Source organism: Camellia sinensis, chromosome 5 (assembly GCF_055761805.1).
Source record: "Camellia sinensis isolate YWXY chromosome 5, ASM5576180v1, whole genome shotgun sequence".
Taxonomy (NCBI): domain Eukaryota; kingdom Viridiplantae; phylum Streptophyta; class Magnoliopsida; order Ericales; family Theaceae; genus Camellia; species Camellia sinensis.
This window is the reverse complement of record NC_138965.1, coordinates 57,333,151-57,405,239: the sequence shown is the minus strand read 5'-3', so window position 1 is coordinate 57,405,239 and position 72,089 is coordinate 57,333,151. Positions and strand designations below refer to the sequence as shown.

At 35.7% G+C, this 72,089-nt stretch overlaps 1 protein-coding gene across 1 annotated transcript; it reads right to left on the bottom strand.

The window, feature by feature from the left end:
• Positions 1-29,274: 29,274 nt before the first annotated feature.
• On the bottom strand, positions 29,275-70,967 carry ETL1 (SNF2 domain-containing protein / helicase domain-containing protein). The gene is made up of 12 exons (XM_028270451.2): positions 70,130-70,967; positions 69,854-69,971; positions 52,988-53,028; positions 52,610-52,860; positions 52,344-52,524; positions 47,824-48,009; positions 47,334-47,507; positions 47,074-47,232; positions 32,181-32,258; positions 31,922-32,058; positions 29,854-30,072; positions 29,275-29,777 (listed from the first exon to the last, which is right to left on the bottom strand). The coding sequence occupies exons 1-12, from the start codon at positions 70,646-70,648 to the stop codon at positions 29,615-29,617; spliced, it is 2,226 nt and encodes a 741-aa protein (XP_028126252.2). The 5' UTR covers positions 70,649-70,967; the 3' UTR covers positions 29,275-29,614.
• Between the last annotated feature and the right edge of the window lie 1,122 nt (positions 70,968-72,089).

Genomic DNA, 72,089 nt, shown 5'->3' with positions numbered 1-72,089 from the left:
TTTATTTAACTATCACTCGACCCCACTTGGCATATATGGTCCATCTTCTAAATCAATTTATGGACAAACCACGGGTTCCACATTTAGAGGCAGCTCATCGAATCTTGTGTTATGTGAAACAAACACCCAGTTAAGGAATTTTTCTTCCTAATTAAATGAATTTTGTGATGCAAATTGGGCTAGATGTCATGATACTCGACAATCTGTTTCCGGGTACTGCATACTTCTTGGCAATTCGTTAGTTTCCTGGAAAACCAATAAACAAACTATGGTATCACGATCTAGCGTAGAAGCTGAATATTGATCTATGGCTACAACTTGTTGTGAAATTACCTAGTTGAAATACATTCTACAAGATTTGGGCATCAAGCATTCACACCCTGCCAACCTATATAGTGACAATCAAGCAACTCTCCATATTGCTTCAAACCCAGTTTTTTATGAGCAAACAAAACACATAGAAATTGATTGTCATTTCATACGAGAGAAGATTTAAAAAGGAATGATCAAAACGACTCACATATCCACATTACACCAGCCCGCCGACATTTTTACAAAGCCATTGAGTTCTTCACAATTCTTGACCTTACTTGGCAAGTTAGGAATTATCAACATACATTCCAAACTTGAGGGGAAGTGTTAAGGAATGTAAAGTCAATTAATGCACTGAATCTCGAATCTCCTACAATTTTGGACAGTCAATCCTCATTCATTTTTATTTGATTTGTTTTCCATTTTCATAGGAACGTAAATAGGCAATGACAGTGTATATGCTTTAATTCAGGATCTAAATTAGTTTATGCATTGTATATATATTTCCTCTCTTTCAATGAATACATAGAGAGAAAAGTTTATTGCTTCACATCGCCAATTTTGTGGTCCCGTCAGTTGGAAGTGACTATATCTGAACAAAAAGAAAAGGAGAAATTACAAAAAAATTAAAAAATTAAGATTTCACATGTTTTTCAAATTAAATCCGGAGTTTCAATTTTATCAATTTAAACTCTAAACTTCATTCTGTGCCACAATCTACTCCATCTCCATTTGTTGAACTAACGAAAAACTCAATTCTTGGCACCAAATCTCTATTAAATGTTTGCCCCCAGTCCCGTATATAACCCTCAAATCTCTAGTAAATGTTTAAAATACATTTTTTCATGGAATTTAGTAGCTAAAATACTATTTTTTTTCTGTCAATCATTTTTTTAACAAAAATAGACAGATGATTTTAAATTGAAAATAAATAAATAAAAATTTAAGACTTAAATTGATAAAATTAAAAAATTATTTTGATATGAAGGTCAAATCCTATATATTTTTTTAATATAATTTTCTTATTTTTACTACTATTAAGACGAGATAAATCCACTCTTGCAATTGAGTGTTTTGGGGTTTGAAACATACATAACCTATAATAAAAATAATTTTATTCATCTAGTGGAGAAGATTATCCATTCTTATAAACATCACTTATAAAAAATGACATAGTAAGAGATTGAGTTTTAATTAATTGATTCCTAAATAAATCAAAATTAACATGCAATAATTCATGTTAATGAAGGTAAATTCAAATGTAATTTTTAAGATAGCATTTTCCATATAACAAAAACCTATAGTTTCAAGTATTCCATTTGATTCAACTTATATAGTGCTTAACTGTGAGTCAAGTAAAAATAGAAATTAACAAGATATAGTCCTTAACTGTGAGTGAAGTAAAAATATCTCTATACTTGAGGGAAAATTCAAGAAAAAAAAATAAAATCCGCCATTAATAAGTCATGATAATAACATCCAGATTTCTATAAAATAACCCCTTCAAAGAATTATTTATTTATTTATTTACTTTCAATTTAAAATCATCTGTCTATTTTTCTTATTAAAAAAAATAAAATAATATTAATAAATGACAGAAAAAAATGGTATTTTAGCTATTAAATTCCATGAAAAAATGTTTTTTAACATTTTATATATTCTTAAATTGAGTTTAATGACTAAAATATTTAACTTATGTCTACATAAAATGTCTAAAATATTCAATTGAGTTGATTCACCTCAATTATTTTCACCCCAACTGTCACCTTCACTCATATTTGACAATCGGTGTGAAAATTGAGCTTTCTCTTGATTCATCTTCCTCCTTGCCCAAATCAAAGAAATGAGGGTAAAAAATGGGGCTGGGGGCAAACAACGTCATTTTCGGAGGGATTTGACGACAAAAATTGAGTTTATGTTAGTTCAACAGACGAAGATGGGAGGAAGGCATAAATTCTTACATGGAATGAAATTCAAGATTTAAATTAATAAAATTAAAATCACGGGGCTTAATTTGAAAAACAAGCGAAATCCTGAGATTTTTTTTTTTTTTTTTGTAATTTGCCCAAAAGAAAGCTATTATGGTGTAATGAGTAACCTCTTTAGGATTTTTGAAAGGGTGTGATTTAGGATTAATTTTGATACTACAAAGGGTGTAATGGGAATTTCAAATTTTTCTTAACGACAAAAAATGTGCAAAGATGTAAAACTATTGTGTAAATAGAATTACACAGTGAGAGGCTGTAGACACCCCATTTTTGAGCACCCTTAAGACATGGGCACCTCATGTTGAACACTCAATGATGAAATACTACGCTATACAAACTGTTCAATTTCTTCAGCAAAGAGCTTCAGTTTTGAGTTTTAGAGCCTAAAACCTTGCACCTCCTTTGAACCAAAACCTATTTGTTTTCTAGCCTGACCACTCAAAGGCCTGCTGGTGAATAGGTGGCCAGCAGGCCAATTTTATTAGCCGAGCGTCCCTTTTCTTGGCAAGCCGACCATGTTTCCAAGTAGGCAAATATTGCTGCTAACTGTCCCCCTTATGTGCATGCCTTGCACCAACTGGCTTCATATAGATATTTCCGACTAAGGAACCTATTTTTCTATAAATAGATAGCCACCCCTTTTGATTTTAGGTTAGAAAAATTTGCCACGACTCAAAAACTTGCCAAACACTCTCCCTCTCTATCTTGCAATATACATACACTATACATACACTTCCTAAACCAAAATTTTGAGGTTTCTTGCTGAGATTATTAAGCCAAAATTTCAGCTCTTGAGAGTGAACACTTTGTGGTTTGTGAACGAAAGAGTATCTTCTCTTCAAAGGTATAGTTCTTACCATCTTCACACTACTCTTTCCTTCTCTTTTCTTGCTGTTTTTAATGCTGTTTTGGATTGTTTTTGTGGACTGAAACTTGTGATTTAAAAACTACCAAAGATGGAGGGGTTAACCACCCTTCCTTGAACCTTATTCTAAGCTTATATCCTCGTGTTTCCCATTTGTTTCTCAACTTTTAGCTACTGATTTTCAGAGTTTTCAGAGGGTAAAACATGTGATTTTAAGGTTCAAAAAGTGAAGGGGTTAGCCACCATTGCTTAGGCTTGCTTAGTAGCTTTGTTCTCCTCTTCTTTTCCTTGCTTTTTCTAGCTTTTCAAACTAATTATCAACACTGTTTTCGTTAGTTTTGGGGCTGTTTTAGTTGTTTATTTACTTTATGTTTTGAATACTATGCATGTGTTGTTGTAAGTCCTCATAGATTTGGGGGTTTGGGCCTTAGACACCAATCTATTTGAGTTGATAGCTTTTTATTCCATAGTCTTCATGCATATACTTACACTTGTAATAATCATCTCTGCAACCTCCTTCCTTTCTTGGTTTTCTTTTTTTAAGAGTTGTTTCAAGCAATTGATTGTTGTTTAAGGCATGAGAAAGAGACCTTCCATGCGTAATGGTTTAACCTCTTTGGAGGTTCATTACCAGGACATTACATCTCTCTCACACTAAGCACGACTTCTTGTTTGACACTTCTCTTCATTAGTGGACGTAATTATCACTTTTTGGACAAAATGACTAAAGAGTGGCAAGGTAATGCAAAAGAGGTTAAAATTGGACTAAAAGTGGTAAACAAGAGTAATAAAATTGGTTTGAGTTCAATCGGACGTTATATTGAACCTATTACATCTCGAGTCATTACATACTCTTTAGTGATGTTAATGATTCGAGAAACAATGTATACCACTTCTCTTGAGGTAACTCCATGATAGAGAAGAGATTTTGTTGGTATTTTATTTCCATTTATTGAGCCATTGTCCTATCAGTTCATAGATCATCACGTAACAACTTTACGAATATTGATGATTTGAGAATCGAATCTACTCCTCCCTTGATCAGTTTCATGATAGAGAGAGGCAGAAAGGACAAACATCTTCTTGAAACACTCTGTTTTTGCTCTATTTCCTCTTTGTAGCAGCAGGGCAATACCCAAAAATAATGGCCAGCCGGCCACCCTTCCATCCGACCACCCACTTTCCAAGGTCGACAAGCCATCCTATTTTATGCAGGCAATGTCATTTTCACGACAGATTAGAGCAAAAACTGGGGTAAAAACAAATTAAGTTTTTTACTACAAAGTAGAACAATTTCTGGCAGCAAAACAAAGAAGTTTTTGGAAGGACATTCTCATTTGTGCGCATACGACGCCTCATTTCCTGTGGTCCTTTAAAAATTAATGCTTTGATAGTAATGTGTTTAAATTAATTAGATTCATTCAAAATTGTAATAGCTAGTTAAATTTAGTTATTTGTAATAGCTAGTTAAATTAGTTAATTTGGTGTTGTAATAATTAATTTAAATTCAAACATTCGAACCCGCTTACATGAGGGCAAACTTGTAATATTTGTATATGTCTTCCAACCCCCATTTTTTTCTCCCTTTTATTTATATGCTTATAATGGTAGCATCATGTTTTACATTTTCATATCATTGTCATGCCTTGTATCCATTTGTGCATGCAATTGGTTCGATTCATCATTCTAACCTTATTGTTATTTCCTACTTAATTGAATACGTGTGCTATCGCATGTTTTGAGTTAAGACATATGCCATGTTAATAGACTGAACCTAGTAGTTGCATTTTGTATGTATTATATTAGTCATTTCGCATATTAGGGCATGCATTTTTCTAACTATTTTCTTTTATTTTGGCGTGCCTCAGTTGAGTACTAGGTTAGCATTTTTGCTTTAGCATATTGCATGTATGTTTGTGTTACCATATCAAGCATATTACCATGAGACTAAGTTTTGATTAATGTACATATGAGCTCATTTTTTCAAGTGACACATATTCAAAACTCTTTTCAAAACAAACATAAAATCAAAACATTCTAAAAAGAGTGACTTAATCTATACTTGTGTGCCTCACGTAGTAAGTTAGCATTAATAATCGGAACAAAAGCATATAATGTACAAAAAAATCACATCATGATTAGTAGAAGCCGATCTTTGATCGGGTGAGTGGGGTGCTCAATTCATGACCTTTCCCTTTTATACCTATGTTCCAAAGCCGAGACACTTTGGTAATGACGGACAAGTGGCATTTGGCACGAGTCACGAGTTTCCTAAATTTTCCAAAAATATTTAGATGGCAACTTTGAAATCTGGCAATGTAGTCCATTTCTGGCATTTTTTATTGTAAATCAATTTTCAAAAGATTTGCCGGATTTGGACTCTTTTGTGTTTTTCTGTTTCACATTGCACTTGTGAAACCAGATTTAGAACCACGGGAGTCCGAACTGTAGGGCTATCGTTTCTAAGGAGCCTAAACAGCTCTGAGGAGTACGAAAAGCAAGCTATAGTTTTTGGTGACTCTGCTGTGGACATTAGAAAACTTGACTTGGACTTCATGATATGGCATTTTATTTACAGATATATATTCTTTACATTACATTTGCATTGGTGCTCTTAAGTCACTGTGTTTTCCATCTGTTATTCTTGGATGGCTTGCCTACAAAGCTTGCCAAATGGCTGGTCGGTCGTGGGCTCTACCATGTTGGAAACACAACCCTCAGACCTAGATTATTGCCGTACCGCTTGATCCTCCTTTCACTTCTCCGTGTTAAGTGTAAGAGGTATATTAGATAATCTTGCCGAGGTACCCCTTTTGACCAATTGACCTAGCTGCATATAATAAAGCCATAGTGACTATTCCAACATAGGATAGGATGCTCACCCGTATGCAGGATTTTGTGAAGCTACTTGCTTGAAGCAATGAACCCCTAGATCATGTCAAAGTAAGACAAGGAAACCCTAACCTCTCATAAGGGTGTTTTGAATGCTTTTGTGCAAAATGTAAAATCTTTGGAAATGTGCAATGCAAACCTGGGAGTCTTAATCTTGAAGAGATTCCTTTCAAACTTAAGGGTCATATCGGAATTAGAATTTGGGTCAAAATCCAGGGGTTTGTGTTTGATATGGGTGAATTTTCAACAAGACCAGAACCAAGGCTAAAAATTGTATCTTGCTTTGTTTTGACCAACATATCTGGTATCCTGATCTGATGGGGCATTTATTTTTAATGCTAGGTTTGTCTAAGCCAAAGAAGGAACCGTACCCAACTCAACAAAGGCCTCGTCCATCCAATCCCCAAAAAATAAAATAAAATAAAATAAAATAAAAAAACCCACCCAGCAAAGGTTCGGTCCTTTTAATCCGCAAAAGAAAAGATCCATCCAATGCCAAAAGACCCATTTTAAAAAGCCTAATCCAGTCAAACTCATCTAGACTAATCCAATCTAAATATATACACCCATCCATTTCTCCAATTGCCAGCTTAGCATACCCGTGATGACACAGAGTCCAGAAGAAGTTGTGGCCATGATAACAGCCTTTCAAAAAACCAAGGATACACTAAACCAGAGAATTGCCGTGTAGGATGAGACCATTGCTGAAATGCAATGCCTATCTGGGGCATCTACTACACATCCAGTCCCGGGCCCCAAGCCGAACTTTGACCCACCTCCACCAGCTGAAGATTTGTAGGGTCCAGATCCTCGAGAAGGGTTGGCTCAAGCTCAAGTTTTAAGACCCCTGGTCCAACCTAATGAGGGGCTTTTTCCCTTTGATATTAATGATCTCGACCCGACCTTGCTAAAAATTGCTAACCATGAGAAGCAATTCAAAGAGGCACAAGGAATTAAGTCCATTCCCGACATTGAGGATAGGTACACTGAGGCTGTCGTAACGCTCCCAGACAGATTCAAAATGCCACACATTGACCGTTTCGACGGGTCTAGAGATCATATGGTACATATCCGACTTTTCTCGGACGTCATGAAACTGATAGGTCTGACTAAGCCTCAAAAACTCTCTCTGCATGGAAGAACCCTGTCGGGCATAGCAACCACTTGATACGCTAACTTAGAGGATCAAGTGAAGCAGAACTGGGAAGATTTGGCTGAGGCATTTGTCAATCAGTATTCTTACAATACCCAAGTTGAAATGACCACCCAAGAGCTTGAAGCAACCCACCAGAATCTTGAAGAACCTTTTGTGGAATTTGTTACAAGGTAGAGAGCAAAGGCAGCACAAATGATAAATTGACCTTCTAAGAGGGACCAAGTGCAGATAGTGGTGCAAAACCTTGAACCTGATATGTTACAAAAGTTAATAGTCATTCCACTATTCACTTTCGAAATTTTGCATGGATTAGGTGTTCAGATTGAGAGCGCATTTAACAAAGGGATCATTCCTAGAACAAGCGAACCAACAAGAAGGGTGTTATCCAGGAGTACCAATGCTAGCAATAGCACTCTTCCCAAATCCACTGAAACAAATACAGTCGCCACAGATCCCAAAACTGCCGACCCTTTTGCCAATACCTATCCACAAATAGCCAGCCTAACCCAAGCTCAAGGCAGAACTTTCATCCCCCTCCATATGAGCCTAACGAGCGCACTAAAAGTCTTAATGAAAAGAGGGTGAGCCCAACGAGCGCACTAAAAGTCTTAATGGAAAGAGGGTATCTCAAACCCCTTGATCACCAACCTCTTCATGACCCACTCCCTACTAGACATAACCTTACCAAATACTCTGCATACCATCAGCAGCATGGTCATGGCACCGATCGTTGCTACCGCCTTCGTCATGAGATTAAGAATCTCATCAACAACCAGACGATAACTCCACCTCAAGAACCCAATGTTACCACCAACCCACTTCCCATCCATGACCAAGAACCTCTTCCTCACCTTAACCTCATCCATACACTACCTCTTACCTTCAACCCCAGTATATATATCACCCCAGCCCATTTACCGAAGCCTGAGGTGTTTATTCCAGAAAACACGAACTTGTGTATGATGGATGCACTTGAACCCCAATCATCTCAAAACCTAAAAATTGAACTCGAACTCCACAATAGCCCAATTCTAATCCAACCCACTCCAAGGAGTCCAACCCAACCAATTCATCAAGACCAAGTTAGTTCAAATACATTGTGGGCACTAATGCCCGAACCCACTACTTTTGAGCTGTTAAGCGTGATTAAAGATCCTAAGAGAACTATGACAGATTTAGCCTTTGGAGTCTTGGTTCCATCATCGACCACATCATATGCTAAAAAGTTCACATCAAAAAGTTTCGCAATCTTTAGGCAAGCTGCAGTTGGAAAGGGCTAATCTGAAGCTATCTCAAGTCTAGGTGATGACATATCAACAACAAATCGGGCCTCGCTTCGATATAACCACCCATTTCCTTGGCCAAGCTAAAGCAAGTGGCATGAACAAGGCCAGGATAAGTATTGATCCTTATGCACATCTTCGGTGGGCTATTGAGACTTTGAAGGTCAAAGGGTTGAACAAGTAGCAAATGCTCGCAGTTGTTGCAAAGACTGTGGATGACACTTTTGTTGCTCAGGTTGAGAGCATATTGAGTCAGGGTGTAAGCCATGAAAATGGATGTTTTACCAGAAACACCCATCCTAATTCTAGTCTCAAACCTGTGAATACCCAGCTAACACCCACTAACCCATTTGCCAATGTTTCTAACACCGATGCTTCCTTTTCCCAATAAAAACCTTCACCCATCTCTATATGAGAACAACCCTCATCTTGAAGGTACTGATGGAGAAAGGGTATCTCAAACCTCTCAATCCTCGACCTCTCTCTAAGCCTCTCCCACGTAGACACGACCCTACCTAATATTGGACATTCCATCAGTAGTACGATCACCATACTGACCATTGCTTTCGCTTTCACCTTCGCCATAAAATTCAAGACCTAATTGACAAAAAGGTCATCACCCCACCTAAAAATCCCAAAGCAGTCAATAAACCTCTTCCTGACTGCAATAGATTGCCACTCTATAACAAAAATCTCATCCATGGCTTACCAACAACCAACCTTGACCCCAGCCAACACGATCAAAGAGATATGTAGGGACAACCAGGGTAATTCTGAGGCTCAATCTATGAGACCTAATTTGAAAGTCTGAAATCAATCCTACTGGGTGTGGATGTTGCTAAATTGAAGGCAGGTCTAGACCCTCTCCGTGGGTTACTCTTTTTTTTTCAAATCTACAAATGGACTTAGAGAGTGAAAAGCCCTTTTTGTCTCAAGTGTGCTAATTTTGTTTTGAGTCTTGTCCTGTAAATAGTTGAGTTGTGAGTTTTATTTTCATTGTCTTTTCTTGTGTTGTTACGTCAATTAAGTCTCTACCTTTGAGTCGTTCTCGTGTACCCTTAGGTCTTCATTTTTCTAATTGAGAAATCGGGAGTCAAATTTTTGATCAATTAGTTGTGCCTACCATAATGCATGTGTGACCTTTTTAAAATAGAAAAAGCTTTGAATTTGCTTTTTGAATGAGATTATGTTAATAAGCTCGAGTGCTGAGAAGGATCCCCCAAATGGTTTGAGTGGATTCTGACTTATCGGTGCAAAGTCCTTCATGATCTCAAAAGTTTAAGCTACTTCTTCAGCTATTTCTTCTACAAAACTTGCAAAGATAGATTCGGAATTGTGCGTGGTATTCTACATTGCCCTGGGGCTGCTCTTCACCTTTAGGCGATCATTTTGGCAAGCACAAGACGGCTTTCAAACCTCACAATCATAAAAGTTCTACCCCTAGTGTTTTCATTACTTCAAAAAGAAATGGATAAAAGAAACCAAAAATAAGAAAAGAAAAGAGAAAGGAAAAAGAAAAGAAAAGGGAAAAAAAGTCAACCATCAAGCCAAGGGCATTCATTGGAATGAAATCTAATCAACCGTGAGGAATGGAACTTTTGTCTGAATTCGGGGAGGCCAATGCGAGGAAGTACCACATTGCAAGAAAAACTGTAATAACCCTCACCACTGATTACCGTTAAACATTGATTTCTGTTAAACTGAATTGATCAGGACTGATAATTGAACTGATTAAAAGTACTGAACTGACTGACTGACCGAATTGAAACTGAATGGAATGAATACATCTGTTTGAATTGCATTTTATCTGTTGACTGTTTGTTTGATCTGTTCATGTTTTATGTTTAAACTGCTAATTGAAGGCCTTATCGGCGGCCGAATCCGAAATTAATTGATGTTTTATGATCCTCATAATTAATGTGATTTTATGGTATATTTACCTGAAAACTGATTAGGTATGATTAAATTAGATTAAAATAAGCTAATTAAAGAGTTAGGCTTAATTACCATTAGACCATTTAGTGGCCACTACTTCACACATGTTGTTGAGTCTTGTATACACTTCAATCAAAACATTTCATCAGCTTTCTCCTTGCCATAGCCGACCAAGAGAGGAAGAGAGAGTGAGAGAAATTGGATTCTATCTTGGGTTTTGCTTGATAATTGAAGGTTGATTGTTAATTTGAACTCCAATCCTGCATTCAAGACTTAGGTAAGGGTTTCAACCCCTTAATTGTGTCTTAAAGTTGATTCTTGCATGGTTCATGTCATATTGTTGGAGTTTAGAGCCAAAACATGGTTTAGATGTTGACTTGTAGCTTGATTGTTGCATGCATGTTGCCATTCTTAAGTTTTGAGGTTGTAGTTCATAATACCTCACATGCATGTCCATCTTTTGGTCATACTCCATGAGTTCATCTTGTTTTTGAAGGTTTGAGCTCTTTTGAAACAGCATTAAAGCTTTGAAAAATGATTTAAGATCATGCATGTCATATTTGAGGATTGTTCTTGGAAAATGGTTTGAAATTGGGTTTGAATGAACCACCCTTGGGCTTTGATTTCTCAAAATTGAGCTTTGAACCATGTTATTCTATGTGTTTATAAATGTTTTCCAGAAAATGGGCCCAAAAGGATTGGTTTTGATGCATTTGATCATGAGTTTGAGCTTGGAGGTGCAATCTGGGTTTCCCAGATTCTGCACTTACGCTCGAGCGGGGAAAGTGGCGCTCGAGCGTGGAATCCGAGCATCCAGCATCTCTCTACACTGTTTTACAGTCCACTCGAGCGGAGGATTAGGCGCTCGAGCGGAGTCTTGTCTCAAGCTCAAGCGAGCGTCGAGCGGAGATTTCACCCATCCAGGACTTTTACAGTACGCTCGAGCGGGAAAGTTTACGCTCGAGCGTGTACCTTTGTTGCATGACCGCTCGAGCGGGGAAACCTGCGCTCGAGCGGGACTCTATTTTTCTGAAAATGTTTTAAATGTGCATCTTTGCATCCTCATCCCATTCTAGGCGTTCTTAGGCCTAGTTTAAGACATCTTGTTGAGGATATAGATGTGGAACACGCCGAGGCATTAGGGATTAAGTTGTTAATCTTTCCCAACTGTGTAGCTTAGTGTGTGTTCAATCTGTTAACTGTGTAGGGTTGGCGACTGGGGAGTCACGCTCTAGCATACTGTAGCCCAAACTCTGTGAGTAACAATTGTATAAAGATATGTTCAAATGATTATCTTCTAAATATTGAACTGAACTGTTTACTGAACTGATATTGTTTACTGAATGAATGTATGTCCTATATTCTAAACTGTACTGTGGCATTCTTGGCATCTACTGTTACTGTTACTGTTACAGAGATCTCTGTCGGTTCCCTCGTGGAACCACTACTGTTTACTGATTGATGGCCATCATTACTGCTCGGTCTTTCAGACCTACTGTTTACTGCTATGCTAATGGATGTACCACATATGACTGAATAACTGTTCTGACTGAAAGACTGAAGTATTGTTTAATGAACTGATTTCATTACTGTAAGGACATTTCATTCATAACCCCTTTACGCATTTTGTTATTCACTGGGCTTTAGCTCGCTGTTTATATATATATGTAGGTGCTCAGCCACCAGATCGGAGCTAGGAGCGTGGGTTAGACTCCAGTTTTGTCAAGCCAGCCTTTGTGCCTCACCGAGAGGTTCCGAGTTGCCATGCTATGGCTTTGGGGTGTCTTGTTTTTCCCCCGTCTGTCTCCATACTGTTTGAATTACTGTATAGACTGTTAATTGCTAACCGTACTGTTACCAAGGGATTAGGTCCCTGTACTGCGTGACTGTAAATTTTGGATAGACTGTACTGTTTGTATATGTGAATGCATGGAAAATCTTTTTGGCATACAGACTGTCACAGCTCAATGGACATTATTTATTTACTGTATTGGCTTCCGCCAGGCCCTGTACTCTGTTCTACTGTACTACTGTATCTGTAGGCCTTCGGTAATCTCGGATTACTGGCCGATTACGGTACTAAACCCATAGGGCCGGGTTTGGGTCGTGACAAAAACCAACTTTCAAAATGGAGCAAAAGAAAAGAAGAAGACATGCATAAGGAATGGAGAACCAAGCTCAAATCAAGGTGAAGCCAATTTTAGTGTTAAAGCAAGGATGACTATTGATCAAATTCATCACAAATGTTGTAACGCTATCCTTGAGAGGCTCATTACGCTAAAAACCCGAAAGGGCAACCTAGGCAAAAGTTAGAGCATGAAAAATGAGAAATCAAACAAATAAAGCTCGCAAGGTTGAAAACCCCAAAGGGGCGCCTTTGGCAAAAGTTAGATCGCAAAAGGAGAGTGTCAAAACCCGAGTGAATCTTAGCCATGAACTACGTTGACTTGATTTCCATCTTGGGATACGTAGGCAACTTCATCCTGAATTCGGTCTCAACCATATCCATCTTATTCATCTCGACCCAATCATATTGCCCAATTCACGTCGTAAACTTCTCATCAATCCATGAGCTACACCGACTGCTATGCACATCACATACTTGTGTTAGGTAAGAAAGAACTAGCTTGAATCAACAAGTGGAGCAATTTTCAATACTTGAATTTATCAGTAGAATCTTTAACTTGGACAAAACAAAAAACAAAAATAAATAAATAAATAGAAATTGAGTTTTAAAGGGAGCCTAAGTAATACTAGGGTCACTATGAATGATCAGTCACTTTGAGTCTTTTTCTGCTTTTGGGTCAGTTGTGAGTTTTGTTATATCATGCCCAGTATTTGTTTCAATATGTGTTCTTCATTGAGTCACCATAGCATGTCTATCGCTCAAAAGTGCTCTTCATCGAGTCACCTTGGCATGTTTGTTGCTCAAAGTTTAACAAAATGGCATTGCCAAAATTGCATACATGAATGTTTGCTCCAAACTCAAAAACAAGTCCATGTGTTCAATTCATAAACAAACTAGGAGTGCCCATAGAAGGGGCATCGCACTCATGAGCATTGCAAAGTGTATATGAGGAATCCGTCAGTGCTTTGAAGAGGACTAGATCTCAACATGCTGGAATGGAAAAGAAGCATGAGTCTAATTGGTTGGCAACTGTTGCAGGATCTGATGATCCCCATCACACGTGCCTGCATAATGTTGAAAAAGGTAGCCAGTGACTGGACACTAAGGGCAATTTTCAATACATCTGATCGAGTCATCCATCAAACAAGGGGCATGAACCTAACCAGTGGCCAATGACTAGACACTATAAGCAATTTTCAATGCATCTAATCGAGTCATCAATTGAACAAGGGGCATGAACCCAACCTTTCTCTCAATCCGCTCAGAGCCATTTGTTGGGCACTTTTCCTGGATTAGGGTAATTTACCCCATGATGATTCTGATATGTGTAGACACTCCATTTTTTACTGCCCGCAAGACTTGGATGCTTTGTCCTGCGCACTCAATGATGAAAGTTGCATTGAATGTGGTTCGAAGTCTCAACGAAGGATCTAAGTTCAAGTTTCGAAACGAGCCCAGACCTTTTATATTTACACTGTTTGTACCCTAGAATTTCATTTTTGAACCCTATGCTGACCTGCACTGAGCCTGAAACAGAGAAACAGGGGAGCACATTAGGACCTAGCCGTGCCTCATTGGGAGCCAGCCGTGGCCATTTGGGGCCGGTCAGGTCTTTTTGGCGAGAAACACTATTCTGGGCGGGAATCAGTCAGCTATCTTTTTTGAAGATATTTTCGACCTATTTTGCTCAAATTCTATAAATACGAGTTGATCCCAGTGTTTTGAGGGTTAGAAAAATTTTCAAAGAAGCTAAATCACCCTTATGAGCTCTTTTTTCTTGTGCAAGCTAGCTTTGAGATATTTTGTCACCCTTACACCATATACAACCTTAGAGCAAAGCCTTAGAGCCTTGGTTGAGACTTGTGAATCATAATTCACACTTGAGAGGTCCTTTGGATTAAGTTTGGTTTACACAAGAGCTTGTCCTCTTCAAGAGGTAGAAGCTTACCACCTTTCTCCTTGCTTTCATTTCTGTGTCTTTCTATATATTTCTAGTGTTTTTGTGTTGTTTTGGATCCATTCCAAGTGTTGGAACTTGGGGTTGAATAGCTACCAAAGGTAGAGAGGGCTAACACCCTTTCTTGTGCCTTAACTCGTAGCTCATACCTCTTGTTCTTGCTCTCTTTCTTTGGCTTTCAAACTAATTTTCAAAGTTTAAAACAACTAAAAAAACATGGTTTAGAAGTCTCAAAAAGTGGAGAGGTTAGCCATCTCTCCTTGCTCTTGTTTACTAGATTTGTGTCTCTTTATTCTTCCTCTCTTTTTGTGCACTTTTAGCCACTATTTTTCACATATTAGAGGCTGTTTAGAGCTATCCTAATTTATTTAATTAGTTTATGCTTTGAATATATAGCTTGTTGTGTTGTAAGCCCTCGTGGCTTCGATTGTTTAGGCCCTTGGACACCAAGTCATTAGAGTTTATGGCTTTGCTTTACTCATTTTTCATATCAAAAGTCTCATCCTAATAATCAAGTTTATGTGATCATTTTTGCGCTCTCCCTCTTTTCTTCTTTTCTTTCATTTGAGAGTTATTTTAAACGATTGATTGTTATTCAAGGCATGAGAAAGAGACCTATGCTCAATGGCTTAATCTCTACGAAGGTTCATCGTCAAGGCATAGTCTCCCTTTTGTGCTATGAATCACTTCTCGTTTGACATTTCTTTTCATTTAGTGGACTTAAACATCACTTTGGACAAATTGATTAAAGAATGGAAATGATTAATAAAATTGGTTTAAAATAAATCAAACCGACATAAAGGAAATGTTTAGATGGTTAGATTTGGCCGGACATTATGCCAAGTCCATCACTCCGAGAATTGTCACTTATCAATCCATGATACGTTGATAAAACTTAGAGTGTGTCTACTTCCCTCGTTGAGCCTTCATGATAGGAGAGAGGGGTGGTCGTATTCATTGCATTTATTAACTTTTTTGTCCAAACGTGCCCGAAATCATCAAGCAATCTACTTGCTATCGTTGATGCTTTCAGACTCAAATTCATTTTTCTTTTAAGTTCCCCATGACAAAGAAAAGCAGAAGGGACAAACAGGGCCTAGAAAGGCTCTATCTGCAGTGTTCTCACCTCAAAGCACAAAAACATTTTTGGCATGAAATCAAGGCACAGCCGGCTGTTTGTGGACCCGACCGGCCCCTATGTTTGGTAAACAGTACATTCTGGCAGAAACAAAAGCCAATAACTGAGGGTGAAACAGAGCAAGTCTAGGCAAACAGAGCAGTTTCTAGACACTATACATGCAATCGTTGTGCCTCATTGTTGCTTGTAATTATTATTGTTGTAAATAATTATTGTCGCAATTTCATTGTTTAAATTAGTATTGTTATAATATCCTTGTTGTAATAAATTAGATAGCTTGTTATTTATTTATTCGAATTTGTAATAAGTAGTTAGTTTATTTATTTATTATTCATTCAGTGTTGTAATAGCTAAGTAGTTTAATTCGGACACTGAGACATTTGAACCCTCTTGTGTGAGGACAAATATGTAATAATGGTGTATGTCTTCCAACCCCCATTTCTTTCACCCTTTAATTTGCCCGCTTATAATGGTAGCATAAAGCATCATGTTTCCTTAGCATTTTACATGTTTGCATACACTCGTCTCACATGCATTTGGGTTTGGCTCATCATACTAACCAATATCGCATTCAATTTTCTTAAATGAATACATGATTTATCATATGTCTTGAATTGGAACATATACCATGCTAGTAGCCGGACCTATTTACTTGCATGATTGCATGTGTCACATTAGTCATATTGCATTGTTTAGAGGCATGCATGCTTTCTAAATCTTTTGTTTTGTTGGCTTGCCTTGGAGTACTAGGTGAGCGTTTATTTCTTTAACATATTACATTGCGTGTGATTGTCGTCATATCAAGCATGTTTTCCATAAGGCTAAGTGCTTAAGTGATATACCTGTTTGAATGCCGGTGGATGAAGGCCTTTTTACTTAAGTTGGAATAAATTGACTAATGTAAATACAAACTCACTTTTTCAAGTGACATGTATTGAAAACACTTTTTCAAACAAACATGAAATCAAAGTGTTCCAACTTTTGCAAATTAGCCTATACTTGGGTGCATCACCTAGTAAAAAGATAGTGTAATAATCGGAACAAAAGCATATAATGTAAATAAAAATCACATCATGATTAGTAGAGACCGATCTTTGATCAGGCGAGTGGGGTGCTCAATTCATGACCTTCCCGTCTTGTACCTAAGTTCCCGAGCCGAGATACTTTGGTGATGACGAACACGTGGCCTTTGGCATGAGTCACGTGTTTCCTAAATTTTCCAAAAAAATATTTGTATGGCAACTCTGAAATCTGGCAAAGTAGTCCATTTTTGGCATTTGATTCAAACATCAATTTTTCAAATGATTTTCCGAATTTGGACTCATTTGTGTTTATCTATTTCACATTGCACTTGTGAAATCAGATTCAGAACCACGGGGAGTCCGAACTGTAGGGCTAATTGTATCCGAAAGGAGCACGAAAAGCAAGCTACAATATGATTCATCTTTCGAAAGTTGTCTCCGACCATTTCAAAACTCTCTTGGGATTGCCATCTTTCCTCTAATTAATACATGTGATTTGGATTATGCATGTGTGCTCATACACTTTGGTTAATTTGCACTGCATGATTGGTTGCTCTTGACTTCGTTCTGTACTTGTAATAACAGAGTTTCGTCAAGTTACCTTTCACAGTGTTTTTAAGTTACATTTTAATAAATTGTGGCAAGTTGCCCTACATTTATTCCATAAGGTACATGATGCACTGTCTTGTGCACTTGCATCGCATTATTTTGTGCATTCACCCCACATTGCACTGTCTTGTACACCCTGCATCGCACTATCTTGTGCAACTACATAGCACTGTTTTGTGCACCCACGTAGCACTGTTTTGTGCACCTACATAGCACTATTTTGTGCACCCTATATAGTACTGTTTTGTGTGTTCGCCTGCATAGCACTGTTTTGTGCATTCACCACATCACACTATCTTGTGCACCTTCACTCACATGTCTTGTGCACCTGCATTGCGCTATCTTGCACATTCACCCCATATCGCACTATCTTATGCATTGACATCACACTGCCTTATGCACCTACATATCACTGTTTTGTGCATTCATTCACCCCGCACTGTTTTGTGTACCTCACCTGTATTGTCTTGTGTACTCACAGGGTCTAGGAGACCTTAAATCCTCTAAAGGTGCAATTCCTTTGGTGTTTGTCACACCTGAACAACTTCAGGCAGTCTGTTATAGCCACCTGATTGTGTTTGTAGTGAGTTCCTAGGAGACCAACTGAGATAGTAGAAACTAGAGTTTGAATGGTTGAGGTCTAGAACACAAAGGTTTGGAATTTTTGAGACTAAAGCCTGGTTTGAATACCCAAAGGAGTAGAGATTATTTCAAAAGATCCTCATCTTGAAATATGTATGGCAGCCCCATAGGTTGAGGTAGCTTATATGCACCTCAGTCCTGGATACTGAACCAACACAGTCTATCACCCTGTTAGAGAATAGGGAAAGTTTCAAACATAGCCAAGGAGCAAAGTGTACCCATGGTTTGGAAGCGCAAGATGAAGGAAGAAGTCTTGAAACGAAGAAGATGAGGAAGATCCCCAGCCGCATAAGGTGTGAGACCTCACCAATTACCCTTATAAGGTGCTTTCTAAGGCACTATTTCCTAGCTACTACATCATATCTATTATTATTTATTACCTCTAGTACATTGCATATAGCATCTATCACATGCATCTACTACATTATCTGTTACACCCATTACATCATACCATGTTATTAGCCGTATCCTTTCCATGTTAAGTTTAGTTTGGCATGTGCTCATACTTTTCACATTAAAACATAGCTCTGCATGTGTACTCTCCTATTCTGCAAGAATTGTGGTCTGAGGGTTTCGGTACCTTTTCTGTGTTAGACATGATTTGTTTTATGTCCCATTCCTTTTCTACGTAAAACGTTGTTTGGCCTGCACCCCCCTATCGATTTTATCCATTGCATCCATTGCACTATACTCTATCTTGTTACATTCATCATTTTCGCGTAAACACATTTAGGATCGTTATCATCTCATTGCATTGTTATTTCCCAGTATATCTTTCCCCTGCAGATCATTTCTCACTTGTACACTCACCTAGCTCTGCATGTGTACGCTCCTATTCTGCAAGAATTATGGTCTAAGGGTTTCGGCACCTTTTCTGTGTTAAGCGTAGTTTGATTTGCATCTTCATTTCTTTATGATATTTGTGTGCTGAGCATTGCTTGTGGTTTAGATTGTTGCATTGCATTGTATATCATTTGCATTTTGTCCCCTAAACTGTGCTGGTTTGATTCCTTGCAAAGGAATACATAGGCAACTTTCAAGTTCAACCAACTGGATTTTGCATTTTGTTTGCTTGCCCAAGTCTTACAGCCTTGTCAAAATGGGTCGTCTTTGGGCTTTGACATTCACTCACGTCATTTCATGACTCTGAGCTCTGTTAAAGAGGGGTAACTGTAGGCACCTCATTTTTTACCGCCCTTAAGACTTGGGCGCCTCATGTTGAACACTCGATGATGAAATAGTACGTTGTACAAATTGTTCAATTTCTTCGGCAAAAAGCTTCGATTTTGAGTTTCAAAGCCTAAAACCTTGCACCTCCTTTAAACCAAAACCTTTTTTTTTTTCTAGCCTGACCACTCAGAGGCCTACTGGCCAACAGGTGGCCGGCAGACCAATTTTATTGGCCGACCGTGCCCTTTCTTGGTGGGCTGGTAGAAAAATTACTCAAAAACTTGCCAAACATTCTCCCTCTCTATTTTGGAATATACATACATTATACATACACTTCCCAAACCAAAAATTTGAGGTTTTTTGCTGAGATTATCGAGCCAAAATTTCAGCTCTTGAGAGTGAACACTTTATGGTTTGTGAACCAAAGAGTATCTTCTCTTCAAAGGTATAACTCTTACCATCTTCACACTACTCTTTCCTTCTCTCTTTTTTGTTGTTTTTCATACTGTTTTGGACTATTTTTTACTATTTTTGTGGGCTGAAACTTGTGATTTAAAAGCTACCAAAGGTGGAGGGGTTAACCACCCTTCCTTGAACCTTATTCCAAGCTTATATCCTCGTGTTTCCCATTTGTTTCTCAACTTTTAGCTACAAATTTTCAGAGTTTTCAAAGGCTAAAACATGTGATTTTAAGATCCAAAAAGTTGAAGGGTTAGCCACCCTTCCTTAGGCTTGCTTACTAGCTTTGTTCTCCTTTTCTTTTCCTTGCTTTTTCTAGCTTTTCAAACTAATTTTTAGAACTATTTTTGTTAGTTTTAGGGTTGTTTTAGTTGTTTATTTACTTTATGCTTTGAATGCTATGCATGTGTTGTTGTAAGTCCTCACAGATTTGGTGGTCTAGGCTTTAGACACTTATCTATTTGAGTTGATAGCTTTTCATTCTATAGTCTTCATACATATGCTCACACTTGTAATAATCATCTCTGCAACCTTCCTCCTTTCTTGGTTTTCTTCTTTAAGAGTTGTTTCAAACAATTGATTGTTGTTTAAGACATGAAAAAGAGACCTCCCATACTTAATGGTTTAACCTCTTTGGAGGTTCATTACCAAGGCATTATATCTCTCTCATGCTAAGCACAACTTCTTGTTTGACACTTCTCTTCATTAGTGGACGTAATTATCACTTTTTGGACAAAATAACTAAAGAATGGCAAGATAATGCAAAAGAGGTTAAAATTGGACTAAAAGTGATAAACAAGAGTAATAAAATTGGTTTGGGTTCAATCAGACATTATATTGAACCTATTGCATCTCGAGTCATTACATACTCTTTAGTGACGTTAATGATTCGAGAGGCAAAGTCCACCACTTCCCTTGAGGTAATTCCATGATAGGGAAGAGGTTTTGTTGGTCTTTTATTTCCATTTATTGAGCCTTCGTCCTATCGGTTCATAAATCATCACGTAACAACTTTACGAATATTGATAATTTGCGAACCGAATCTACTCCTCCCTTGATCAGTTTCATGATAGGGAGAGGCAGAAAGGACAAACACCTCCTGGAAACACTCTGTTTTTGCTCTATTTCATTTCTGTGGCAGCAGGGCAGTACCCAAAAATAGTGGCCGGCCACCCATCCTATTTGATGCAAGTAGTGTCATTTTCATGACAGAACAGAGCAGGAGCTAGGGTAAAAACAAATTAATTTTTTGACTACAAAGCTGAAACAGTTTCTGACAGCAAAACAGAGAAGTTTCTAAGAGGACATTCTCATTTGTGCACATGCAATCCTCCATTTCCCGTGGTCCTTTAAAAATTAATTCTTTGATAATAGTATGTTTAAATTAATTAGATTCGTTCGAAATTGTAATAGCTAGTTAAATTTAGTTATTTGTAATAGCTAGTTAAATTCGTTAATTTGGTGTTGTAATAATTAGTTTAAATTCGGACATTTGGATGTCTTCCAACCTCCATTTCTTTCTCCCTTTTATTTATATGCTTATAATGGTAGCATCATGTTTTACATTTTTATATCATTCCCATGCCTTGCATCCATTTGTGCATGCATTGGGTTCGGTTCATCATTCTAACCTTGTTGTGATTTCCTACTTTATTGAATAATGTGTTGTCGCATGCTTTGAGTTAAGACATATGTCATGTTAATAAACCGAACCTAGTAGTTGCATTTTGTATCTGTTGCATTAGTCATTTCGCATATCAGGGTATGCATTTTTCTAACTATTTTCATCTATTTTGGCTTGCCTCAATTGAGTTCTAGGTGAGCGTTTTTGCTTTAGCATGTTGCATGTATATTTGTGTTGCCATAGCAAGCATATTACCATGAGGTTAAGTGCTTGTTTGATATATCTCTTGAATGCAGGTGGATGAAGGCTATTTTGCTTAAGTTTGGATGATTTGATTAATGTACATATGAGCACACTTTTTCAAGTGGCAAATATTCAAAACTCTTTTCAAAACAAACATGAAATCAAAACGTTCTAAAGCGAGTGACTTAGTCCATACTTGTGTGCCTCACATAGTAAGTTCGCATTAATAATCGGAATAAGAGCATATAATGTACATAAAAATCACATCATGATTAGTAAAGGCCGATCTTTGATCGGGTGAGTGGGGTGCTCAATTCATGACCTTCCCTTCTCATACCTAAGTTCCCAAGCCAAGACACTTTGGTGATGATGGACAAGTGGCCTTTGACACGAGTCACGGGTTTCCTAAATTTTTCAAAAATATTTAGCTGACAACTCTAAAATCTGGCAATGCAATCTATTTTTTATATTTCTGATTGTAAATCAATTTTTCAAAGATTTGCCAGATTTTGACTCTTTTGTGTTTTTTGTTTGATATTGCACTTGTGAAACCAGATTCAGATCCACGAGAGCCTGAACTGTAGGGCTATTGTATCCGAGGAGTACAAAAAGCATGCTACAGAGTCCTAAGAAGAAAAGTGGGGATAATTAGCAACACTCTAAGGCCATGTTTGATTCACAAGACTAATAGGAAAGGTATTAATAATCCATCAAATTAGTGTGGTATTCAATATCCAATTAGATTAGTAGGATAAATTATCCCCTTGTCTATTGTTTGATTTGCATTGGATAAGAAAACATATTAGGGTGATTCTACTTACACCACTCTTTTACCTTTTTACACCCTCCATCTCATTACACCACTAAAAAACATATTAGATTCTCATTACACTCAACATATTACCAAAACAAACCCTAAGGTAAAAAAATCTTCAAAACCCATCTCTTTACAACCATACTTTTTCGGTATTCAGTTGCCAGAAACAATAGATCCTTCCGACATTTTGTTGCTATACATTTACAGAGCCACTTTCTCCTAAACAATGTTTGTTTAATTTGTGCTAGGCCTGTTCGGTAATACAATGCTAATCAATTTGACTTACTTCAGTGCCATGTTACCAGATACAATTTTTTTCCCAACATTATGTTACCGTTCAATTGAATAATTTCAATTTGCTTCACAACAAAGCTAGTGGAGCCCACATTGAAGTGCTTGTTTGGTCACACTGCGAAACAATTTACAAAACTTCTGTGTTATAACGCCAGAATGAATTGGTTTGTCCAGCCTTTTGTTCCTATACATTTACAGAATCACTTCCTTCCAAATAATGTGGTAATAATTTGTGTCGGGCCTGTTCAATAAGAAAATGCTAATGAATTTCAATTACTCCAGTGTCGTGTTACCAGACAAACTATTTTTTCCCAACAATATGTTGCTGTACAATTGAATAATTTCAATTTGCTTCACAACAAAGTCAATGGAGCCCACTGTGAAGTGTCTATTCGGTCACTCGGTACTAGACAAATTACATTTTTCCGATGTTATGTTGCTGGAAAAAATAAATTTGTCCAGCATTTTGTTGTTATACATTTACAGAGCCACTTTGTTCCAAACAATGATTTGGGCCTATTAGGTAATACAATGTTAACAAATTTGAATTAATCCAGTTTGATAAAAAAATATCCGTAAATCAAACACGCATCTATAAAATCATACATAAAAAGTATCCATAAAATTTTTCATAAAAAAAATCAAGTTTATGAATATCCATAAAATCTGTCATTATTTGCATCCATCAATCAAACATGTTATTACAATTCGTCTATATTGATTGTTTCAATAGTTACTACGTCAGGGCTAATAAAAGTATGGAATTGATGAATACGGATAGTATATGCTTTCTTCCATCCACTAGCACACGAGTGATGAAAATGAGTCCAATTATTTGTTATCAAAGGTACTGGATGACCAGGTTGCAGATAAACCTATAATAAAGAAATCAATAAGTAGAATTACAAAATAAGACATGGTAATGATCTAAGTGGGCTCAGTAGTTACCTGCACAAAATGGTTTCCATTTATAAATGCTATGCAAATATCTCTTCGATCATGTGTTGCAATCGGTACTGATCTAAGTGGTAGAAACGTCAAGCATCGTTACATGGATAAATGATAAAGAATAACTCGATAGTATGATGCTATCAAATGGCCCCATGTCAGGCATAGTCATCCAATGATTAAATCCACGGCCAGGTTCGAAGTAGAATAAGATAGAGTTACGGTCATCAACCTTTTCTTGTGAACCAAATAGTTGCACGAAATGCACTACATTCGAATACAACTCAATCAACAAGTTGCGCCTAACTTGTTGCCAATCATCTTCACCTAAACCAATCAATCCAGCTATTGCCCTGAAACCACAATTGCCATCTGCTTATACATCTTTTATGTGACGGATATATGGTCTTAACTTCTTCGAAAATTGTTCAAAGTAAGAGATATGATTTGTTGACTGCATCATACAAACCTGCATCACAAATATACAGCAATGGATATATGAAATAATTAAAATGAGGCTGAACAACTATTAAAATAAATTTTGTACATAGTTACAAGTTTAATGTAATTACATACATTATCGTTTTTTTGCCTTCTTTCGTTGCAGTTGCTTATGAACTGGTGCAGTTGAGATGGTAACACACTGTGAATAACTATATTCCCCAGATAGTACAAACTCAAACGCAAATGGCTCACATTTAGTAGATGTATCGATTTTGAATTAACCATGGCCGAGACCTCGGCCCCTGCCTTGCATGTCAGTCTTGAGTTCAGGTTCCATAAAAAATATACTGTCTAACTAATTAACCCCCTAAACTTCCTCAGAAATATCACTTGTTGCGTTTCGTCAATCGTTTGAATTTCTCAATAAAAAAACCAATCTCTATTTGCAATCCAACTCCACGAAAGCACTCTGAAACTGGAAACATATCAAACTTCCTCCAATGAGGATTTATGCATGAGAGGGGAATCAAACGACCTTGTTGAAAATACATGACAACCCATGTGTATGTCGAAAAATGCAGCCACATGCAGCAATATCTATTCCCACACTATTTGATCTCTTTGACTCTACCAATATTTTGTCCAAACTACAAATTGAAATAAGACCACGTAACTCAGTGAACTCAGTAGGTGTGTTGTTGTGTTGGACTATAATCAAACTCTGCTAAAATGAGGCTTTAATGTCTGCATGCTGCAACTCTAACAAATTGTGTATTTTGGTCCAAGATGTGTCAAAACTGCCTTTGACTTGATCTAAGTTGCCTCTTCAATTTAGCACGAGAACTTTCCGCCCTACAAGTATGTATATTTTGGTATTTAATATAAAAATCAAAAAATTATAGCAATTCATAAATGTAATGACCATAATTTACCTATTTGTAGTAGTATTTCCAAAATGCATACTATTGTCTGTCTAAGCTACAGCAAATTTTTCCTTGCATGGTTCTAACCAATTGGTAGTAACATACTTAATAGCTTGAGAATACATAATTGTTCATTGAATTCTCTTTTTGTTCTAACCAATACCAAAGCACTCCAACTATGCATGAACTTATTCTATTTATCTTTCATCTCAAAAACCTTCTTGCACTTCATTAGAACATTCTTGTTAATATGCAATATACATAAAAGATTAGTGGCCATAGGCAGAACTTTTGATATGCCTTTCATCAAAGCCAACTCTCTATCTGTAATAATGACTTTTGGAAAAGTTGTATTCTCCATAACAGTACGCAATATGCCTAAAGCCCATGTATAGTTGTCCTCCCGTTCATGACCAAGATAAGCAAAAGGAACTAAAAATTTCAAGTTCGTTGATATTACCCCAACAATCTCTAAGAGAGGGAGTTGATACCTATTAGTCTTGTATGTGCAATCCATAATCAACATATGTGGAAATGTACATAGCAACTCCAAACTAACAGGGTGTGCCCAGAACAAGTCAGTCACCATCTCTCTATCATCACATCGATGCCACTCAACATAATTTTGAATCGACAATTGCCCCAATAGTTGTTGCATCTGTGATCTTCACGCCCTCTGTATTACTCGATGTCGATGACGTGCAATGTAGATTGTCTTCATTGTTTTCGCATTAAAGGCATCCCTTTGTTTCAATGTAACCAATATCTCTTTTGGTTGCACCATACTCTTTGACATGTCAACTAATAAGGATGTTTCCTCCTTAGATAATCTGCCAGCAAACGAATGCCCTTCAAAATGTTCAGCAGATGGATGATTGTGCACTCCGCATAAGACATGCAACATCCACTCATCATTTGTAGATAATTTTTCCCCCTTAATAGAATTGGACATCCACACTTTTTAGAATCTATCAACCTTAATCGTTCCCCCTTGATCTTCCTGTTATATCTATAGTAACCACTTTTTTTCACAAGTAAGGGTAAGTCTTGGTTTTCTGCCGTTACCTCCCGCATCTGATGTTTTTACAATAATGGCAAATCCAGTCTTCCTTCCAACGTCAGAAGCCTATTTAATTAATGCTTGACGACTACTAAAATTCTAAACATAATAAATACATTTATACGTCAAATTATGATAAAACTCAATACCAATTAAAAATAAGAAAAAAATCGTATTCATAAAAAAACTTAACAAATCTCGTCTGTAATGAATTCATGACTGGAGTCCACTAATAATGCAGTATTTGCGTTGTTGCAATGAATATAAGTATAATCCTTCCAAGCAAAAAAAAAAAAAAAAAAGAAAGAAACTGAACATACATGGCAATGAGTAACCGAACAAATTTAAAAAGTCCGGCTTTATATTACCAAAAATGTATCTTTTATTCGACAGTTAGATACCAGACTTATATTTTTTGTTCAGCAGTTTGATACCGGACTTTGTTATTTTGTTCGATTTCGAAATACCAAACAAAAGTCGAAGACTAGCCTAGAAAATCAAAACAAAAACCTACCAAACAAATAAAAAAACTCACCATTTCACTCTTTTTATGGTTCTTCACCACCGTTTCTTCATCTATTGCTTTCTTTGATGATCAAAACACTACGATTCTCACCTTTTCAAAAGAGATGTGTAAGAGAAAAAAAAAATTGAGAAAAGAAAAAGATGAGTAAGGATGGAAGACCAAGAGGTGTAAGGAGATAATCAAATATATTTAATTTTAGTGTTTTGTCCTTAACACATGGATAAAATTGAAAGGAAAAAAAAAATTATATAAAGGGTGTAAAGAGGTAAAGTAGTGGTGTAAGTAAAATCACCCACCATATTAATGTAGGATTACAACTATATTTATCTTTTTTTCTAATCTTACCCTATATCAATGTTTTTTCACAATCTTTACTTTATCAAAATTTCTTCATAAACGTGGTTTTGAAAAAAATTATAAATAAATAAATGCAAGCTAAAAATACAAAATATAACGGCCATGGTTTGTTTTTTAATTTTTTTTAAATATAAACTAATTTGATAAAATAAATATCAAAAAAAATTTAAAATTTTTAAAAATTATTTTTAGCCTTCTAAAATGTAAAATTATATAAAAATAATAAGTGTTTTAATTTTTACTCAATGGTAAAATAGTCTTTTTATTTTATTTCTCAACTCGGGATATATATAATCCCACCCATACCCTATTACTAATAATCTTACAAATTTATTAGATTAATTATCTATTGAATTAATAATCCTGAAGTAAAATTTCAAAACAAACATAGCATTATTATACCCACAAATTAATAATTTTAATCTTATATTATAATTCTATTAATCAAACATGCTCTAAAAGATGTGTTGTGCAGTGCATATTGAGCCAAAGAAAAGTGACAAACAGCACAACCACTAGTGACAAAAATTGTACTAAGTCCATGAGAAGATAAGCTGCTCCAACCTGCAAAAGCGTTCAAGTACAGGCTAATGCTCCTTCTCAAGGTTTTAAAAAAAAGGACCAGACCGGCCGTTCAACCAATTGAATCTTTGATTCGTCGAGATTTCGGTCTGAATATATTTATTAAATCGTTTAAAGTGAAAAATCGGCTTATTTTAAGAGAATTGAAAAAATCAACAGTTGAACCGTCGAACCAGTGACGGTTCACCGGGTCAATAAAATCATTTTTTTTTTCTTTTTTTTTTATTCATTTTTTCTTTCTTATTTTATATATATATATATATATATAAGAAAATTTTAATTGTTAACTCTCTTTAAAGGGTCTCATTTTGTGACAAATCTCATTGAGAGTTTGAAATTATTATGAAAGCCTCTACCTATTTATAAGAAAAAAATTCTTCCAAAAAAACTCAAAAAATCTATGTGAAATTCAATTAAATTTATTGGAGAAAAATTTAAAATTTTAATGTTCATCCAAAATTTTTGTTTTTCTTTCAATCAAATTATTTGAATTAAAATCATATGGAGGGAATATTGAATATTTGATTTCTTTCAAAATTAAAATTAACAATATTTTAAAAAATATTTTTATATTTTTTAGTAAAAAAAATATTAGGAGAAATATTTAAGATTATTTAATTTTTTAATTTATAATTTTATTACTTATATTTTTATTTAAATATAATTTTAATATATTTATGGCATGGTTTGATTTCGATTCAACTCGACAGTTGAACCAGTGACCTGTCTATCCAATCATTTTTCCGATTCACTCATTGGTCCGATTTTTAAAACATTGCTTCTCTTCTTTTCTTTTTTTTAACTAGCTAATGCTCCCCTGCTCATGTAAAACTAATAAAAGACTGGATCCATTCTCCTAAGATTTGAAAAAAATATATAAAATGACAAAAAAAATAAGCCCCATAATTTTAGCGTAATTACACCGACCTCTTTTAGTAAGGTAAAGTGATTGGAATTAATGGACATAACGGTGTAGAGACACAGATAACAAAGTAAAGAGGGAATTTAACCAAATCTTGCCCGAAGCCATTTCCCAGATAGGGCAGTTAATTAAAACTAAATACAAGGATCCTCCTATTTGCAGTATTTGCACCTGACTATATGCTACAACCTAGTTTGGGCTTTCAAAGAGCATTCCAAAAGAGAACAAACTGACTATATATGCACAGCTAGTACAATGTCTGATATCTTTTATTTATTTATTTATTTTACAAATAAACAAACAAATGACGAATAATATCAATCGGAAAACCAAAACCGTTAACTCCCACAAAACAAATTAAAGCAACTGCAACTCTAGCATCCTAAAAAATCAGCATATATAGATTTCTGTTAAAACAGCTTATAGATTATACCTTAACAGATTATAAATTATGACTTTAATCAGAAGTTGTTAATTTGTTTGGTGTAACTGTTGGATTATAGATTTAAGTTGCTGAACAGTGTTTGTTAAATAAGCTTTGAAATAGCTTTTTTAATTAATTTTTATTTTTTGTTTGTCTACATTTCTCATAAAAAATAATAATAATAATCTATAATCCATTTGAGTCTTTTTCTATTTTTAAAAAAATAAAAAAATTTAAGAGTATAACCATAAATTAATATATCCACAGCAGAAACTGATAATCAGAAACAAGGGGTGGGCAGCTTCTCAGAATCAACTTTTTTGAGTTAAAATAAACTGTTAGAATCAGAAGCTGTTTGAAATAAGTTTAACTAAACAGTCCAAAATAAGCCTTGTTTGTCATCTACTATATAATCTATCTTTTTATCTTTTTATCTTTTTTCCATCACATCACCTCTCTACTTTTCTGCACATCTTTTCATAAAAAGACAAAAAATGTACTTTTTTAATACATCCCAAACCAACCCTAAAAGCCATAAATTGACTCTGAAAAGCTGAAACAAACACCCCCATAATGTAAGGGCTGTTAGATACTACAGAAAACTACATTGCAACTCCAGAATATTCAAAATTAGTTTCAATGCACGAACCAAAAGCTTGTGATGTACACTGAAATTGGATGTATAAGCAATTATCAACTGTAAAGAGCATTTTCTTAAATTTAAATCCAATTAATACAACAAGGGGAGACCTCTTTTGTTTTTCACTTAGTGTTCTCTTTTTTCTTTTGGGAAGAGAGAACAAGCGGCCATTCTAAGAGAAAATGGTTTTGTAATTGCTGTACTCCCATCTCCCATCTCCCACCTCCCATCTATCCCTTGTAGGGGTGCCGGTGTTATCCCAGCAACAGCGTAGACAAAATCTCTCCCATAGTCTTGTCAGACGTGTCACCATCATTGTCCACTTCCACACCCGACTCAAGAACAGCTGCATCCAATACAAGCTTCCGTTTAGCAATCTCGTAAACATTCTCATCAACCGTATCCTTGGTCACCAACCTGTAAAATTAGACATTGCTAAATTAAAAGAAAAAACTAATTGGCAAAGGAGAGAGAGCAGCAGGGGCTGCCCCACCTGTATATTGTGACGGGTTTTGTTTGACCAATACGATGACATCGATCTTCAGCTTGTCGGTCAATCTGTGGATTGAAATCCATGTCATGAATGACAACAGTATCAGCTCCAATCAAGTTCAGTCCCTGCCCTCCAGCTCTTGTAGACAGCAAGCATGCGAATATTGATGTGTCGTTATTGAATGTATCCACTATAGTTTGTCTCTCTGTCACCGCAGTACTGATATTTAGAAAAGAATAAAACAAAAAAAGAAACATATTAGTTTACTCTTTATGTATTTGATGCACAATAATAGCGTTCAACCCACACTCGCCACAAACTACCACCATGTCAAGACTCCACAGGTAGGAAGCACAGGTGCTGATATGGATACAGGTACAGGTACAATACAAGTAAGCCACAACGGAAAAACCTAAAAGAAAAAAAAGGATATGGGAACAATTGGAGTATTACCTTAAAAAATATATTTTTACAATATCTATTAGTGCATGATATATATAACCATTAAAAAATGAGACATTTATACACAAGTCCTAATTTATGAACTTATACTCCATTAAATCTTTAACTAAGATTTTTTGGACCTTCAAATCCCATTAAATTTTTAATAGTTGGAATTGCTCTTCAAACAATAATTATTCATCATTTATAATTATCTATAAAGGAACATGATGATTTGACATTTATTTTGATTTTCAAAACTTTAAAACATCCACTTTCAAAAAAAAAAAAAATTTGTGCAAAAAATAATAATAATAATTTTTTTTTTTTTTAAAAAACTGAATTATTTTTTTGTGCAAAATTAAAAATTGTCTATAACAGAGCATATGATGAAGGAACATTGATGTGCAAAACTATAAAATAAATAAACTAATTAATTAAAAAAAAACATCAAAAATGAAAAAACTAATAATGTTCACAGTTTTAAAACTAGAAAAAACTAATAATGTTCTCGGTTTTATTGGATAGTTGAATCAAACCAATAAGTAGAAGGGCAAAAACGTTTAATCTCATGCTCTGTTTTTATTTTCCCTCAGTTAGCGAAACAATTATCTGAAACATTATTATGCAAAATTGATAATGTTCTTAGTTTTGAAAATGGAAAAAAACTAATAATATTCTCAGTTTTACTAAATAGGTCTTATTGGTTCAAAAAATCTTAGATAAGACCTAAGCTACCACAGCATTTGTAAATAGAACTTTTAGGTAATTAACTCTTAAAAAATAAAATGCGAAAGTAAAATTAAATTAAAGTAAGGTACAAACTAGAGTTTAATAACAAAATTGGTTAAGGATCCAACCTACAAATCAAATCAAAGTTCATACAATGAAAAGAAAGCAGCTCTGTGAGAGAGATCAATACAGATGCTCTGTAATGGGCAACCAAAAAAAAAAAAAAGACGAAGTAATTTAAAATTTGCGTTAATTACAAAATACCTATATTTTTTAAGTTTTTAAAAATGGACACCATTTATTTGTTTCAGAGCCTCTATATTTAAAAAAAAAAAATTACACTTATGGCACTACATACTCACAAAAGTACCCAAAACATACCCAGCCATACCCATGCACCCAAACTGTACCTAACATTCAAGAAAATAAGAAAAAGTACCAGCCATACCTGGTAAGTACCAGATACTTGTGTGATGCTTTATAGCTCCACAGGTATTACTATTACAACTTAAGCAAAGATGATCTACTATTACAACTTAAACAAAGATTATCAGACCTCAAATAAATTGATCAAAGTTTTTGTCCCAAAAGTTGTTTACTACATTTATTCACAAATCCAAACACATCAATGAACCTTTCACAGATGCCCTCATCATAAAGAGGCCACATATGAAATCAACAACTTTCTCAAAGAGCAGATACTAACATTTCAATGGTCATAATGAGGTCAGACAATTGCATAGTTAGGTCATCTGTTTGCTCACCAAGGAAAAGTATACAAAAAGATAAGAACACAGGTCCAATTGAATCTATGGATGGTACACCAGATGAATAAGGCTGTATTTTGCGGTCAAAATGGAGACATAGCTACAAAGTAAGAGAAGTACAGCAGTACCTTCCATCAAGGCGCCTGTAGGTAACACCGATTACATCCAAAGTCCACTCCAAGATATCAAGCATGGATGTCCATTGGCTGAAAATCAGAACTCGATGCCCATTTTGCTTTAATGAAGGTAGAAGTTTGGATAATGCCTACATCACAGATATAGGAACTCAAATCATTTTGTGAGCACAAGATATTCTATACTATGACTCTCTGCAAACATTCAGGCAACATACTTATTTTCAAACCCAACACATCACTAAAAGCCTACCCGGCATTTTGCTGAAATCATAACTTCTTCATCTGAAAGAAGTCCCTTCGTATCAGTAACACCATGATAAAGCAACAGCTGCAAATAGGAAGTTGAAACGTAAATCAATATCAATCTATATGACAGATTTACACAAGCAGGCTCAGTATCAGTAGCCATGATACTGTTGGATAGAATGGTCTCAAGCTAAACACAGATATAACACAATGTCAGGAATGCATCCAGTGTCCAGCCAAAATACAACGCAACCAGGAAATGCAATAAGACAAAGGACGAGCACATATGGCATTTTCTAATGTCTAACCTAACTCCATTAGGCTCCTAATGATTGTTTTTGCTAGTGCATGCTTCCATGCCCCAAATAATAGCCAGCAACTGATTATGATATACAAGTTTAATCATAATTATCCAACTTATTAATTTCCCAAGAATGGTTACAATCGCCTTGCATTATACGAGTAGTAGTGGATTTGAACACCATAAGGAATTCTGCTCAACTAAACTCTCAGTCTTTATGCTGACACTTTTATACTTTTCATTTCATTAAGTTCATATAGGGCTGCAACCCGAACCGAGCCGAGCCAAGCTTTGCAGGGCTCGAGCCCGGCTTGTTCGTTTATTGAGCTTGAGCTCGGCTTGGTAACTAATCGAGCTTCAACTCAGCTCGTTAATATTAGTCAAGCTCGGCTCGAAGCTCAATAATGAATTTTTTTTACTATTATTTATATTATTTAAATATATAAATAATATATTTACATATTATTTAAATAAAAATATTATTTATATTTAACATATAAAAAATATATTTATGCTATTATTTATATATTTTTTTATATTATTTAATATATAAATAATATATTTATTCTATAATTTAAATAAATATAAACAAGCCGAGCTTATTCGAGCTCAAGCTCAGCTCGTTTACTAAAGGAGTCTAAAGGTGATGCTCAAGCTCATTTATTTACTTAACAAATCGAGTCGAGTCGAGATCTTAACGAGCCGAGCTCGCAAATAGCTCGGTTCGTTTGCAGTCCTAAGTTCACATCATCAACTTTCTTTGATAACGTAAAAATAATTTTCAATTTTAAGCACTTCAGTCAACACAATCCTGTGGTACGACACTTAGTCCACTATATTCTTTATTTTGCATAGCTACGGGTTACTAGTTTTCTAAATAATTAAATCCCCTATAAGAAATTCCCACATCACCACTTTTCTAGTGAATAAAAATAGGTGATGCATCGCAAAAAGGTTAAGGGAAAGTAGCATTGGGATTGGCTACTGTGCGTTTGGTGGCTCCAATTTCTTGCACCCAATTGATTTTGATTGACTTTAGAGCTTTTGGTACCAACAAGAAAGCCAAGGCTTTATAGGAATGTTGCGTTTCGCTCAACTCCATGTGTTGTTTGGTTGAAGTTCAACACTTGGATCTTTGAGCACTAAGTTGAGGACACTAATTCTCTTTGGGATAGAGTATTTTTTATCCTCTTTTTGGAATTCGGATTCCTCTCCCTCTAAGGAGATCTTTATTTTTTTATTTTATTTCTAGGATTCGTGGCAGTGTGACTTGTTTGGTACCTTAATTTGCTTTTTTCATCTCTTTTGTTTTCTTTGGTGGAGTTCTTGTCTCCCACTTTTTTGTAGTTCTTTTTACTTTTTATTATTAATATAATTACTTCTGATGCTGATTAAAAATAAAATAAAAAATAAAATAAGCATTAGCTATAGCATGCAAGACTTTCTGCAGTTTAGTAATGGAGATAATTAAACTACAAAAGATGCAGTTCAATAGATGCATAACCCAAGTAAGCAAATAAAAATGAAAGACCCTTGCAAACCCAAATCAAAGCATTTCTCTTCCCAAAGCAAATTCAAATTTCAAAGCCAATAACTATTTTATTAGAGAGTGAATTCCTTCTATTTTGGGGCCATAGTTGCAGAGCCACAGAAGAATATGCTTTTTGAGTTATTCAATTTCCTTCACAAAATTTGATAGATGCAACATAGTTTATGAAGTCACGGATGCCATTTCATAGCAATGTTATAACAGTATCATTAGGGCCCATTATAGAACGGATTGACAAAGCAGGCACAAATAAATTCACAACTGTAACAACCATTACAGCTAGCCATTCCAATGTCAAGCATTACAACCTACTACAATGCCATGATAACTATTGCAGGTCACTTAAAAAACACACCACGACCTCATTCAAATTATAAAAAACTAAGATATAACGAACTAGGACTTAAACATTCATAGCAAATAGTTTAAGGGTTTGTTAGCAAATACTAAAAAAGTATAGCTGTAATTACCAAATCTCATTTCTCCACAACCAATACTTCCCATATTGTATACTGACTGCAATTGTTACCATGACTTATACCTGCTAAAATTGTCAAGAGTGTTTTTTATGGAATTTTATATTCAGGGTATTATTGTTATATTGACATTATTGTTATGATACAATATGTGCTAAGATGATGATGTAGGACGACACAGTGAGGACTTTAAAGCTGAATTTTTGTGGGTTTAAGAAGATTAGTTTCTAGGAATCACTCCAAAAGGCCTTAGGCATCACACCTACCTAGGGTTCGGGTTGCATCACATAAACCCAAAAGAGACTTCAAAACTCTAAAATATTTATAAAATATCAACTCTATTGAATTAGAAGCATTACATGACTATACATAAACTTAGAGACTTTCTTCTTTTTTTTATAATACTTCCTTAAACCAAGGATTGTAAAATAGGAAACTACTAAAATTTTAAATTCTAAAACACACCTTAGACACAATAAAAAAAACATAAACAAAAATCAATTAAATCTTGACCCACAAGACGACTCAACCCCTACAGCCCATGTCAACATATCTAAAAATTAACAAAATACCCCTAACCTAAAAACTCTAGAAAGCATAAAATAATTATAAAATCAGACCCTAATAACAATAAAAACAAACTTATGTATGGTTCCTATTAATTTCTCTTTGAAATTTTGCCAATATCCAAATATCATTGCTTCTTTGAATTTAACATTCCTTCAGTTTCTTATACTCTTGCATCAGGTAAGGGTTTTCATTAATGTTAAAAATCTATTCATCATATTCTCTTCTCTCCACTTCTCTCTTTCTTTTCTAACCCTAACCCCAATTTCTTACACTTTGCACTTAAACTTGGTATCAGAACACTCCAATCTTACCCAAAAGTGTTATTTAAGTCTGAAAATCATCACAAGGTGACCTTAACTTGTCAATGTCATTGTTCGTACGATCGGGCAAATGCATGGTCTTGCTCTCCTAGTGATTATGGTATGTGTGGAATTTTTTAAAGCCATTTGATGTACGTGTTCAATTTTTGAAGTATTTTCATATTTTTTATGGTTCATTTTTTAATCCGCTCTTTGGAGCCTTACTCTTTTTTCTTCATTGAAATGACACCCATGGTTGCAGACAAGACCCTTGGATGCCTTCTTTGAGTTTAGAGATGATGTTTTGTAGTGTTGTGAATGGGTATTTTGACTCTCACTGTGGTTCAACTCTGTTGTCTTGCTATAATAGTGGTTTGATCTTGCTTCTTCCTCGAGCCTGCACATGTGCTAAGGTGAGTGTTTTAATTAACGCCAAAAAACCTGTTCATCGTACTCTCTTGACTCCTTTTCTTCTCTCTTTCTATTCAAACCCTAAACGTAGTTTCTTGCACTTTGCACTTTAATTAGCAATAGTACTTGACTCAATTAATTTAGTATGGTACTCAATCATGTTTATTTTAAATGAATTTTTTTGTTTTTTGGCACTAGGGTGTCCGGATCAAAGCCCGACTAATCCCCAAGGATGCACAAGCCCTCAATAAGGAGTTTCTCGCAACTACTCCACAATTAATTCAAAGATTTTCAACCAATTCGATGGCCGTAAGGAATTGTTAGCACCGAGGTTTTAAAAAGTGGCTGCAACCGTTACGTAACGCCATTACATAACAGTTGTGGTAGTTACCGCCACCCGTTGCGGCCGCTATAGCGGTGTGACGGAAATTCACATATGTAACGGCCGTAACGATACAGTAACGGCCTTAACGGTCCGTTGCACACCGTTACACCCTTTTATAATATTCTGAATAATTTCCTTTTCAAAAAAAATAAAATAACAGATTACAAAAAAAGAACAAATACTCAAGTAATCCAAACCCAAAGAAAAAATCTTATTTGAATTTATTTTCTTTATAATTTTTTATTTTTTTTCATTACATTAGCATTAGCATGTACATCAAAAAATATATAAACAGTAGTTGTATTTATTTTTACAATCATTTTATTTAATATTTAATTATAAATATTTTTTATTTTGTTATTGTAATGTGTTGTCTAAAAAATGTCTTTAAAAAACTCAAAATATTTTTTGTTTATGGCACAATTTTTATTATTATAATCATTTCATTTAATACTTAATTATAAATAATTTTATTTAGTTACCTGTAAAGCATTGTCTCAAAAAATATTTTTGTTTATAGCACAATTTTTATTTTTATAATCATTTTATTTAATAATTGTAAATATTTTTTATTCAATTAGTTTAGGTATTGGTCAAAAATAATTTGTAGATATTTAAAATCAATTATTCTTAAAGTCATTAACTATTGAAATAAAATGTAAAAAACACATTTTATAGTGATTTGAAAATATGAAATATATTGGATCATACTTAAAAATTAATAAAAATTGATCAAAATCTATCTTAAACCCTAATAAATGTGATTCTAAAAAAAGAAAAATACGCGTATCGTTAAGTTTTTTTCAAATTATGCGGGGAAAAAAAATCACAGTTCCGGTCACCGTAATCGTTACACTATGGGCTTTATACCCCACAACCACAACCGCAACCGCAACCACAACTGTGCGACCGCAACCGCTTTTCGAAACCTTGATTAGCACCTAAGAGGTTTTGATCCCTAAACCTTGGAGAGAGCACACCCCTAAGACCCAAGGCGTTACCACCAGGCCAACCCTTTGGGTTTGTTTATTTAAATTAAATTGAACCCAACTGGATGAATCAATTAATTCAGTTTGGTGGGTCCACTTTATATTTGAGCATGCTTTATTTATTTGGACTTGGGGTGTCAAACCCGTGACTTAAATATTTGTTAGTGTTTGTAAAATTTATTTAGACCGTTTGCAAGTTCATAAATAAATATTAGATCCAATACCCATGACCCACACAAATGAGATTGAATTTTTGAGTAAGCAATTCCATTTCAACTTTTGGAGGGAAATTCTCCCCCATTTTCCCTCTTGGCTGTTGACACCTCTCCCCTTCCCTTCCTTTTGTTTTTGTTCTATATGTATTACATGGTCAAATTTATTAGAAAGAGAGTTGAATGTTAGGTGATAGTTTGTCAAAGATTTTGAACACATTATATACTTGTAGGGAGACAACACAAACCCTTCTCGCATCTTTCCCTTCACTGCCGTGAGTTCCTCTCCCCCTCCCTATTCGATTTTTTTTTTTTTTTCCCTTCCATGGAACAGCTTGTTTCCTTGTGTATTTTTTAAGACATTTTTGTTGAGTTCTTGGTGCTCAAAGCCTTCTTGAAAGATTGGAAGCTTGGATTTAAAGCTTCTAGTTGGTGACATTACTCATCATCTCTTTTGCTCTCATTTAGAAAAATAGGGTAGGGATTTCATCTCTTTTACTTGAAATGTATAGAAAGCATGTTACGGTTACTATTATTATTTTATTTGATTGATGAGTATACTAAATCCATGAGTTATGATTCATTGTGTTAGTTTGCCATTCATGACTATATTATACTTGATTTGGTGTCCTTGAATATATTCATCTATGTAGTGGCATAACACCATGATTTCCATGTCACTAGTCTCAAGAAAATTAGGGCTTTTGTGTTATTTCATTTTATTTCAAGAAATGAAGTCACTAAAGTGAAATTGGTGGGCTAGTGGGTATCAATATGAAGAAAATGATATGCATCTAGCCAGTGTTGTGAAAAGCGTGCCTAGCGAGGCGAGGCGCACTGCCTGCGACTGAACAGGTACCAGGCAAGGCACTTTTAGTTAGGCGCGCGCCTTACCAGTGATTGGAACTAGGCGAGAGAGGCGCAAGGCTCTCGCCTAGGCACGACTAATTGTTTAAGAGGTAGATTTGATCTAACAACTCAGATGAACCCTTCGAATGGCTCGTAATCACAGAGGATTACAACTCATGTACCATATGAGCCAAATACGACTCAGATGAACCCTATCGAAGTCGTCTCTTCCTCTTTCGCCTCGCAATCAACTTCGACTTTGACTGGGCTGCTGGAGCTGGACTTCGACTGCGACATTGGACTTCGACTTGGGCTTCGCAGGTCTGTTCGACTTCGACTCTCTCTCCCCTTCTCCTTCTTCGTCTTCGACTTTCAGTTCTGCTTTTTTTTTCTTTTTTTTTTTTTGGGCTTCGACTTCTTCAGTGCTCTATTTTGCCTTCAACTCTTCCTCTCTCTCCTTCTTCAGTGCTCTGTTTTGCTTCTTTTTTTTTTTCAATTATTTGAGTTGAGTCTTTGAAAAAAAATGTAAGAGAAGAATTTACAAAAAAAATTTAAAAAATTAGGGAAAAAAAAATTATTTGTAATATGCAAAGAAAAAAAAATTTATTTGTAATATGTAAGAGAAGAATTTATCTGTTAGGGAAAAAAAATTACAAATAATTAATTATTCACATAATTAATTAATACAATGTGGTATTGGTCTTTTTTTTTCCTTCATCTGCTAGGGATTAAATTTGTTTTTCATTTATTCTTTTAATACAATTATTTTTTTATTTATTAAATTTGTTGTGTAGAAAATGACATCGGAAAGTAATAAAAAAGATCCGGCGCGGCAATATGCCCATTTGGTAGAGGAGAATAATTTAAACAAGTTCGAGTGTAATTTTTATGGTAAAGTATCAAATGGAGGTATTTATCGGGTGAAACAACACATCGCGGGAGGTTGTAGGAATGTCACTGCTTGCCCGAAGTGTCCTTCTCATGTAAGAGAAAAGATTAGAGAGTTCATGTAAAAACAAAAGACACAAAAAGAAGAAATGAACATGTTGCCTGATTTCGATGACATGGACATGGAAGATGAAGATGAAGATGAAGATGTCGTTGAGATCAATGTCAATCAACACCGTAAGTTGACAAGTAGTAGCCAAGGTTCATCCAAATCCAAATCCAAATCAAAAATGCCAAAGAGAAAAGGGCCTATGGATGTTTACTTCACACCCAATCCTAAATCAGTGGTGAAAAATCGAAGAGACCAAGCAAGAGGGAAACAAATCAAAATTGACGCAAATAACCCTTACAAAAAAGAAATGAGAGCTCGGGCAGTGCAAAGATTTGCAAGGTGGATGTATGATGCTGGTATCCCTTTTAATGTAGTAAATTATGAGAGTATTGGACCCAATGATTGAAGCCATTGGCCAATATGGTCCTGGTATGAAGCCACCAACTTACCATGAAGTGCGGGTTACCCAACTCAAAAAAGAAGTGAAACATACTGAAGATTTGATGAAGAATCATAAAGAGGATTGTGCAAAATACGGGTGTTCCATAATGGCTGATGGTTGGACTGATAAGAGAGGAAGGACATTGATTAACTTTTTAGTTAATTGTCCAAGAGGAACCATGTTTGTTGAGTCGGTTGATACTTCTAGCTATTCAAAGGATGAGCAAAAGCTATTTGAATTACTAGACAAGTTTGTGGAAAAAGTTGGAAAAGAGAATGTGGTGCCAGTTATCACTGATAGTGCTGCAGCCAATGTGTTGGCGGGTAAGAATATTTCCTCATTCCTTACATCAAAATTGTTTACTCATAGTTTGTTTTGTATTTAAAATTTAAAAACTTGAAAATAATAATTCTTTGTTATTGGCCCCGTTTGGTAGAGCTGTGGGAAAGTGCTTATAGCTTATGCCTAAACAGCTTATAGCTTATAACTTTTAGCTTAAGCTAATTTCCAGCTTATTCTTAAAGCATCTCCTGCCCCACTCAAAGAATAAGCTGTTTTCTGACTTCTACAAAGCTATAAGCTATAAGCTATAAGCTAAACCAAACACATCAAAATAGCTTAAATTAAGCTGAAAGCTGAAATAAGCTGAAATTAAGCTGTACCAAACAGGGCCATTGTTACATTATAGGGAGATTTTTGGAAGCTAAGTATGAACACTTGTATTGGACACCATGTGCTGCTCATTGTTTGGACTTGATGTTAGAAAACATTTTCAAGATACCTAGACTGAAAAAGACATTTGAAAGGGGCATTACAGTACATGGCTACATTTACAATCAGCCTACGTTGCTAAACATGATGAGGCGCTATACAAATTTGAAGAATTTGATCAAGCCTGCAAAAACTAGGTTTGCAACGGCCTTTTTAACTGTCTAGGATGCATCAACAAAAAAACAATTTGAGAAAGATGGTCACCTTCGAAGACTGGACCTCAAGCAAATGGGCAAAGGAGCCACAAGATAAAAGAATGGCACAAACTTTGTTGATCCCTTCATTTTGGAATACTGTTGTGTTTGCTCTTAAGGTCTCGGGTCCTCTTGTCAAAGTGCTTAGATTGGTTGATACCGAGAAGAAACCTCCCATGGGATACATTTATGAGGCAATGGATAGGGCAAAAGAATGCATTACAAGTTCATTTGATCGTAAAGAAGAGAAGTATAATGAAATCTTCGAAATCATCAACAAAAGATGGGATGTCCAATTGCATCGACCTTTACATGCAGTTGCGCATTTTATTAACCCAGAATTCTTTTACCCAAAAGCGTTAGAAGTGCAAAAAGATCATGAAGTGATGAATGGGTTTTATGAATGCATGCAAAGGTTGGTCCCGGATGTCACTGTTCAAGATTTGATCACTAAGGAGATGAGTATTTATATGAAGGCTGAGAGTCTTTTTGGCAAGTCTGTTGCGATTAGGCAAAGAAATACACGAGCACCAGGTAATATATTATAGACTCAGAGTTTATTTTTAGTAATACTTTTAGTAAAACTCAATACTTGGTAACAGTTATTTCTAACTAGTGGATTATCGCAACTGATTGGTGGGCATCATATGGTTCTTATACTCCAAACTTGCAAACTTTTGCCATAAAAATCCTTAGCCTAACATGTAGTTCATCGGGTTGTGAACGAAATTGGAGTGCATTCGAACATGTGAGTATTTAACATTCTAATAATTTTTTGTTCAACTCAAATATTTTTTAGTCTCATTATATAGAATTTAATATCCTTTTAATACTTGCAGCTTCATAGCAAGAAAAGAAATAGATTGGAACAACAACGACTCAATGATTTAGTGTATGTCAAATACAATAGAACATTGAGATTTAGGTATGACATGCGCAACACTCTTGATCCCATATCTTTGCAAAATATCGATAAAAGCAATGAGTGGTTGCTTGGGAGGATGGATGGAGAATCAGATGAAAATAATGAGCCTATGTTTGATGATGATGATGACTTGACGTGGGCCACTATTGCTAGAACTTCTGGAGTAGAAGAAAGTAGCCATGCAAGTAGAGCAACAAGTTCACGCTCAAAGGCACAACCGAGGATATCTAAATCATCAACATTGACTCCACTTCAATTAATAGATGAAGAGGAAGTGGGCTCAGATGACACAGAGGAGGAAGATGTTGAGAGATATAAATCAACGATGGAGAAGAAGATGTTGCCATTGATGTTAAGGATGATGATTGACTGACACCGACCTAACCTACCCTTTCTTTTGATATTGATGTTTTTAAGTGTTAACGCGTATATTAGTATTTGTTGGATATTTATGTTTTGGATGTTAGTGTTTATGTTTTTTTTTTTAATTTTATTAAATGTGGATTATTTGATCTTTGAAAATTGGAATGTTATGTAATATGCACTTTCATGGCTTTGAGAATTATTCTATATTTTGTCTTGAATCTTGATTACTTTTTATTTTTAAAAAAATTGTCTTAGTACTATGAATGATTAGTCTATGTTAATTTTTCTATTTTTTATGAAGACTGTGCGCCTTACTTCAATAAAGCCCGCGCCTCGCCTTGCGCCTAGGCCCAGGCCCCGAGAGACCTTCAGCGCCTTAGTGCGCTTTGAGCCTTTAAAAACACTGCATCTAGCTATACATTTGAATTTCATAGTGATTAGTATACTAATTTCTATAAAAAATTTGCATGTTAGTTTAATATCAATGGTTAGAGATAATGTTTATTGAATTTGAATGAGTTTTGGTGGTATTGTTAGTTTAGCGATGATGGATAATTGATAACTTATGAAGCACAGGCATGGGTACGGGTACGAGTACTGGTACTGATAAATCTAAAAAAATTAGACGGTTTGGTACATTTGTAAAAAAATATTTATTTTTAATTTGGAGTAATGCAAAAATTGGTTAAAATGGATTAATTTGTTAATATCCAACCTACAATTAATATTTAATGTCAAAAGTAAAAGTATAAACCAAAATTAAATGTCATTATATTAAATAACTTACAAACCATATATTAATTTAAATCGTGCTAAGCATAAAACTAAAATGAAATAATGACATGGGTACTAAAATGAATTACTAGGTACGGCTTGGGTATATACTAGGTATATACCTTTCACTAGACTTGGGTATACCCAAATACTAGGTACGGTATGACTTGGGTACGGTACGACTATACCTAAACGTACGGTACGGCCATTTGGTGTACCCATGATTTCATGCTATACCATTTGGATACCCATGATTTCAAAATGATTTCATGCTATACCGCGATTTCATACTACACCGTACCATACGGTATGATTTGAGTATATATTAGATACGTCTGGGTATACCAAAAATTAAGAAGAAAAAATTTGCATACGTGTTTCGTGTATCTGGTACGTTTGCAGAAATACCATATGCCAATAAATATCCAGTACAGGTACAACATGTTTGTCAAAATACCCATGCTTTATAGATGATAATAATAGATGAGTGTGATAAACTAGTAATTAATTATTGAAAACTTTGTAACTTGAAAATAAAACATTTTAAGAAAGTATCTATTTTTAGGGAATTTAAAGGTAAATGATGGAAATAAAGTGCTTTGTAAAGGAATGTGAATTTTAATTAGTGTTGAGAAACTTGGAAGTTGAAATTGGTTGAGTTTTGATATATTTTAGAGTAGTGATTTAGCTTTGGGCTTGTTTTCTTTGTTTGGGGCTCGTTTGGCCATTTGGTTAGTTGTGTACCTTGTAGCATGGATGGGTGCCACGTCATTCCATCGGTGAGAGCCCGTAAACCCACGTAGGGTTGATTTCTCCATAGTCCTTTGGTCTAGTAAGCCATGAATATGGGATTAGGGACTTGAATAGTCACCTAGGTTGAGGATATGACTATGTTCTAGTTAGACTCGACGGGTTTGACGAGGTTGGTGAGATATTTCATTGATTTTCGATACTATCAATTTTGTCTTGAATTTTGAAATACTTGTGTAGTATGATATCATCCTACTAACACTATAACAAAGATAATAAGGGTTGGTTTGGGAATAGGCTATTTTAATAACTTTTTGGCTTTTTAGCTAAAATATGAGGTGAAAAAAATTATTATGTTTTGGATATTTTTTGGTTTTTAAAGAAAAAACGTGCAAAACGTAGAAAGGAAAGGAAAACTCTCTTTTTTTGTATAGTTCTTTCATCTTTTGGCTTATTTTAGTGGCTTTTTGGCTATTATTGAGATAATATGATTCTTGCATGTAATTTATTCATTTCAAATGTCTTAGATGATTATTGGTGAGACATATTTGCTCACCCCCTACCATTTTAGGTACTCCACGTCCAGCAACAGAGTTGGGCGGTCATGCCTAACAATTAATTATTTTGCAAACTTACACATGTATATCCATGCTTAATTATATCTAGGCCCTTTTTGAGTTATTATTTTGGGCATCGGCATGTAAACCTAACTAGTTTGTTTATGAACTTGTAAAATTAGTTAGTTAGCATGCTTATATTAGTTGGATGTTTATGTGATTTGCATTTTGGGGTTGTGAGCTCATTCGTGGCTTTTAAAGCCTAAACTTGGGAGTTCTAACTTCATGACTGAATTTTAATTATCTTGTGTATTGGTATTTTATTCTAAGCAATTGTTATGAGATTTGAGCTTATGAACATTTGAAGTTACAGAAATAATATTTTATTTAAATTTGTCCCAAATTGGATTTCATCACTAATAAAATATTTGGGAGTTATTTGACTCCTTCATGTCATATTCTTCTAAATCTAAACTTTATCGGGTTCAATCACCGTAATTATTATAAATTAGTAATAATCCACCAGCTTATAAACCGGGGTGTGACAGTACCAAGGCAAACAGCCCACTCAAGCAACTCCCAATCCCGTTCGAGCTACCCCTTCTTCAGCATTCTCCATTGCATTTGTATATTGCGGACAAAAGTGAACCAATCATCTAATTGCCTACTCAAGTGGGTTGTATAGCCACATGATCAACTTCTTCACTCCTTTAGTAATAAGGGCTCTATCACCTCATCAATCTTCCACTTGGAGACTGATTCCAGACACGAATAAACTGCAAGCCTCAACTATTTATATCATCACAAAGTAACACAGCAACTCAATCCTCCATTTTCAAGTGCCAAGACCAACTGAAGTTGAACACAACTTTAGTTTCTCAATGATAACCACCCTGGCCATCATATCTGCAGGATTTTCTTTGCTGTGAATCTTGTCTAAACTAAATTGCCATCCTCAAAAAGCTATCATACAAAAAGATATTTGATGTCAATATGTTAGTCCTCATGTCAAACAATGAATTCTTTACAAGATGCATCACAATGTAGCTATCATTGTAAAACTTGCAATCCTCAAGCTTCATGCATCTATTTCCAAGCTTCTCTCCTTGCAACATATCTTGTGTCTATAGTGGAGATGGTCATAACCTCTGTACCTAAGAGACCCATCTAGCTGCAATGCTTCCAAGAGTAAACACATACACCATCCGCTTCTTTCTACTAATGTCACCTGCTACATTGGAGACAGCATATACATGCCCTAAATATCCATTTGATAGCTTCTCTATATTCCTTTCCTTCCCAATGCCCCTTTCCTAAATTGTACATGCATCCACTGACAACTCCTGTATAAGCGACGTTTGGCTTGTACAGAACATACATCAAATTGCCAACAAATTAAGCATTCAGAACCTACACCATGGACTCACCCTCGTGTCGTTTCATATTGTTCCTTCGTCAATATAAAATGGCTTGCTAACTAAATTGGGTCCCAAGAAGCTCCCCAGTTGTTAACTAAATTGTTCACTGATGGTGAGGAGGAACATAAAATATGAAAATTCATGCAACTTTTGAATCAATTTTTTTTATTTAATTTTATTTATTTATTTGGATTGGCACCAGGGTGTCCAAATCAAAGCCCGACTAATCCCCAGGAGTGCACAGGCCCTCAGCAACTTTTGAATCAATTTTGCAACCAAATGACACTAGAGGAACCTAAATCAAGCACAGATGCACACAACTTTCTTAAGAAAAATCACTTCACAAAATTTTTGTAGTGAAAAAAATTTATATGAAGAATCTATGAGAAAAATTAGTTGGGACTTATCCAATAGTGAAAAATATTTATATAAATATATATATTCAGTTGTGTATATCAAAAAGAGAACCACATGCACATCATGCGAAGAGTAATTATATATTAGTCCCAAAGTTGTTCCTCCATCCATTGTTTCCACAGAATAACTTGTTTTGCCCATTTTGGGGAATAAATTGAGATGGTTTGGTCATACACAACAAAGGTAGTAGTGAAGAGATGTGATACAGTGACGGGAGATGGAAGTGTTAGGGGAAGGGACAAACCTAAATTGACATGAGCTAGTGTAGTAAATAAAGATATGAATCTCCTTAATTTGACTAACCAAATGGCCTTTGATAGAATCGAGTGAAGAAGAAGAATTCACGTAGCCGACCCCATTTGATAGACGTTAAGGCTTGGTTTGGTTTGTTGGTATTGATAAGTAAAATTGTAATAGAGAAAATGCCAAGGGGATACTACTCTTTTAAGAGAGAAATGTGTACTAAAATATTATTTTAAAATATATAAATATAAATAAGCACAAACCACCTCTCCTACTCCATCACCTTGAAGCACCCCCTAGCCTTCAAACGGGTAAATTCTTCATAAACCCTCTTCTTACTGTTTGTAATTTTACCTAACACCACCAAACATAACCATATATTTTCGGCACAAAATTCTAAGAAACAAGGGGCTTTCTTATGACGAAAGTATAAAAAGAGATCTTTAATTTTACTTTTTGTCCATTAGTAAAATGAAGTTTGAATGTAATTATCCTTTTCGTGTGTAAACAAGAATGCCAAGGTGATGAGAAACAACCAGATTGCCTGAAGCATTAGCATCCCATTCAAGCTTCCCTTAAAACTCTCAAACATCTTAATGCTATAGTGTGAGACTTTTGAGAAAGGCCATAGTGTTCTGCATTGTTGAATTCGAGTTTGTTTACAAAGGCCTACGAACTAAGATGCAGAAGAATGTTTGATACTAGCCTCCAGAGTTTTAGACCTTTTAATAAGAACAGAGTCTAATATAGTTATTGGTTTTGTTTAATGCATTTCTCATTTTTTTTAGTTAAGTAAATGTTCATTAATAAGAAAGGATCCAACTCAAGTACATATGATGCTTGGTAGTAGTTAATGCAATTAAAATTTGAACTAATTAATATCTATTCCAATTGAATTAGGACACCAGGTGTCCTACTGTATGCCCAAAGTAAAGAATCAGAGTACCAGGTCAAATGATAGAAGAAAGAAAACCAAAAGAGGCATTGTCAAAAAGTTACCCGGTGAATAGAGAAATCATTGTAACTTTTGAGCTCCTCAGTTACTCGGTGCAAGGTACATTCAAAGCCAAACACTCCTTGAGGATGCAACTTTTTAGCAAACCGAACAACGTCCTCATCTGTGTAAATACGCCGCACCAGTAAAGGATGATTTGCAATCTAGAATAGGAAAAGTACACTTATCAGAAAGAAAAGTAAACACAGTCAGATCCAAAGCATTTAGGTTTAAAGCAAATGTAGTGAAAAAGAATCTGCAGCACCTTACGAAACTGAACAAAATAGTTTGAAATTTGACGTTGAGGAAGAATGCCAACAGCATTATTAGAGTCATCCTCTGAAAACTTTAAAACACGAGCTCGTGTAGCTGCACGATACTCCTCAATGGCCGCGTTATAAGCATCATGTTGTTGTTTTTCCATCTCTACATACTCAACCTGCAGCAATATATTCTATCCCTTGAATAACAGATAAAAACAGCAAAAGGCATTTCCAAATAATGAGATAAAGAAATAGGCATTTCCAGAAACCACAATACTAGTTGCAAATAAAACAGAAAAATGTAGATGTGCCATAAAGCCAAATAATGAGATACAGAAATAGGTGTTTCCGGAAAACCACAATACTTGTTGCAACTCCAACAGAAAAATGGATATGTGCCACAGAGCCAAATAATGAGATAAAGAAATAGGTGTTTCTAGAAAACAACAATACTAATTGCAACTTAAACAGAAAAATGGATATGTGGAATACCTGCTGTATCTTTGGCACTAGTTGCTGCATTACATCATATTTTAAACGCCTCAAAATAAATGGTCCCAATATGGACTTCATACGAGAAATCAAATCCCTATCTTCCGAATTGAAAAGCTTTTTCAAGTCTACATCTCCAGTTTCAAAGACATCAGGCATCATAAATGCCAACAATGACCACAGTTCCTGCAATGAAAACCACCAAGTCAAAGAAAGCATTCCAAGTAACTGCACAATAGCAATACAAACTTCAAGATCAGATGTCATATTCTTTTATAAGTATCAAGAGTAGATATCATATAAAACATAAATGAAATTGCTCAAATTTCAATACATTAATAATCTGTGCTGACTTCAGAAAATAAAAGTTAGCCCTGACAAGTGAGAATTAATGACTATACAGTCATATTATCACCACAGGTCACTAAATCAATTTTATTATAAAGAATTCTTACAAAGAGCACAATTCAGTCATACCCATTTACAATCTAAATCTAATTTCTTATGGGTAGATGTTGCAGGTCAAATGCAAAGTTGGTATACGAAAAAAACATTGACAATGTTCAAAGCCTCTAGTAATTCTGTCATTATATGGGAAACGTTAACAAACATCCAGCAATGAAATCGAAGATATATAATACAGATCAAATCTTCCAAAGATATGGTTATGACTTATGAGCTCAAGGAAAACATGTCTTTCACAAAGAAACATTAACAATATTCAAAGCCTCTACTAGTTTTTGTCATTATATTGGAATGGTTAACAGATATCTAGCATTGGCATAAAAAAAAATATAGCATATATATCACTTTACATATCAAATCTTCCAAAGATATGGTTATGAGCTTGAAGAAAATATGTCCTGTAACAAAATGATAAGTGAGTTGTTTAATTCTTTTAGCTTTTCTTTTTTTGCCAGGTAAGCAAATGAGACTTTACAGAAAAATAGGCAATAATTACAGAAACAACAGGCATACACAAGTGAATATGCAAAAGCCATAGAGAGAGAGCATCTAAGAAGATGGATGAGAACCCTATGTGTAAATGACAACACAGGTACCAAAAGGGAAATTAGCAAAGAAACATGCAAAAGTTAGAAAAAGAATAACCATAAGAACCCAAGCAACCTGAGGCACATAACTAAATCTGGCTGCTAATTAAGATGGTAAATCATTATACCCAAAACAGAAAGAATATCTTGCAAGAAGTGAAGATATTTATCTTACTAGTTCTAATGTGGGTGCAAAATATAACCCAAGGAAAAGGAAGTTGTTGAACAACTACTTTGTTGACAATGTCTGGCACATGAGGCCACAACTGATTCATTTGCTACAATTACGCACATCAAATTGTTAGTATTCGTCGTATGTTATTTTTGTGTTAAGTTGAAGGTACTATGGTCATATTGTGGTAAAGTGTTTTACAAGCCAAAAACATATACGTCTTCCCTCCTTTCTTCTCTCCTTCTATAACCCTAACCTTAGTTTCACATATTTTACATTTCAACTTGTATCAGATCACCAATCGACCTCATCAAGTGTTCATTATAATCTGGAGATCGACGCAAGGTGACAATGATGTGCTGATATCATCATCTGTACGACAACATCAGCGTGACGTCATGATGAACAAATTGGGTTCTGTGAACTTATTCTGTGCACTTGTGTTTGTTGGTTGCGGATCATCGATTTGCAATTATGATCCTCTTTTTTTTATTTTTCCCTATTTGGTTATCTTCTATAGGTGCCAAAAACCCTATGGGAGGCTTCCCTTGCAATTAGTTTGTGGATTTGAGGTATTGGTTGGAGGGTTTTTCTGGATTTTGAGTTCGCCCCTGCCTGGGTCCTGACAAATCTCGATTTTTTTTTTTTTTTTTTTTTGGGTATTCTTCTCTTGGAACTATTATATTTTAAGTTTTTTTGCTGACTTGTTTCTTTTTGGCGGGTGTTGAACTCTCACTGTGTTTTGAAACTATTGGTAAGATTACTTTTAGTTTATGGATCCTATTTCTTCTTTCCTTGAGAGCTTGCCTATATTTGTGTCCTGGTCATGTGCTAGTTGTCATGGCTGAGACAAAACCCCCCATGCTCAAGGATGATGAGTTGCCTATATCTATTACTACCAAGAAATTAAATAGTCTAAACTATCCAACATGGACTCATGCAGTAAAAGTGTTTTCGCATGGCAAGAAGTTGCGCTTTCTTACTGAACTTCCTCCTGATGCAGATGATAAAGCTTATGATGAGTGGCCCAGTGAGGATTTGTGTGTTATGGGTGGCTTTGGCATAGTTTGGAACCTCATATTTCTACTACAATGGAGTTTTGTGAAACCTCTAAGCAAATTAGGCACTCCCTTGCAGAGTCATTTTCCAATCAAAGTAATGTTTCTCGAGTATATGAGTTGTATGAGCAAATCTTCGCTACTCAACAGTGTGGTAATTCCTTATTTGAATATTATGATAGCTTTACGACCTTGTGGGCTCAATTATTGCAACATAGACCCTTTACTACTAATTTGCAAAAATTGAGAGGAGTTTATGATGGCATCCTTACTTTGTGCAAAGAGGTGAAAATTCAAACTTTGAATTTTCCGCCAAAGTCATTCCTTTGCTCGTAGTTTGTCTTGTCTTTCCATTCCATCTTATCAGTAGGCTATGTCCATGTTGTGTTGAAAGCATACTATGGATGAGGAAATGAGTGCTCTTCATCAGAATCAACCTTGAGCTTATCCCTCTTCATTTTGGGAAAGTTATTGTTGGTTGTAGTTGGATTTATACTGTGAAATATCTTCCTAACGGTAATGGTACTATTGAAGGGCTTAAGGCACGCCTAGTGGCCAAATGCTACACATAAATCTATGGTGTTATCTGTTCAAATTCTTCTTTATTGCAATCAGTCAGTCTTAGCCTTTATATGATGCTTGATATAAAGAATGTCTTTCTTTATGGAGACCTACAAGCAAGGTTCTGAAAAGCGGTTGCTGTCGCTGTAACGGTGGCGGTGACGCGGTTGCGGTTGCGGTTGCTGGGTGTAAAGGCTGTAGTGTAACAGTTGCGGTAACCGAAACCGTGAATTTTTTTATTTTTCGCACAATTTGAAAAAAACTTACCGATAGGCATATTTTTTTTCCATGATCATATTTATTGGGTTAAAAATAAATATTGATCAATTTTTGTAAATTTTTAAGTATGATCCAATATATTTCATATTTTTAAATCACTATAAACTGAGTTTTTTACGTTTTATTTTAATAATTAATGACTTTATATTATACAAAAAATCAATCACTAACTATCATATATAAGATAAACAATGACAAAAATAAGAGAATAAATAAGAGCCTAAATATATATATATATATATATATATACACATATTTTAACCAAGCCAAATAGATAATGACCACACTTATTATTATTATTATTATTTTCAAACAATATATCTAGATAGACACACACAAACAAAATGGTTTAGTAATAGCAGTTGAATAGAATAGCATAGATCTTACAGCTTAAACAAATCAGTAACATGTTCTTCATCTTCCCTCCTCACTCTCTATCTCTTGCTCCTTCATTTTCTCTCTATCCCTCTTCCCCCATTTTTAGCTTTTTTTTGTGTGTTTTTTCGAAAGAAACAGTTTGGAACCGTTACGTAACGGTGCGTAACAGGCCGTTACGGCTATTACAGCACCGTTACAACTACTACGGCAACCGCTACGGCCGACACACCTGTGAATCGCAATCACACTACAAAAGCGGCCATAACGGGTGGCGGTAACCGCCAAAACCGTTACGTAACGGCGTTACATAACGGTTGCGGCCGCTTTTTAAAACCTTGCCTACAAGAGAAGCTATATGGATTAGTTACCTGGCTATGTTGTTCTTGGTAGTGAGCATCTTTTGTTTGTCGGTTGCGAAAGTTTCTGTATAGTCTTAAGCAATCTCCTCATGTTTAATTTGATCGCTTCAGTGTAATTGTCCTGGCATATAGACTTCGTCGTTCTACTTCTTATCAATTTGTCTGTGTTCATCACTCTAATGGGATTATCGTTCTAATTGTATATGTGGATGACATCATCACTCCTAGCAATGACTCCACTAATATTGCTGATTTGAAACATTATTTAGGTCAACAATTTCACGATAAGGACTTGGGTCATCTCCGGTATTTTCTTAGAGTCGAGGTTGCTCATTCTTCCAGGGGACTATTTTCTCTCTCAATGCAAGTAAGTCGTCTTCTCTTTGAGACTGGTCTCAGTGCATATGTTTAAAATTATGGTTTTTTTCAATGAATATAAACATTATTTTCCAACACAATCTCACACTCTTCTCTTTATAGTAGCTCTTATTCCAACATAAGACATCTGTGCACTATATAGAAGCAGTTTTGCAGAGCAACCATTAGTTAATTAAATCAGCTTTGTAATGATGCAGTGCAAAGCAACCATTTCTTTGTTGAATTGTATACTACATAATATCCATTTTAGTAACTTAAACAAAGGCTATCACCAGTACCATACATGTAAATCATTTTGCAGTGGTGTCCCTGTAAGCATCAGACGCTGGTTGGCACTCCGCGCAATAGACATTAGGTTTTTCCACCTGTAGCTGTTTTTATCCTTCAATGCATGAGCCTCATCCATTAGCACACAACTCCACCGCCAAGATTTCAAAATTTTACGGTCATCTTTCTGCTGCATACTGCCAAAAGAGCATAATGATAAGAATAAAACTAATACCAAATGAACATACATAACATTGGCCTGGAAATTAAGGTAAAGCAAACCTGTGTCGTTCGAAAAGTGAGTAACACACAAGAATAACATTAAATGGAGGTGGCAATCCAGCCTTGGCCAGAGAGCTCAGCTCTCTTGAATATGCCGATCGCGCAGCCCCATGATACTGGAGAACAGAAAATGAGGGACACCACTTTTTCAGCTCCCTTTCCCAGTTCTCCAAAACAGAAGCAGGGCATACTATTAAATGGGGACCTGGATCATCTTCCAAGTGTTTCAACAAGGTTAAATATGTTATAGCCTGCTTGAAATCAGAAACATCACAATTTTTAATTATTAGGATGATAAATTTACAATCAGTATTGCTCATCAAAAAAAATTACAATCAATAACAAAGCAAAGGCAAATGAGTCTAGAGCTCAACTAACCTGAATTGTTTTACCAAGACCCATCTCATCTGCCAATATTGCTGCATGGAATAATAAATGTAAGGCATCAATTACTCTTAGAAACTAGCCTAGGATCATGTACACTACTCTCAGATATATATCAAACACCCAATCAACACTTTAATTACGGTTTCAGTAAGTCAAAATAGGTTTCAGCACATCCAGTTCTAACATGTCCCATCTAAAAATAAAAATAAAAATAAAAAGTTCTAACATGCAAGATAATCAGAACAAACTACTAAGGAGCACATGTTATATGGAAGAACTCATTTCGCAATTCAGAATGCAGTCAAAGGAGTACCACCCTTAATTGCACGAAGCAAAAGTGGAAGTGGGGCAGGCCAAGGTTGGAAGCGGGGGGGCACATAGAACATTCTAAGGTTGGGATTGCCAATGAAAAGAATTATATATTTGATATAAGTATATTAACATATTGTAAGAATTTTTTTTTTTTTTTTTTTTTGGCTTAGTTGTAATATATATATATATATATATATATATATTTTAAAATATTAATAAATATTGGAGATCGGTGTCAATGGAGAATTGTTTTTGTAAATATAAATAGATATTATGTATATGTGAAGTAATAGATTAAATTTGAGTTTTTTTCCCCTATAATCTGATGGGCTACGTATTTTCTCTTACTTGGTAGCTTCTTTTTTTTTTTTATATTTCTTTGTGATTTATTTGTTCAAGAGATTCTATCCCACTTGCAAACACGTTCTTTCTTTATGGGAACGCATTTCTCACTTGATTCTTGCTATGAATCACGGAATTGAGGTTATGGAGCAGATTGGTCAACCCCCAATAGGAGGTTCCTGCAACTAAGATACCACCGATATAACAAAGGCATCAAGAAACATATAACAATAAAAAATTATAATGATTGCATTCACAGGGGTAGACCTGTTGATAGAGGCAGTTTATGGGCGGAGTTGTCTCATGTTCATTCTAGCTGGAATTGTCCTTGGTGTATTGGATGGGTGTTTAATGTGATAAGATATCATAGTGAGAGAGATTGGGTTGTCTGTTGATTTCTAGTGAGTTTTTTCAGATTTTATTGCGAGAGAGGCACTGGTGGACCTGACTTTGGAAGGGGGAAGATATATGTCGAGCAGTGGACCTCTATGTCCAAGATCAATAGAGTTTGGTGTCCACTGATTGAGAGGAGTGCTTTCCAGATGTTTTTCAGTCTTTTTAGTCTCATATCATGTTCAGAATATGTAGATTGTTCAGGATTGTGTTTGGACCCAAGCCCCTTCAAGTTTGTGAATATGTGGCTTAGGTAGGAAGGCTTCATTGATTTGGTTAAAGGCTGGTGGGAAGGTTACAAGGTAGAGGGCTCATCGAACAACTATCTGGACAGGAATTTTGAAATTTTCAAAAGACAAAGAGATGGAACTGGGAAGTGTTTGGTAAGAGGGGTGTGAGGATAGCAAAACTTTTAGGTTAGATCAGATATATTGATCATAATGAGGGTAAAGATGACAATTCAAAAGTCGAGTAAGTGGAAAGGGCATAGATGAAAACAGAGGTTGGAAGACTTATGATTTTAGAGAAGATTTGCCGAAATTATAAGGCTATAGAATTATTGCTTAATCAAGGAAAAAGGAACAAACACACGCTTTTTTCACATGATGGCTAATGCACATAGGAGAGCTAATCAAATCCTCAAATTCCCAGAATAAGCTTTATGCCACCTTCGACTCTACTTTCCTACAAGCTTCTAAACTCTCATTCCCCTCTTTTTCCACAAGGTGCGCTTGGTAGAAAGATTGTATGTATGAGTCCTAAGTACTCTAAAAATTCAGACTTTGGGGTTTCTACCCTTTCGCTAAGGTCCTAAACTTGATAGGCAAGTTCATCCTATTCTTCTTCATTTTGAGCCAATCATAATACATCTCAATATAGGCCTCCTGAATTGACTCCTCATTCTCATTATCTGAAAACCCAACTTCTTTAGAGCACTCCCTTTGGAGCCAGCTCACCTCACTAGTCTCACTGTCTTTCTTCCTAAGCTTATGTTAGCAACAAGGGCCACAACATTTTCCAAGTCCACTAGAACATCAAAACAAGAAGACTTCCCCTCACTAGCGTCAGTATCACTCCATTTAGCTACTCAGCCCTTAGCCTTAGTCTTTTTTTTATTAGGACACTCATTAGCTATGTAAGCAAATCCTTAAAACTTATACTGACACCATGGGATTTCTTAACTTTGCTACTTTGGGACTTCTTTTCATTCTTACCCTGATTGGACTTTAAAATCTGCTCTTTCCTAGAAGACATGGCTAAGAAGTATGGTCATGGATACATTATACAAAATGAACAGGATAACCCGGTAATTTTCAAATTATTGTATGAAACAACACATGGGGAACACACAATATACAAGTTTATATATCTAATATGTCATATGTAGATATACCATTCAAATATATATATATATATATAATAAAACAAAAGCACCATAATACTAATTCCTATAAAAATACATTGCTTTTCTTTTATTATTGTATCTCAAGTAATTTTCTGCAAATTTATAATTAGTTTTATGTATATCCAAGCGATAGACACGTGTGTCCCCTGTCCAAAGAGTGTACCAATCTACAAAAATTTAAAAACTAACAAGACACATTTGGACGCATGTTCAACAAGTGTCAAGAAGCATCCGACGAGTGTCGATGTCCGACACATGTCAGAAACGGACATGTCACCTTCTCAAAAGTATCTGTGCTTCTTAGAGATGTGGAATTGCTACCTTTTTTGAGTTTGATGAACCCTTAAAATTTCTTCATAATTCTAATTAAGTCCTCTTCACCTATGTCACCATCATAAGAGAAGACTACATCCTCTCCAATAGCTTTGAAAGCCATTCGACTTCTTAGGTGGGCACATATTCCAGTTCAACTCAGGCTTGAAGGGATTCTAAATCCTTGATCTCTTCTATAGCAACGACCTTAGCCTAAAAAAGTTTAGGGGGAGACCAGAGGACCTTCCTCACAATCTTGGTTTCACTCGCGGGTTCCTTTAGGCTGCAACTGGAATTGACAATGTCACCAAGTCTAACATAAAACTCATCAAACGTCTATGAAGCACAGGTACTCTAAAAATGTTGCCGTACAAGTACCGGGTAGTTACCAGATGCGGCTATGCATACCAGGTACGGCAAAAATGCACCAAGCACGTTTTATGCGATCAGCTAGTACGCAATGGGTACGTTTTTGGGTACGCCGGAGTAAAAAACGAAATTTTTCTGCAATTTCAAGGGTATCGAAGCAATTTTTTTGTCCATTTCAAAAAATTAAATAAATTTGGGGTTCTTTTGTAATAATTAAAACATGAAACAAATTGAAATTAGGTTTACTTGGTTCGATTCGATTATCTCCTTCGAAAAAATACAGTCAACTCCAAGAGAGAAACGGTCAGTGATTGAAAAACTCCTTTGAAGGTGCTGATTCTCTCCTTCGAATAACACACTCCGGTGAGTTTCTCTTCAATTCTTCCTCTTCTTCAATTCTTCTTCCTCTTTCTTTCATTTTTTTTTTCAGATTTTTTTCTCTTTCTTCGCAGCAAATAAAGAGGTCTGTCGTTTTTTTTCCTTCGTTTTTCTTCGATTCTTCTTCCATTTTTTTTCAGATTTTTATTTTCTTTCTTCACAACAAACAAATTGATTTGCCCTCTTTTCTTTTTTTTCCTTCGTTTTTCTTTGATTCCTCTTCTTCTTCCATTTTTTTTTTCAGATTTTTATTTTTTTTCTTCGCAGCAAACGAATTGATCTGCCCTCTTTTCTTTTTTTCCTTCGTTTTTTTTATTCGATTCTCTCCTTTGATTTTCTCTTTCTTTCATTTGATTCTTATTCCTCTTTCTTGAACTCTCCATTTTTTTTTTAACATATATTTTTTATATTTTTTCCCCACAACCACTAGAATTTCATGTAACTTGCAAGTCTAGAGCCTTCTCTTTAATCATCTTCAAAAAAAAAAAAAAGAAAAGGTAATGTAGAATCACCCACGCTGTTATTTAACTTTGCCCATTTCTGTTGTAGATTGTAGTAGACACAATCAGAAAATTGTAAGTTAAATATTTGAAAAATCATATACTTGAATGAAGTGAGAGAATTCACAAATTATTTTGTTGATGGTTATATTACAGGAATATGAGTTCATCATGAAGTATAGGTTCAACTGCAAGTGCCCCTTCTATTGATACTAATCAAACTAGGGATGAAAATGCTCCTTTTTGAGGTTACGTTATGAAAATAGCTAAAAAGGGTGAAAGCATAAGTGGTAATACCAAATTTCGGTGTAATTATTGTAATATTGAGTTTCAAGGTTCATACTATAGAGTCAAAGCACATTTGTTGCTACTTTCTGGGCATGGAATTATAGTGTGTGCATTTGTGAAGAACAGGCCTGATCTTCTTGCTGAAATGCGAAAGGCAGATAAAGAAGCTGAGAATAGGAAAAAGATGACAAAGCTTAAAGATGTTCCTTTACCTCCTCCTTCCCGAATTAGTCCTAGCGTAAGAGTGGTAGGGGATGTTGGAACATTTAGACTGGATGGCTATGAACCAAAAAAAGAGAGACAAGTGGAAGTAGTGCCTTAGATAAAACATTCAATCAAGGTGCTTGAGAACATTTACATTCTTTAATTGCTCGCATGTTCTATTTAGCTGGTTGCCCTTTCATTTGGTTAGGAATCCATATTTTGTGGGTGCTTTTAAATTTGCTGCTGAGAATCAAATTATAGGGTTTGTCCCTCCTGGTTACAACTTATTGAGGATTACTCTACTTCAAAAAAGAAAGAGCAAATATTGACATGTTGGAACCAACAAACAATCATGGAATCAAAAGGAGTTGAGTGTAGTAGCCGATGGATGCACCGATACACAAAGGAGACCTCTTATCAATCTCATGGTAGCATCTAATGGTGGAGCTATGTTTGTAAGAGCTGTTAATTGTGAAGGTGAGTACAAAGACAAGTATCATGTTGCTAAATTAATTAGTGATGTGATTGATGAAGTAGGCCCTCATAATGTGATTCACGTAATTACCAACAATGCTCTTGTTTGTAGTGCAGCTGGATCAATCATTCAAGATAATTATCCGCAAATATTTTGGACACCTTGTGTAGTGCACACACTTAATCTTGCTCTTCAAAATATTTGTGCTGCTAAGGAAATTGGAGGTGCTACCTATGCTTATGATGAATGCCATTGGATTACAATTGTGATTGATGATGTGATGTTCATAATAATTTCATCATGAATCATTCTATGAGATTGACAATTTTCAATGAGCTTGTGCTTAGATACACGCTTTGCATCTGCAATTGTTATGCTAAAAAGGTCTAAGCTTATGTATCGTGGCCTCCAAGCAATGGTGATAAGTGAGAAATTCTCATCCTACAAAGATGATGATGTCAGAAAAGCGGCTCTTGTTAACAAAAAAGTGTGGGATGATATTTGGTGGGACAAGATAGAATACATACTCACATTTACTTTGCCAATATATGAGATGCTTAGATCTTGTGACACCAATAAGCCATGTTTACATTTGGTCTATGAAATGTGGGATTCAATGATTGAGAGGGTGAAGGCATCCATTTATAGGCATGAGGGAAAGTTAGAAAATGAAGAGTCGGCCTTCTATTCTATGGTGCACCAAATGCTAGTGGAGAGATAGACAAAAAGCAGTACACCACTTCATTCTCTCGCACATTCTTTGAATCCGAGGTTTAACTCATTTTTAAACTCTTTTTTAAGATGGTGAAAGGATAGAATTTACTTATTCTAGATATCATTTTTAAACTCTTAATAACATAACATAATTTACTTTTTATTTTTATTTTTTTTCCTAATTTTGCAATCTAGGTATTATAGGGAATGTGGCTTTATGATATAGAGGGCTAGAAATTAAGGTCAAAATTAAAGATGGACCTAAGTGCAGAGGCCGCCCCTATTAGGCGACCAGGAATGATTAAAGGAGTACGGCTAAAGGCCAAGGGAAATGGGTCAACAGTGGACCGGAGCAAGTCCAACCTGCCAAAGGTCCGAACAAGTTCCATAAAGAAAAATGGCTAAGTCAAGTTGCGAAGGCAACACTTGCAACGGTCAAGTTGTTGAGGCACTTTGTCTTAGTGCCGCCAAGTATTGTCTGCATCGTCATCTCAAGTATTGTCGGCGCCGCCATTTGAAGTTGCTGAGGTAAAGAGAGAACCAAAGCAACTAAGTTGCAGAGGCAATACTTGCAGCGACCAAGTTACTGAGGTACTTTGTTGGTGCCACCATTTGCACTTGCCATGAGAAACAGCTACTGCCGCAACTACAGTCGCCACAGCAACTACAACCGTCGCAACTAACTTGTGGAGGGAAGACTCCACCAAGGTGATAACAGCCTTTGGAAAAGCTTCCTCTCCATAAGTAGAGGCTAATGCTTGGCGCTGATAGCAGGCCCCAAGGCATTACTAGCGTAAGACTGATAACAGGCCCCCCAAAGTCATCATTAGCTCGGCGCTAATAGCAGGCCCAGAAGCTCACTAGCTTGGCATTTATAGCAAGCCCCAAAGCTTATTGGTTAGAGCTGATAGCAAGCCTAGAGATACCAGTGTACCGCAACAACCCCGCGAAAATGAGAGCAAGGCAGCCCGAGCACAAGGGACTCCCTTTCCATTTACCCAGGTCATGGACCTACCTTGGTTGCTCGGGCAGGACCAAGGAAGCCTCCTTGGGCTTGGTATTAAGGCACAGCATGGCTGATAGTAGGCCTAGCTATGGCCTTCGCCCTTAGAAGCTGGGGAGTTTGTGGTTAGGTGGCTAAGGGTAAAGGCGTCGCTGAGGTGAACACGAACATAGCGGATAGTAGGCTATAAAATCCTGAGAATGCATGTCTTGGCAAAATTGAACTGAGAAAGAAAATGTTGCAGCAAACATTACCGCCGCAAGTGCATTTGCTGAGATTCAAGCTGAGAAGGCAAGTTGCAACGGCAAACACTCCCGCCGCAAGTGCACTTGCTGAGGCATCTGTGCCAAACCGATAGTACATAGTACAGGCAAAGGGACACGTGACATCTTCAGCTTAGTGGTTCAAGGCAGAATATTCCATGTGATTCTTAGAGATACATGTCCTCACTTTATTTGACCACTTGGTATCCTTTGGTGCCAAGGAAAAGCCTATAAATAGGACCTATTCACCAAGGTCCAAGAAGAGGATTTTTGGGGACTTGGGGAGATGCTACCCATTTGTGCACTGCCATTCTTTTCTCTTTGAACCACTTGCTCCACCCTCACCTGGTTGCTCACTTCTCCAACAAGCCCAGATCTGTTGAACCATTAACATAATTTTGACTCTCTAATCATTGTCTTAATTACTGTTCACCTCGAACCCCCCTACACATGAAAATCCCATTCGTGTTCCTCCTCACAAGGATAAAGAAATTTCTGAAATGAAAACCAAGTGCCTTAAGAGATACTTTCCAAATGCAAAAGAAAGAAGGGTTGTGAATACAAAGTATGCCAAGTTTTCAGGTTTTTTGGAAAGTTTTGGAGACATTGACTCAATGTTTTTAAAGGCTCAAGGCGCACCAAGGCGTTGAAGGTCTCTCAGGGCCTAAGCGCACGGCGCAAGGCGAGACGTGGGCTTTATTGAAGTAAAGCTCATAGTCTTAGTAAAAAATTAAAAAAAAAAAAATTAACATAGACTAATCATTCATAGTACTAAGACAACTTTTTTTTACATAAAAAGTAATCAAGATTCAAGATAAATTATAGAATAATTCTCAAAGCCATGAAAGTGCATATTACATAACATTCCAATTTTTAAATATCAAATAATCCACATTCAATAAAATAAAAATAAAAAATAAATAAATAAACACCAAACATCCAAAGCATAAATATCCAACAAATACTAATATATGCCTTCACACTTAAAAACATCAATATCATAAGAAAGGATAGGTTAAGTCGGTCGGTCGGTCAACCATCATCCTCAACATCAATGGCAAGCAAACTATAATCTTCTTCTCCATCAGTTGATTTATATCCCTCAACATCTTCCTCATCTGTGTCATGTAAGCCCGCTTCCTCTTCATCTATTAATTGAAGTGAAGTTAATCTTGATGATTTAGATATCGTCGGTTGTACTTTTAAACGTGAACTTGTTGCTCTATTTACATGGCTACTTTCTTCTACTCCAGAAGCTCTAGCAACAGTGGCCCACATCAAGCCATCATCATCATCAAACACTGGCTCATTATCTTCATCCAATTCTCCATCCATCCTCCCAAGCAACCACTCATTGCTTTCATCAATATTTTGCAAAGATATGGGATCAAGAGTGTTGCGCATGTCATACCTAAATCTCAATGTTCTATTATATTTGACAAACACTAAATCATTGAGTGTTCCAATCTATTTTTTTTCTTGCTATGAAGCTGCAAATATTAAAAAGATATTAAATTCTATATAATGAGAATAAAAAATATTTGAATTCAAACAAAATTAATTAGAATGTTAAATACTCACATGTTCAAATACACTCCAATTTCATTCATAACCCGATGAACTACATGTTAGGCTAAGGACTTTTACGACAAAAGTTTGCAAGTTTGGAGTTTTAGAACCATATGATGCCCACCAATCAGCTGCGATAATCACTAAATAGAAATAATTGTTACCAAGTATTGAGTTTTACTAAAAGTATTACTAAAAATAAACTCTATGAGTCTATAATATATTACCTGGTGCCCTTGTATTTCTTTACCTAATTGCAACAGGATTGCCAAAAAGGCTCTCAGCCTTCGTATAAATACCCATCTCATTAGTGATCAAATCTTAAACAGTGACATCCGGGACCAACCTTTGCATGCATTCATAAAACCCATTCATCACTTCATGATCTTTTTGCACTTCTAAAGCTTTTGGGTCGAAGAATTCTGGGTTAAGAAAGTGCGCAATGCATTCTTTCAAAGATTTCATTATACTTCTCTTCTTTATGATCAAATCAACTTGCAATGCATTCTTTTGCCCTATCCATTGCCTCATAAATGTATCCCATGGGAGGTTTCTTCTCGGTATCAACCAATCTAAGCACTTTGACGAGAGGACCCGAGACCTTAAGGGCAAACACAACAGTATTCCAAAATGAAGGCATCAACAAAGTTTATGCCATTCTTTTACCTTGTAGCTCATTTACCCATTTGCTTGAGGTCCAGTCTTTGAAAGTGACCATCTTTCTCAAACTGTTTTTTTGTTAATGCATCCAAGACAAAATCAGAAAGGCGGTTGCAAATCTAGTTTTGCAGGCTTGATCAAATTCTTCAGATTTGTATAGCGCCTCATCATGTTTAGCAACGTAGGCCAGTTGTTAATGTAGCCACGTACTGCAATACCCCTTTCAAATGTCTTTTTCAATCGAGGTATCTTGAAAATGTCTTCTAACATCAAGTCCAAGCAATGAGTAGCACATGGTGTCCAATACAAGTGTTCATAGTTGGCTTCCAAAAACCTCCCTATAATGTAATAATTACGAAGAATTATTATTTTCAAGTTTTAAAATTTTAAATACAAAACAAACTATGAGTAAACAATTTTGACGTAACGAAGGAGGAAATATTTTTAACCGCCAACACATTAGCTACAGTACTATTAGTGATAACTTGCACCACATTCAATTTTCCAACTTTCTCTACAAACTTGTCTAGTAATTTAAATAGCTTCTGCCCATTCTTTGAATAGTTAGAAGCATCAACCGACTCAACAAACATGGTTCCTCTTTGACAATTAACTAAAAAGTTAATCAATGTCCTTCATCTCTTATCAGTCCAGCCAGCAGCCATTATGGAATACCCATATTTTGCACAATCCTCTTTACGATTCTTCATCAAATCTTCAATATGTTTCACCTTTTTTTTTAGTTGGGTAACCCGCACTTCATGATAAGTTGGTGGCTTCATACCAGAACCATATTGCCCAATGGCTTCAATCATTGGTCTAAAACTCTCATAATTTACTGCATTAAAAGGGATTCCAGCATCATCCATCCACCTTGCAAATCTTTGCCCTACCCGAGCTCTCATTTCCTTTTTGTAAGGGTCATTCGCATCAATTTTGGTTTGCTTCCCTTTGCTTCCCTTTTGCTTGGTCTCTTCGATTTTTCACCACTAATTCAGGATTGGGTGTGAAGTAACATCCATAGGCCCTTTTCTCTTTGGCATTTTGGATTTTGATTTGGATTTGGATTTGGATAAACCTTGGCTACTACTTGTCAATTTACGGCGTTGATTGACATTGATCTCAATATCTTCATCTTCATCTTCCATGTCCATGTCATCGAAATCAGGCAACATGTTCATTTCTTCTTTTTGTGTCTTCTTTTTTAACATGAAATCTCTAATCTCCTCTTACATGAGCTGGACACTTCGGGCAAGCAGTGACATTCCTATAACCTCCCGTGAGGCGGCGTTTCACCGAATAAACACCTCCATTTGATATTTTTCCATAAAAATTACACCCAAACTTGTTTAAAATTATTCTCCTCCACCAAATGGACATGTTGCCACGCCGGATCTTCTCTGTTACTTTCCGATGTCATTTTCTACACAAAAAATTTAATAAATGGAAAATAATTTCAATGTAATGTAATGTGTGATGAATTAATTATTTGTGATTTTTTTTCCTAACAGAGAAAGAAAAAAAAATAGAAAGGAAAAAAAAACAGACCAACAGCACAGTGTATTAATTAATTATTTGTGAATAATTAATTATTTATAAAAAAAAATTCAGTGTATTTTTTTTAGTTAATCAATCAGAATCAGTAATATAAGTCTTATTTTGTAACTTTATTTTTTTTTTTTTCTAACAAAGACTCAAAGGCATAATTGAACCCAAAAAAAAAAAAAAAAAAAATCGCGCAGTCGACAGAGACAAACAAAGCAGCCCAAAAGAAGAAAAAGGAGAAAGGGAGAGAGAGAGAGAGAGAGTCGAAGTCACAGAAGCCCCCCAAAAAAAAAAAAGACCACCAAAGCAACGAAGAAGAGAAAAAAACAAAGCAGTCGACAGAGACAAACAAGCAGCCCAAAAGAAGAAGAACAAGAAGAAAGAGAGAGAGAGAGAGAGAGAGAGAAAGAGAGTCGAAGTCGAAGAAGCCCAACAAAAAAAAAAAAAAACAGAGCTGAAGAAGTCGAACCAGAAGAGAAAAAAAAAAATTTGCACAGCAAACCAGAAGAGGAGAAGAAGAAGAAGAAGAAGAAGAAGTCGAAGCACACCTAAAATGTGGAAGTCAAAGTCCAGCAACCCAGTCAAAGTTGAAGTCCAAGGCGAGAGAGGAAGAGACGACACAGATTAGGGATTCATTTGAATCGTATTTGGGTCATATTGTATATGAGTTGTAATCCTCTATGGTTAGAGCCATTCAAACACACACCACAGCCGTTAGATCAGAATAAGCTCCTAAGCAATCAAGCACGCCTAGGCGCGAGCCTTGCGCCTCTTTCGCCTGGTTCAAGTCGCGTCTAAGGCGCGCAACTTCCTCAAAGCGCCTCGCCTGGGTCCTGTTCAGGCGCACAGCTTGCGCCACGCTTCACCTTGCGCCTAGGCGCACTTTTCACAACACTACATCGACTCAATATATGATAGAGGAGAAATGGAACCTGTGGTTTGGTGGTTGGCACATGGCTCTTCTGCACCTATGCTCCAATCATTAGTGGTGAAATTACTTGGCCAACCTCGTTTCTCTTCATGTTGTGAAAGTAATTGGAGCACATAGTCTTTCATTCACTCCATGCGAAGGAATAAAATGACTCTACAGTGTTGTAAGGATTTGGTTTTTGTGCACTCTAATATTCGCCTTCTATCAAGGAGTCGTCAACAATACACAGAAGGAGAGAGCAAGTTATGAGACATTGGTGGAGATGCTTTTGATTCATTGGAGGGCTCTGGTTTATTAGAAATTGCAAATCTTTCACTTGATGAGCAGGAGATGGAAGCCATATTGTTTGATGATGAAGTTGATGGAATTGAAAGTTGATGTTCCTAGTTTCATTAGGGTTATCATTTATTTTTGTTTAGCTTGTTTTTGGCATGAAACTCTCTTTTCTAATTTCTTCTATGTAATGACATTAAAATAGCTCGTTGACTTACTTTAGTATTAGTATTGTTGAAGAATGATTTACTTTTTTTTTTGGGTAATTGCTCCTTTTAATTATGTTATTAAACTTTGATTTGTATGTTGGATGTTAGCTATAAATTTAAAAAAAAATACATAAATAAATAAAAATAAAAATAAAAATACAATTAGCATACCACAGTCATACCAGTACCCTACTTTTTTAGAATTTTCCGTAACGGCGTACTCGTACCCACACCCACACTTTCTAGTCAAACGTTCCCGACACTTGCATAAGAGCTTGGAGTACGGAGTTTTTTATTGCGAGGGTTCCCTCATGGATAAATACACTTTCAAATGTCCCATGCACAGTGTTTTAAAAGGCGCACACCTAAGCGCGAGGCACAATGAGGCATAGCCTCATGCTTTAAACAAGTCGAAGCGAGGCAAGGCGAGGTGCAATACATAAGGCGCAGCAGCTTAGTCGCTGAGGCGACAGCTTTTTTTTGAGGCGCGAGGAGCGGGCTTCATGAGCTTTACCAATTTTTCTGCTCTAACTGTTAATTAAGTGCTTTTTCTTTTGTGGGCATACCCACTGGGAATCAAAGCTCTTCAATATAAAATGCTCAAACATGATCAAAAGAGAGCAGAAAGTGATTAAAAAAAACCATAGGTGGAGAATATTATAAAAAGCGATCAAAAAGTGAGAAGAAGACACGATTTCGGCTTCTTCATGTTCTTCTCTTCTTCTCCTCTACTTTGGTGGTTCTCTTTCTCTTCTCTTCTTCGATGGGTTATCTTGGTTGCATTTATCTCCCTGCCTTTATTTTTTCTTCCTTTAATTTTCTTCTCTTCTTTTCTTATTTTCTTCTTCTCTTCTTCAATGGGTTCTCTTCATAGGTCTGCCTCTATTTTTTCTTCTCTTCTTTTATTCTTCTCTTCTTTTGCTTTTTCACTGGATTATCTCTCTGTTTTTTCTTCTTTGTTATGCTTGTGAAGCTTGCTTTATGCTTTTTAGAATTCTATATATATTTGTTATATTGAAAAGTTTGCCTATTTTATCATTTTCTTTTCTCCTACTACTTGCACCTCGCCTCGCACTTAGGCTATAGGAGACCTTATCGCCACGGTGGGCCTAGAGCCTTTTAAAACACTACCCATGCATCCTTAGCAATTCCACAATATGAGATCCTCCTAAACTCATTGAGTGACACGACACAAAAAATCGCATTCAATGCCTTAGAGTTCCAACCATAATTTTCAATGCCAGTTTTATTATATCCAATTTTGACAAAACAGCCAAATATATTCATTAATTAGCTTCAAAAGGCTCTTATGTAAGGTTTCCAATAGTATCACTAGAACCATCAAATAAAGGGGGCTCATACCATAGAACCACCCTCTCTAGGCGTATCTATCTCCATAAACATGGTTAATAGGATCTACTTATGCTTTTACACTAAACAAGCAACCAAGAAGCTCCAATACCAATTGAAAAGGCGACAAAGGTGGGGACACATTTGTGCCCGGATGAAGAGTGAATACGTCAAACTCTCAATTCAAATTACCAAGCCATGGATTAATCAATTCAATTATTCAATCCCAATATATATATATATATATATGTGTGTGTGTGTGTGCGTGTGTGCGCATGTGTATATAATCATGCATATTCCAAATACAGTATACATAAATGAAGAATAAGAAACATGGCAATATATGGAAAACCATTTGGTAACAACAATCCCCACATGATGAACAATCACAAGCAGTCCCACCTTTTAGAATCCACTAGATGAAGTGGGCGTTAGCAGAGAGAATAAAATACCCAAAAGTCACTAAAAATGTCAAAAAGACAAAGCCTTATACAAAAAGTCAAAGATTCCTTTCGTTCTCTCTACTTTTTACACCTTTTTTTGTAAAAAGTTAAAAACCCATTCCTATAAACTTCAATTTTTTCACCTCATATTTTAGCCAAAAAGCCATTTCCCAAACCAACCCGTAATTTAAAGACTCAAGTAAAACGACTTACAACCCAAACCCTAGATGTGTTAGCCTTGATATCTACCCCTTCAAGCTCAAACTCCACTCACAACTGCCTTTAACTTCTATGTCAGCCTCCTCTTGTCTAGATCTACTCTCCTCTCGGTTCCAATCACAATCGAACAGTTGACAGGAATATCCAATACACAGTGAATGATTAAAATGTGTATGATGCAAGTGGTTTTTGCAAAACAATCAGAGAAACGCTTTCTTCAAATCAATTTGTATACCAAAAAAAAAATACTTCTCTAAATCAGTATGTATGGTCTAGCTTCCTAGGTATTGGAGGCTCTTTAAGAGGCTAGGGTTCCTCATGGATTATTTCTATATGTCTTTATATGTTTAATAAAGCATTAGCCTTTTCTAGTCTTTCAAAAACCAAGTCAAATTCATGTTCAAATCCGCATGCCCACTCAAAGTTGACTTTTCTTTTTACTCATGCAAAATGTCTTGAACTAATGCAATATGCTCATGCAATTTTACCCTAGATTGGATCGAAACACGCATTGTATTGTCATCAGACGTCTTCACTCTTCAGCACTTTAACACTTAGACCTCTACACCTAACCTAGACAACCACCACATGTTTTTGTCTACATCAATTGCCAGCACACTAAATCCTAAATCCTATAACAAAAGGAAAAGTACTTAACTACTAATAAGGAAATTTCTGTACATTCCATACTAAATTGGAAAAAAAAAACTAATGAACACATAAAACTCGAAAACACAGAATCTTATGGACATAATCAAACTATGCAATTCAACTCAACAAGGACATAATCCCTATTACAATGGGCTCGGCTACATTAGTTCTACACCAATCAACTTTTTGTGTAACCACATCATCTCTCAAATCGTATGCAATCAAGTCTTTTTCACATCCTCACGACCCATTGTTTTCAATCCTTTTCTCAAATCGTATGCAATCAAGTCTTTTTCACATCCTCACGACCCATTGTTTTCAATCCTTTTCTTATCCTTCTGGGGCCTTCAACTTAATCAAACCACTACACGATACCAATGCATTCAACATGTTGCACATAGCCAAACCATGTCACAGATAAATTTCCCCACTTTTAAAATTGCCACTCAATGGACTCACCCTTCTTAACGTGTCCAAACCAATCATTTAATGGATACACATTACAATTAGTGGTTAAAAGACAAAATAAAGCAATAAATTCTCTAGTTAATGAAAGGGCAATGTTATTAACTGTAAATTGTTTTGGTGCATGAAATGTATGAACAATGAATTACCCTCACCCAAAAATTGGTACAATGTGGTATTTTACATAGCTCACATATCTCACACTGAGAATTTTGAACATGATAAAGCAAATTTAAATACATGTGAGTCTAACATATTATGACAGTATTTTGAAAATGCAAAAGCCATGCCTAATATGAATTACCATCCGATGCAAATGCATAAACACTAGTTAACTATTTGTGTGGTTGCTAGACGTGCCACAACAATGAGGCCTCTTGGTTTAAGCTTTCATTCTTGTTTAGATTTTCATTTATCACAAAAAGGAAAAATAAAAGGAAATTTTTTAGATAGAGAAATTAAATTTTCAAGAAAACATAGAACATTCTGAGTTAAGCCATCTCAATGACAGTCTCACAGATCATCGGACTACAAGCAAATAATGATAAAGTAAAATACATCTCCGATTTTTAGCAAAATAAATCCAAAATTGATGTATCTAATGCTCAGTGTCTTTTCAAGTTTAAGATCCACTTATGGGCACTTAAACATAGGACAGGTTATTTCTGGCATAACAATTTACTGAAATCCTGTGCTTATCATGTAGGAGGATTCTTATCATATGATTTGGCCACTTCAACCCAAGTCTTAATCCTTCTACATCAATGCTGGAGCCTTCACATTTATAATTTTGCATACATATCCAGAGGACACCCATAAGTGTCATACTTGAACACCAATCAAGATCTCTGAGATATGACCTTGTTCAACTGTAAGCAAGAGGACACAAATTTATGCATACACAACATCATATGTGTTTCTGGAAGACCTGTCAAAGATGGTTATTAAATCAAAATATAAGAATATGAAAATTGGGATATTATTTTGGCAAATTATAGATGTTCAACATATTAGTGTAGTTGATAGGAGGTCCCTGACTAGAATATGTATAGTTCCAAACTTGAGGCAGGTTGTATATGCAAATAAAGATACATGAGTTGCTAAGTGCCTGAAAGCGTCCAACCAATTTCATAGGTGTGTCATGTCAAGCCTCACAGTCCCTGATAACATTTCTGCTCAAAGTTGTCTCCTTTGAGCCCAAAAGTCGCACCGTGACTTTTCTACAGTAGAATCAATTTGGACAATCCCCATCATCATTAGATAGATGGCTTGAAGCCACAATAAAATTTGGCCACCGCTCAACTCATAGAATCTCATCATAGGGTTTGCAATAAACAATATCTAATGCACATCATTTCAAAAAGGTAAATTACCAAGAGAAAGACAAAATTTTTACTGCTATTTGGCTCACATGATCTATCTGAAGAACTTTATCCCATAGCATTGAAATCACGCTCTTTCCATAACCTTTTTTTTTTTGTATCAATCAGCAACCTAGGAGTCCAATTCCTCTAACACTAAAAAAAAAAAAAAAATACTATCTAGATGGTTGCACATAGATTATTACAAGCACAGAAAAGGTACCTCCTCCTATTCTCTTTCTGTGCAAAAGAAGAAGAAAGTTGACACCAACAAGCTGGTATGGTTTGAGAATAGGCTGAAAATCCAAATCATCAGCCCCACATGCGGCGCATATATCATCCTACAATACCAAAGTTATGACTAACCAACCATCAACTCCCTCAAAACTACACATATATAGATGTATAAATTGTTATATATATACACACACACACATTTAGGAATTTGAAACTAGTTTATTCTCTTCAATTTGCCATCTAAGCATCAAAAACAATTAACCTGAGTAACAATCTTCACTGAAGAAGCATCAACCTCAGCATATCGATCACAGGCTGCCACCGCAGAACCATACAATTCCTTCCGCAGCTCCGCCGATATCTTCGCACACTTCTGCAAAGCCTTTCCCACCACATCCCCTTCCTCTACCTCTTCCTCATCATCATCATCATCATCATCATCATCAAAATCAAAACCAAGCTCGCTCTGCTCCGATTTCGATTCAATCGCCTCAGCAGAATCATCATCATCACTGTCCTCATCAACTACAAACCTCCTGCCTCGCCCCGTCTGCGGCCGAACCTCCCTCTCTTCGTCCACATCGTCATCATCCAAATTTTCCTCCAATTTTTCCACGATTTCAACAGAACTGTCGCTGCTGTGATTAGGACTGGATTGAATTTTCGATCCATAAGCGAAAGACTCGATTGGAGGAGGGATTTCGGAGGGTTTGATGACCCGGGATAGCTTGAAGGACTCATTTTCCCACTCGTCGTCGGAGATTTCGTACACGCGCTTCATTTGAATAGGTGGGTTGGAGTGATCAGAGCATGTGAAAACCCTAGAAATGGTTCTAGGTACTCTCTCTCTCTCTCTATCTCTCTCTCTCTCTCGCTTGAGACTAGTAGGGATTGACTGAGAGGAAGTATAGCTTGGGAGTGAAAGTCGAGAGCGCCATTTTTATGGGAGAGTGCGAATAAGAAAGAAAAGGACAGAAAAAAAAATAGAGAAGGCGGGGTACAAGAAGTAGAGGAGCAGAAATGTGACGAAGTATGTTGGATACCCTACGAGGACAATGAAGGAAAGTACCGCTGGTACGAATCCACATGTTAACATTTGTAGGGAATAGAAAGTTAGGAAGGTGATTAAAGGGGTAAAATTATGTTAATAGTTTAATAATGGTAAAATGGTTGGAGAAAGAGTAGGAGCAATTGTTTGAGGGATTTTTTTTAAGTGTATCTTATATATGCTACGCAAGGTAATTATACCTTTTTATTTTACATTTATACATTTATATGTATTAGGTTATATTAAAATATTTGAAAACTTACACATTGATGACCTGTTAAGCAGGTCACTTTCCAGGTAAATTAATAAAATAATATATTATATGACTAAAGGTGTAAATGGTCACAAAAAATGTATAAATTTTCACAAAAGGGGTATATTTTCACGAAAGGCGTAAGGAATTTCAGAAAAAGGCGTAGCTAATTTCTGAAAAGTTACACTTTTTTCTGAAAACTTACGCCTTCTGTGAAATCATTTACACCTTTTATGAACACTTACTCCTTTTGTGAGTTGACTTACCAAAGGTGTAAACAAACGAAAACTTACACATTTTGCTTAAGCTTACACCTTTTCGTGAAAATACTTACACCATTTTTGAAAATTTACTCCTTTTGTGTAAAAATTTTTGGCATAACATTTATACCTTTTCTTCGAACTTACACCTTTTGTGGAAGCCTAACTTAAAGCTTTTTCGGAAGTCACTTATACCTTTTGTGAAAAAATAAATTCATCAAATTTACACCTTTTGCTTAAGCTTATACCTTTTCGTGGAAATGCTTATATTTTTTTTGAAAAGTTACTCATTTTGTGTAAGAATTTTTTGGCATAACATTTATATCTTTTGCTTCGAACTTACACCTTTTGTAGAAGCCCAACTAAAAGCTTTTCGGAAGTCACTTATACCTTTTGTGAAAAAATAAATTCATCAAATTTACACCTTTTGCTTCAGCTTATACCTTTTCGTGGAAATGCTTATATTTTTTTTGAAAAGTTACTCCTTTTGTGAAATAATTTTTGTCATAAGATTTATACTTTTTTTTCAAACTTACACCTTTTGTGAAAGAGTATATAAGCGCAAAAGTATAAATGTTATGCCAAAAATTCTTACACAAAATGAGTAACTTTTCAAAAATGGTGTAAGTATTTTCAGGAAAAGGTGTAAGCTTAAGCAAAA

Bases quoted from the DNA above. Each gene is read 5' to 3' on its own strand.
- ETL1 (XM_028270451.2), bottom strand. From the start codon at position 70,648: ATGAAGCGCGTGTACGAAATCTCCGACGACGAGTGGGAAAATGAGTCC. The intron at 53,029-69,853 runs GTACCTTTTCTG...TATTCCATGCAG, and splicing joins CAGAAAGAGAATAGGAGGAG to CAATATTGGCAGATGAGATG. The intron at 29,778-29,853 runs GTGGGGCAGCCC...CTAATTTTACAG, and splicing joins AAACCCGTCACAATATACAG to GTTGGTGACCAAGGATACGG.